Source organism: Podarcis bocagei, assembly GCF_964188305.1.
Source record: "Podarcis bocagei genome assembly, chromosome: 6".
NCBI lineage: Eukaryota > Metazoa > Chordata > Lepidosauria > Squamata > Lacertidae > Podarcis > Podarcis bocagei.
The window spans coordinates 65,738,077-65,808,598 of NC_138130.1; the positions used below are offsets into that span (position 1 = coordinate 65,738,077).

Below are 70,522 nucleotides of genomic sequence, written 5' to 3' on the forward strand. Positions count from 1 at the left end.
CAGATGTCAAGGAAGTAAACAACTATCTGACACTTTGAAGACATCTGAAGGCAGCTCTGTTTAGGGAAGTTTTTAATGATTGATGTTTTAATGTATTTTTAAGCTTATGTTGGAAGCCGCCCAGAGTGGCTGGAGAAACCCAGCCAGATGGGTGGGGTAGAAATATATTATTATTATTATTATTATTATTATTATTATTATTATTATTATTATTATTATTATTACATTTACTAACTCTAGAAATTAGTGGTACCCAGAAGTTTTAGGGGATCTTTGCCTCCTGCAAACCCATAACGATAATAATAATAAACAAAGCAATACCTTTAAGCAGAGGTTGGATGATCATCTGTCATGGATGCTTTAGTAAGATGTTCCTGTATTGCAGGGGGTTGGATTGGATGACCTTCAGGGTTACCACCCAACACAATTCTATGATTCTGTAACAGTTTAAAAAGCCATGTAGATGGCACGTGAAGAAAGACCTCTGATTTAGACTAGCCTACCAGATGTGGAATATTAATGTGTGTTTTAATCTGTGTTTATCACTGATTTTAAATTTTTTTGAATGTTTTAAGCAGTTGATTTTATTGATAACTTTATTCTTTTTGTAAACCACTTTGAGGCTTTTCACAATGAAGTGGCACATAAATTTTGTGAAATAAATAATTTACACCACATTTGAAGCACATGAGAACTGTAGTTCACACACACACACACACACACACACACACACACACACACACCCCCTGAATTTTCCAACACCCTTAACAAACTACAACTCCCAATATTCGAGTTTTTGTAGGGGGGGGCAACATAGGCTTTAAATGCATGGGGTATGCACACAGCCTAGGTTTCAGAGTGTGGGGAACAAAATAGGCAGGTAAATTTCCAGGATTAGCAAAACAGATTGTAATCTCAAAGCATTCTAAACTGACTTTTCCACAGCCCCTCCTTAGAAATCTCTGAAGAAGTTGGCAATGCTTAAATTTCCTTGATCTTATGAGCCTAACCTAGTAGGAAGATTTTAATAACTGCTCTGTGCTATTACTGCCTGTGCCTTGTTTATCACTCTGCAGCACTTAATGGTGATTTCTTTTCATTCCGTTTTTACAACACTGTCTGTCAGAGCACTCTGTACTTTCATGGCGTTAAGCAAGCCAGTACTTCCCCTGCCCTCTTCCAGCCTGCAGCAGAAACGAAGGGCATCTCTGCACTCCAAATCTATTGCATATAGGTTTTATATCATCTTAACCAGTTTCATTTCTCCCCAAGGATCCTGGAGATTGTAGGGCTAATAATTCTGTTAGTGGCATAGTGATTGGAATTACAGAGACAACTACCTGAAGGCAGAACTTAAGAACTCCTTTGGTTCTCTTTTCTGGGTTAGAGATCCCTTGCTTTTTTCTTGCAGAACGATTCCTCCCAGGTTCCCTGGCGAGAGGAAATCACCACTAAGCCAGTTTAAGTCTGCGTTGGATAAGCCCTAAAGGTTTACAGGTGCTTCATGGGAATTAGGTCAGTAGCTTTGCTGGAAAAGGGACCGAGAGTGGGTGTGGATTCATCCAAGCAGTGCTATGGTCCTGGAGCCAGATATCAGCTCCCCGGTTAAGAGACCACAGAGGCCTCACTCTGGCAAGGTATGGGGTATCTCATTTTATTATATTCAGCATTTCAAAATATGATTGAGCGTGCGAACGAAAAGCTGATCTTATGAATGCATATTGGTGCTCTTATTGTGGGAGAGCCAAATGCCATGCTATTGTGTGATTATTTCTAGATATCTGAGATCAAATGTGGCCTACCCTTTTGGGGGGTATACTTTGATCTGCAAAGAGGGAGTAAAGATACAGTGTCATGACTGAGTAGGCCGGGGCCTTGGATTCTTCAGCCCTGATGAAATTGCCAGGTTGCGTTTTGTCTGCATCCTTTTTTTATATGAGATGCTTTTGATGAATTACTTTGCTGCAAGACCAGTTCTGCATAAGTCTTAGGTCCATAATGGAGTATCCCTGGTCCCGCTCAGCTCTGGGAGGGAACAGGAAGGGTGGGTGTCAACCATAGATAGGGCAGGCCCGCATCAACCCCCCCCCCCAAAAAAAAAAAAACACAGGATGAAAGATGACAGCATATTTGCATGTGCTAGGTCAGGGGTCAGCAAAGTTTTTCAGCAGGGGGTGGTCCACTGTCCCTCAGACCTTGTGAGGGGGCCCCGACTATATTTTTTTGGGGGGGGGATGAACAAATACCTATGCCCCACAAATAACCCAGAGATGCATTTTTTTAAAAAGTACACATTATACTCATGTAAAAACACGCTGATTCCTGGACTGTCTGCAGGCTGGATTTAGAAGGCAATTGGGCTGGATCGGGGGCCTTAGTTTGCCTATCCATGTGCTAGTTGATATGTGTAGATGCAAATTCAAAGAGACCTACAATAATTTAAAGTACAATAAAAATCTTATAGTGGGGGACATTCTGAACTGCTGTGCCTGCTGCAGCTCCTATCCCAGTGCTGAACATTGATGTGCAACTTCAAGGCCCCTGTTCTCCATTAGGGCTCTTTTAATTCGGACTTGGGCTGTCCTTTTAATTCAGAGTGAGACACGTGGCTGCTCTTGGCTGCGGTCCATGTGAGAATCTTGGCACCTGTGATGCATTACTAAGGAGGAATCCAAAGTTTCTGAGGAAAGCCCAATGCTGCTCAGCTGAGAGGTGTGGGGGTGGAGAAAAGATTGGTTATCAAGAAGGCGAACAAATGCAAAGAAGCCTGTTAAATAAATCATCTTTTAAATCAACCTTTGTTCATTTGAAATGTAGCTGTGCATACTGGTACAGCAGCATGAGAGACTGCAGAAGGAAATTCTGAGGGCAAACTACACAAGCAGGTAAGTTTTTTCCCTGACTCCTCTCCTTCCAATTTTGTAGTGTGTTTTTAAAAAAATGATTGCTAGATTTTGGGTCAAGGTTCCTGCCTTATCACTTTCATGTAACTCTGAGAGCTAGAAACTTGTGTGTAATATATACACAAATGATAAGAATCACAGGAATCCATCTGATTCCACATGCTGAAATTTTATTTATTTGTTTAGAGTTTCTCAAATTTGATTACACTATGTTTATTAAAAGTGTGTGCCCCTTTTCTTTCATTGTAAATTAGCTATGAAAATAAGGAATAAGCACACATTATGCTGACACTGCATAGATCATAGGGGAGTGGGATCATGCTTGCTGGCTTCCTAGCCTATGCACACCTGTAAATGAGCTTGCTTGCATTACAGGGCCCTGTCTATTCTGTTCCTGATCACATTTGGGCTCTCGCACAGGTTATGATGAACATTTGTAGAGGGCAGAGGTGGGACCCATGGGGTGATCCTACTCCCACCTTCAACACAACATAGGAAGACCCTATAGATAGTACTTGTCCAGCAAGTGGGCTTGTATTAAGCTAGAACTGCTAGTTTGTGGTTGGAGCTTTTTTATATAAAAAAATACAGGTATTCGTTTTATTAAATAATATGACTAGGGAGCCAGGGAATCAGCTGTTCAGTGGTAATTAGAATGACAAGAATAATACGTGCAGGGAAGCAGAATGCCACTTAGTCCAATCTTCCACTCATTAACCATCATCTCTTTACATATTAACTACATCATCTAGATTATAGTATACTACCAGCAAAGCAGAGGTGAGCAAAGTACACAATTATTACAGAGCACTGGAACTGCAGCATCATTACTAAGCTGCCCTGCTCCTCTGGAGTGGGGAACAGGTTCAGCAGAATTTAACTTAGCTTATTAGCCAACAATTATTTGTGGTTACCACCTACCCCTTGCCCTTGCACAGTGGGAGGACTCAGGCAGAGAACTTAGTCTTTCACTTAGCACTGGGCTTTGTAAAGAGGTTTTGCCCTTACCTCAAATAGAATTAGAGCTCATCTCTCCTCTGAGATCTCCCACCTGAGCCCAATGAGAATATTGCTCCATTTCTGGTTGTCCCCTCAACTCCTTCTAACAGAAGTGTAGTCAGTAAGAAAAAGAGAGAGAGTCTTCTCCGCTGTGGCATCTGGATTATGAAGCATTTGCCCCAGGGAGCTTCATCCGGCTGCCCCGCTCATTGCCTGCTTTTAAGAGGCCACTGAAAAATGTGTTATTTGAGTAGGTGTATTTCCCATGGTTGTTTCCCCCCTTCTGTTTTTATTCTTGCTGGTTAATTTTTTATTCCATTTTATTTAAGTACAATGTGTTAAGATAAAACACGATAAGCTGCCTTGAAGTAGGCATTTTTGCCTAGAAAGGAATGTGCATTTTACTATAAATAAACCTGCAAGCAGCATGCATGAGAGACTCCTGTTATTTCTTACCTTTTCCAAACAACAGTTCAAAGGCCTCTTTTCTCAACCCCTCTTCAGTTTACTGTATAGGAACTCCGGGAAAAGAGAGAGGATTTTTTGTGCTATACGCTGGATGGAGGGATGGTTGCCATTCATTTGTTCTGGCGACCAGATTTGTGGAATCCTGCCTATGAATTCTATGCTTTCTTTTACCATACTTCATCATATGCCTAAGATTTGCTTTCTCACACTGGGCTCATACTGCTGGCTCTGCTGAATATGCTGCACACTATCCCCAATTTCTGTGTGTTATCTATAGTTATCTGCAGGGGGAAAGACAACATGCATAGGCTTCCCCACTAAAGACATCCATGACTAGCATGTGGACATCAGGAGTACAGCTGAGAGATGCCATGTGGCTTTGAAAGCAGGATCAGTGGCATGGCCCCACTGCCCCTTGGACACACACATAATGAGGGAACTAAGCTGTCACTGTAAGAGATGCTGTGGTCCTCACCAACCCTGTGATAGCCTTGGCTAGTTGGTGATTCAGTCAATATGTGTTTGTACTGTACAAGAGGCCTGAACCAAGTGTGAGTTGCTATGTGAAAATGAGAGGGAATGACAAACAATTTTAAAAAATCATTAATGAGTAGCTTGTGTCTTTTATTCTAGTAATGTGTGGTGTCTACATAGTATTTTCAAAGAAAAACTTTGCTAAAGTGCTATGAATAATCAGGGCATCAGTTTATCTCTCAGAGAAAAATAATCCAGATTAATCAGTATCTTCTTCTCTGTCCCCACAAAAAAATCAAAACCTGGAATTCTCTCTGTATTTCTATAATTGTCCTGGTTCTTTTTATGAGCATCTTCTTTGGCTCATTTCACTGGACTAGTTTTCCTTAAACAAGGCTCTTTTTCCTTCCATGAGAATCTTTGCCAACAGAGTAATATTTATTTATTTTTATCCCTTGTGACAGAAATGATGTCTCCTCTTCGGCCCAGGGAATGCAAACTGACCAGAAAAGAGGCAGAGAACTATGGATTCTGTCTGCGCCTTGAGAAATATAAAACAGGGCACCTGATCCGGAATGTGGCAAAGGGGAGTCCAGCTGAGAAGGCTGGCCTGAAAGATGGAGACAGAGTCCTGAGGGTCAATGGGATTTTTGTAGACAAAGAAGATCATGGAACGGTATAGAACAATTTCATTTGGGGGCCCTTTCTGCTGCCAGACAAACAGGAAATATTGGTACATCATGCGGCCTGATCCCAGACTCATCAATTTAAAATCTTTACCTTTTCAAAAAGCTCAGGGTGCCTTACATTGATTTAAACTGATAAAACAACCATCAGCACCACCACCTTGATCATGTGCAGCAGCAATATTATTCAGCAATTGCCCGTCTCCTCTGTTAAAAGTCTGGCAGTTCCCAAAGGCATTTCTAAATCATAGAATCGTAGTGTTGGAAGAGGGACCCAAGGATCATCTAGTCCAACCCCCTGCAATGCAGCTATCCCATATGGGTATCGAACCTGAAACCTTGGCATTATCAGCACCATGCTCTAACCGACTGAGCTAACTACGATGAGGGACATGACTCCTTAGCCCAGGGGTGGCTAACCTGCAGGTCGGTGGCCTGATCTGGCCCCTCCAGCAATTTTTCTGCCCACCTAAGATCCTACCAGTTTGGGTGACATCAAAAAAGGGGGGAGTATGAGAGTATGGGATAGCTCCACCAACTTTTAGTCACACCCATCGTGGACATGTGGCCTCTGAGGGGTTAGCCAAGGGTGAATGTGGCCCTCAGGACTTAGCCCCAGGGCCATGACTAAAAAGGCCATGCTTCTAGCCATAGGAAACCTCTCTTTTCATGAAACATGCAGCAGGGCCTTTTAATATTGAGAGCAGCCTTAACTGGCAAGCAGTTTATACAGACTGAACTGCTCCCTGTGGCATGTTTGTCCCATTACATTTAATAAGATTTACTCCTGGGTAACCCATGTGCATAGGGCTGAAACCTTTGGGCATATATAACTTGCAGGTCTCCACTCACAGCACTCCAGTTTCCTAGAGAGGAATTGACTATTAAACCCATTTCTATCCGTAGTGTAGATATATCATTAGAGATTTGCTACACCAAACGTTTTCTGTTTCCCCCCTCCAGCATGGGCATCCCCTTATGGGATTCCTGGATTGTGACTACTGTATTTTGTCCCCAATATGTATTGCATGTATCCTTCAGTCTCCTTTGTCAGTAGGTCTCCTCTTGTACAAGGCAACAGGAAATACCTAGATGAGCTATTTGACTCCTACCTGTGATTACTACTGAAACGCTCGTTCTGCCCCATACAGGTGGCTGATTTAGTTAGGGAAAGTGTGGACTCTGTATCATTCCTTGTTTTGGATGAAAAATCTTATGAAGATGCACATAAGGAAGGGGTCAATTTTGAAGAGTTGGGTCAGACATTACCAGTCCAGCAGCAAGCAGAAAACACTTCAGTTGTGACAAATGGAGAACCTGGCCCAGTTACACATCCCCGCCTCTGCTATCTGGTGAAAGAAAAAAACAGCTATGGCTTCTCTCTGAAGACAACGGAAGGTGAGAACAATAAGCATAGACAATGCACATGTAGCATTATATAATATGCATTGTATGCATTCTGGAGGTGGCGGTGGGCTTGGTATTTCAATACAATTTCTTTATGTTGCTTTCATATAAAGCACATGTTCCCAAGCCCTTTGTTGAAGACCATTATTTGGATTGTGAGTTATCATGGTAATGATATGAAAAGGTATTCGAATTATTCTGAAACTCTGCTGAAGTGCCAGAAGGAACAGCACAAACCTTCTGGAAATATAAAGGCTTTGGTTGGAAACATTTCAGCTACAGGGACAGGCTAGCACATACATTTTCCCCCTACAGCTGATTCACACATCACACAGCATCTGAGTGTTTTTCCATTGAAATGAGATGTGTGGCAGCAGAGTGTAGCATTCTAGGGGGTGAAAATTAATTTTGGCAAATTTCTTCAGTGAGGGGTCTTAAAATTATGTTTTTGGGTGTGAGAAATACAAATCTTTTTGTGACTGGACAACATTTAGCTTGGTAAGTCTACATTTGATGAAGCTGTTTTTGGAAAACAAAATTTTACCTTCTGAAAATCTCAGGTAATGTGGAATAATAACAACAACTAATAATAATAATATAATATGACTGCAAGTACTTGGCAATGAAAGTGTCTTCCACAATAACAGCAAGAGAACTGAGGTGGATGCAATATATCTGCTTTTTGTCACAACTCTTAAAAATTATATGCAAGGGTATAAAGAAAGATCTCTATCTAGGTATTTTTACCATGTTTCATGCTGGCAGTCACTGGGACATTTTGTAACTGCCCAAGACTTATTCCTTTCAAGACAGGAAGCACTTACATTTGGCAATACAATCATAAGCCAGGTGCTAATAAACAATGGGAAAACAAGTAGTATTTAATAAGCAACTATTCTTGCTGGTGGCAATCATCAACCAGCATAAACAAGTATAATAATCTTCCCCATGGCAGTATTGAACATGGCATAAAGAAAGGTTGGGCTTCAGAGAGTGAATGGCTTCCCTCTTGAATTCCTGGGGCATAGAAAGCAGACATGGTTATTTCCAGTTGGATCACAAGTTTACTGCCATTTCATATGTTCCTTGAACAAAACGTCTCAAGTCTACAGGGCTCCTATTGTTATGCCATTGCTGAGTAACACAGAACATGGCGAGTTATTTAGATCTGTCCTGGTTCTGTCTATTCCAGGTCACAAGGGATTGTTCATTATAGATTTGGCCCCGCAAGGACCAGCTGCATTGGCCGGAGTGCAGCCCAATGACCGCCTGATCGAAATCAATGGAGAGAATGTGGAAAACGACACTCATGAGGAAGTAGTTGAGAAGGTATCTCCAAGCCTAAACCTCAAGACCTCAGCCTCCACCCTGTTCCTCAATCGTTGGTTAGGTTTCCCCCCACAGATCTAAGATTGTGGTCCTGAATGAATGCAGGCAACCATTTCCCCAGTGTTAACTCATCACAGTACAGTGGTACCTCAGGTTAAGAACTTAATTCATTCTGGAGGTCCGTTCTTAACCTGAAACTGTTCTCAACCTGAAGCACCACTTTAGCTAATGGGCCTCCCGCTGCTGCCGCTGCGCAATTTCTGTTCTCATCCTGAAGCAAAGTTCTTAACCCGAGGTACTATTTCTGGGTTAGCAGAGTCTGTAACCTGAAGCGTCTGTAACCTGAAGTGTCTGTAACCCGAGGTACCACTGTATGTATCTGTCTGCTTAAGCATAGGAACGTAAGCTGCCAAAGTCAGACCGTTGCTCCATATTACTTGGAATTATCTATATTCACTGGCAGTTGCTCTTCAGGGTTTCAGGCCTGTCCTACCTGGAGATGCCAGACATTGAACCTGGGACCTCCTGCATGCAAAGCAGATGCTCTACCACCGAGTTTCATTAAGCATGACAGGTGATTGACAGGTGGGTTGCCTTGGCCATCTGTTAAAGTTGGCCCCAAAAGATTTCCCACCTCTGCGGGTGGCGCTGTGGTCTAAACCACTGAGCCTCTTGGGCTTGCCGATTAGAAGGTAAGTGGTTCGAATCCCCGCGACAGAGTGTGCTCCCATTGCTCTGACCCAGCTCCTGCCAACCTAGCAGTTCGAAAGCACACCAGTGCATGTAGATAAATAGGTACCGCTGTGGTGGGAAGGTAAACGGTGTTTCCATGCGCTCTGGCTTCTGTCACGGTGTCCTGTTGTGCCAGTAACGGTTTAGTCATGCTGGCCACATGACCCAGAAAGCTGTCTGTGGACAAATGCCAGCTCCCTCAGCCTGAAAGCAAGATGAGCGCTGCAACCCCATAGTCGCCTTTGACTGGACGTAACTGTCCAGGGGTCCTTTACCTCTGCCTATACCTATGTGCTTCCCATGTGAGTAATGTGTGAACAGAGCTTTTAGGCAAGGCTTATTGCATAGCCTCTAAAGTATTTAACAGCTAAAACTTATTTCTAATAGTTTCCCCAGCCCAGCCCATCCACAGGGCTGAGTGACTGGTGTCTAGCTGTCTACTGTCATGCCTTCCACTCAAGTTGCATAAGTAGTAGATCTAGTGCTGAAAAATTTGTGTTAGTGTTAAGTACTCAGATCCAAAGTGAATAAATAGTTGGGGCATGTCTGAATGTGGAAGAGCAATCAAACATACACTCCAGACACTGTAGGATTCATAAATGCAGTTCAGAACAATTTAAGCCTCACTTATGAAAATGCCATTAGAAAAGATGTTTTGTGCTGACTAGAGATTTCCAAGGTCACCTCATCCACATCAGCACTTTGCATATAAAATGCTCCTCAGCCCTGTCCCACTGTTTGACATGGCTGAAGTACTACCTCTAAGCATTGTATGTCTGCGTTCCCAGGTGAGGAGGTCTGGAAATCGACTTGTGTTTCTGGTGTCAAATAAAGAAACTGATCAGTATTACAAGAGCCAGAACATGCAGCTGAGGAGAGAAATGGCAAGTTTGAAATTATTACCCCACAAACCCCGAAGGCTGGAGCTTGCAAAAGGAAAAAATGGTTATGGATTCTACCTGAGAATGGAACAGAATGGTAAAGGTATGATCTATCTATCTATATATCTTATAACATTTATGAAACACCTTATCCCATACAAGTGTGATTAATACGTGCCAACAGTGCGACGCGGCAGCTAAAAAAGCCAATGCAGTTCTGGGCTGCATCAATAGGAGTATAGCATCTAGATCAGGGGAAGTAATAGTGCCACTGTATTCTGCTCTGGTCAGACCTCACCTGGAGTACTGTGTCCAGTTCTGGGCACCACAGTTCAAGAAGGACACTGACAAACTGGAACGTGTCCAGAGGAGGGCAACCAAAATGGTCAAAGGCCTGGAAACGATGCCTTATGAGGAACGGCTAAGGGAGCTGGGCATGTTTAGCCTGGAGAAGAGGAGGTTAAGGGGTGATATGATAGCCATGTTCAAATATATAAAAGGATGTCATATGGAGGAGGGAGAAAGGTTGTTTTCTGCTGCTCCAGAGAAGCGGACACGGAGCAATGGATCCAAACTACAAGAAAGAAGATTCCACCTAAACATTAGGAAGAACTTCCTGACAGTAAGAGCTGTTCGACAGTGGAATTTGCTGCCAAGGAGTGTGGTGGAGTCTCCTACTTTGGAGGTCTTTAAGCAGAGGCTTGACAACCATATGTCAGGAGTGCTCTGATGGTGTTTAATGCTTGGCAGGGGGTTGGACTCGATGGCCCTTGTGGTCTAATCCAACTCTATGATTCTATGAAAAATTATAAAATTCATTAAAAATCGCATTTGTGCCACGGCTCTCCATTTGTGGAATACACATTTATATATCAGGCAAAAATATTCTTCTTCAACCAGGCCTTTGACTAACGTCCTATATCCTTTTAAATGTGCTCGTAGGGAGGGAGGGGTTATTTGTTTGTTGTTGTTGTTTTCTTGTTTTTATTATGTATTTTGTGTTTTTTCTCTTGTAATTTTATGCTGTTAACTGCCCTGAGGTCTACAGATGAAGGGTGGTATACAAATTTAATAAATATATAAACAATCACCTTCATTCAACAAAAGGTAATTCAGCAGCAGCAGCAAAAATAACTGCTAGACACCCCCCCCCCATATGACTGTGTGAACAGATGTGCTTTATGCTGTCATCTTAAAAATGGCAGGTGGGGATAGAGCATTATTTATTTAGTCTAATCCAGCCTGGATCATCTAATGTTCTTAATAGAAAATGATTTTCCTGAGTTCATAATCAAACAGAATTCGGATCTGAGAAATCTGGAGCCCAATCAATTTCTCTCCTTCGCCTGGAAAATGCTGCAGTGCCATTTGGCTGCTAGTGTAAATCGCACTTCTTGAGAAGGCAGCATTCTGTGAGGTAGTCAAACAACATTAAAAGCCCTAAGCCACAGGTATGGTCTTAAACGAAAACCCACTAAGGCACTTTACCAAGTATCAGGCCTTTCTTATTTTTGTGTACAGGTCACTTAATTAAGGACATTGATTCTGGCAGCCCTGCGGCCGAAGTTGGTCTCAAGGACAATGACATCCTGGTGGCTGTCAATGGAGAGTCGGTTGAAGCACTGGACCACGAGGCTGTTGTGGAGAAGATCAGGAAGTCTCGTGAAAAAACTGTGCTGCTGGTGGTGGATGACGAAACCGACGCCATGTACAAAATGGTAACAGACACACTTGCGCACAAGCACAACTAACTTGGAAGTCACATGATAAGCAAAACGATGGGGGTAACCAGATGGCTGCAGCTATCTGTAGTTACATAGTGCAAGCATAGAAATTACTTGCATATGAAGAGAATGCCAACTTTAATTCTTTTTATAAGCAAGTTTCTACGTTGGAAGGATTAGCCTGAAAGTCTGGCGGAGATTCAGAAGCCACAGGTGGAAGCTGAGAAGGCTTGGCAGGGTGTGGAACTTCCTACATTGCTATATTTTCCCTCCCCTTTTGGCAAAATGACTCATACCAAATTAGCAAATATATACCAGCTCCTCTTTTCCTGGTGAGGAATTCTGATTATCTGTATGCAAACTTTCGATTTTTGAAAAATGCATGGAATATTGCCAGCTGAACATATAGGCACCAAGTAGGTATAAATGCATTTATATTACTTTGCTTATGTTATAAATTGTTGGAGGCTATTTGTGTGTTTTTTTGAGGGGGGATAGATATAAAGTATTTAATGACATGACTCAAAGCAGAGTAAAATGTTCGCTCTTTCTTCAACAGTTGGGAGGGTCAAAATGTCATAGAGGCAGTTTATTCCACCCACACAAGTTCCTGCATCATTCTCTTCGGTGTGCTTATAAATTGATAGGATATAGGGAACGGAGGAAAGGAGGGACTGAATGTGTCATCTGCTATTACAGAAGAGAGAAGCAAGAGATTTGCAAATATTTAGTGGCAAATATTGCTCTTTATATCCCAAAATGTGTGAGGGAGGTTTTATCGTCACGCGGTGTTTGGTAGCAATGTGTATTTTGCAATAAATGCTTTTTTTTCCTTTTGGTTACTAAGGCTAAGATATCCCCATGCCTCTACTATCACACAACACCGGTGCAATCTCCATGTGAGGCTGAAGTGCCAACATGTCATACGGCGAAAGAGCATCACAAGCCCAGACTCTGCTATCTAGTAAAGGGTCCCAGTGGCTTTGGCTTCCGTTTGAACGCCATCAAAGGTTTGCCTGGCCAGTTCATCAAAGAGGTATTCATTTAATCCATATGCTGGTGAAATAAACATGATGCCTAATATGAGCAGCAGTTGCCCAACCCTTCAGCTCCAGAGGTGCACAATGCAGGGACCACTTTCAGTCTAGCCTTGCCCCAGACTTGCACATTACCCACCCCAATTTTTGCTGCTGCATGGGCCACAAGGAGGAGCATGAAAGACTCATGCACAATATTAAGAGTTGAAAGAAGCTTTTAAAAATTATTTAAATTTATATAATTACAGTTATAGCAAAAAGTCACCCATTCTGTGCATATATTACATCATGCTTAGGTTAGACATCAACGCCAATTCTTTTATGATGCAAATTCTGATAAAGAATACAAGGAATCAAAGTTTTCTAAGCAATTTGTATTATTTCCTCCATTCCATAACTGTTTAAATCACATTGTTACTCAGTACTGTTAAGCCCCAGATTTTTTTTCTCACCACTGATCTATTGACAGCATTCTATCCATTTTTCATGCCACAGTAAGCAGCTGCAAGCATATGAAACCCCAAAGCTGTGCATTGCACAGTATCTTGATGTTTCACGAATTGCCACCAGAAATCGACAGCCAATTATTTCTTTGACATTCACTTGAATTCCATCCAAATCTTGCAATGTCTTATTCTCATAGTTTTTTAACTTCACGTCAAACCTTCTCTCGGGACCTTATCCATTTCTGTGCTACCACTTCTTTTGTGCCACCTGCTAGCTAAGAATGTGACCATTGATTTTGTTTTCAAACTCCCATGCTCTAAATCCGCATGTGAAAATAAATAAAAGTAAAAACCGCTCTCTGAAGCATCACTACAGCTGTTCTTAAAAGAGGGTGGGTAGCGCTTCAGAGTGAGTTTTGGCAAAGTGCTGTCTGAAGAGCTCCCCCAGCTAAAAATCACTGTAGTCATATTTAAAGGAAGGTTGGGGTGAGCTGGGAGGGGGCAGGCTAGGGGTGGGTGAGGTGTAAAGGGAGTAGGGGTTGGCCAGGTATGGGGGAATGTATTGGCAAAGAGGCTGGCAGGTAAGTGGAGTTGGTGAGCACAGCAAGCAATGGCAACACTCCCTGGGAAGGAAATACCATCTCACTATTTTTAACTATTGCATTTCATTAATTGTATCTTCACAATGTACAAAGCTTCCTAGCCTGTAGTAATTTAGTGGTCAGAACTACCCCTTACCATACTCTGCCCACCCACTCTCAAGCAATAAAATGCCTGGCTTTTTAATACGATATAATTTCAGGTAAAGGAGGGTGGCCCAGCAGAAAGAGCAGGGCTGCAAATCGATGACATCTTAATAGAAGTCAATGGTGCAAACGTGGAGAACGAAGATTATGACGATGTCGTGGCAAGAATCCATGATGGTGGAAACAAGCTGAAACTAGTAGTATGTGGGGAAGAAGCTTATCGGTACTTCAAGGCCCAGAATATGCCCGTCACTGCCCCCATGGCAGATCCACCAGACAGCAGTAGTGACCCTCCTGCTTACACAGAGATACAAGCCCCAGAGCCAGATGGACCATTGCCAGAACCACGAGAGAGGGTGAGTTACCTTATTTATAAAGGCTGAGGAAAGGGATCTGCTCAAGGTTGCAGTCCTAAGTTTGCTTATTTGGGCAAAAACCTACCGTATTTTGCACTCCATAAGACACACTTTTTTCTTCCTAAAAAGTAAGGGGAAATGTCTGTGTGTCTTATGGAGCGAAAGTGTGGTCCCTGGAGCCGAATTGCCCAGGGCAAAAAGCAGATCATGCTCTCTTTTTTTTCTTTTTTTTTTTGAAAGAGGGAAGTGGGTGTTGAAACAAAGTCGCTGATCTGCAAGCGATCGGGAGGGAGATAAGGCTGCTGGTAAAGGAGGCTGCCGGGGGAGGTAAAGACAGCAAACTTGCAAGGAGAGGAGACAGGAATACTAAAGCAATGAGGAGAGAAATTAGAAGAAAGGGAGGAGCAAAAAACTGCTCCCGCTAAGGAAAAGACACTAAGGCAAACTAGAGGGAAGGGGGTGTTGAAAGGAAGCAGCTGAGCAGCTGATCGGCAAGGGATTGGGAGGGAGATAAGGGACTCTAAAGGAGGCTGCCTGGGAGGGGGAGGTAAAAGCCCTTGGATCCTCAGGATTTTTGCATTGGGTCACCCCAAATTTACCATCAGATCACATGGCATGTCCATGGCTACAGCCTATATAAAAAAAATCACACATACACTGTTGTGTGGGCCCACAATGGCGCAAAAACGTGGTTACAAAGCATGGATCCACACGGATCCTCAGGAGTTTTGCATAGGGTCACCCCAAATTCACCATCAGATCACATAGCATGTCCATGGCTATAGACTGCACCAAAAAATCACGCACCCACTGTTTCGTGGGGCTGCAATGGCGCAAAAACGTGGTTACAAAGCACGGATCCACATGGATTCTCCAAAATCACCGTCAAATCACATGTCTGTGGCCACAGCATGAACCACAAAAATCATACATCCACTGTTTCGTTCAGATTTTTTTTTTCTTGTTTTCCTCCTCTAAAAACTAGGTGCTTCTTATAGTCTGGTGTGTCTTTTGGAGCGAAAAATACGGTGAACTAAATCACTGGTATTCTGTTCCAAATTTATATGGCTAGGTTGCAAATAAGTGGTCCTATGATTTGGCCAGAACAACTATGGACATGGCATGGCTGGGCTTATGCTCAGACTATACTTAAAGCACAGAATGACTCAGCCTTGTGGTTATACTGCTAATAATGCTCAGTTATTGCTGTTTCTTCTGACCTGGTTTGCACATAACTTTAAGCCAAACCATGGCTTAGCGTGAACAAGCAAATGTGCTAGTTGGGGGGGGGGGGATTGTGCCCTCAGCACTCTTCCCCCAGCTCTGCTGCTGCTACGCTCCTTAGAGCTAAGCTATGGTTTGGCTGAGTGTTACACCTGAAGCCATTTTTTCTGGGTTTCCTGCTCTTGGTTTGTCTCAAGGCCAGAAATTTGCACATTTCCTTGTTCGTGCAAACTGGGCCAATATTCTAGACTAGATCAGACTGCTGCTGGGAGCGTTTCTTTCTTGTTTACTGTTTTTTTTCTCTCTCTAGGCTAACTCGTCGTCCTCTTCACTCTCAGTTGCTTCTGAAGATGATGATACCAAATTGTAATGCCAGGGGCAAGTACCTTCCCATGGTAGTGCCTAAAAAGGAATAGTATTCTGAAGCAGAGTTACAAATATTACTGCTTAGAAAATGTTGGCTACTCTCTTGTGCATGCTTACTTGAAACAAAGGCCCATTGAACAAACAAACATGTATAGGATTGGGCTGCTAGATAACATGGCTTTCAGGTGAGGAAGGGATCCTACTGGATTCCTACCTCATTTTTGTTAAGCTGCAGGCTTTTTCCATGTGGACCAGGACTGCATGCATTAAGAATGTTACTGTGTTGATTGCAGCCAAAGCTTCCTAACGGAAAATGGTGAGTGAATACCTACCATGCATATGTACACTTACTATATCCCAATTAAATCAATAATCATTCTTATTAACATTTATTGCTCATATAATTTGAACCATTAACCAAAGCAAATATTAATGTGTAGTCATTTTAGTACAAACTGATTTTAGGCTTTGTTGCCCAACATTTGAACACTTTGAAAATACTGCAGTGTATCAGTTATGCACTGGCATATCTACATTGGTTGCTTTCACAGTATTAAGTTTAAAATAAATTGTTTCACAGTAGTCTGATCTGTGTCTGCAGCATTTCTGATATACAGAATGTGAAAGATTCTGTTCCTTCAACCTACCATTTGACCAGAACCCTCGCCCAACTTTTGCCTCTTTCTGATGAGGTCAAACAAGGTGCCTTAACAAAAAGGTGAAGCAACTTTAGACTGCAAAATGTATACACATGAAGGTTTTTATTTCAATTTTTATCATACTTGCTATCCTTTTTTTATTTCCCACATATAGTAGATCCCTTGACCTCCTCTAGCAACCCTCACCCAAATCTTCTACAATTCCAAACCTTCATTGATGCATTCTGCCCCCTTGCTGCATCAGGTGGTCTTTCACCTTTCTCTTCAGCCCACGGCCCTCTCTGTCATGTGCTGTACGGAGGAGGCAGAAGAAGAAGCTGCTGCTCAGTTTCCAATCACAGTCTGCTTGGTGGAGAGTTCCCTGTTCTCTTCCATAAACAGATGCTGCTGTCCCAATAGTCAAATCAATCAGTACTAAGTCTGGCAACTGTTTCCCCATCAGAAGCGGTGGCAGAGAAAAAGTTCATAGATCATTCTTGCTGGGAGGGAAACAGGGTGGAGCTGCAGGCCTTTATTAATTGCTTCTTTCAGGCGTTTCCCCTGCCCCTTCTTCAGTCTGTTCATGCCATATTAGAAGAGAGCTTTTGAATCTACCTAACTACAACATACAACCATTTTTAATCCATGTCTCACTGAGCTACCTTATCCTTACCCTGAGTATTCACTTCCTAGCCATATGGAGGGTTTCTCTGATACACCTAATTCTGGAATCAAGAGGTAGGTTTCATCAGCAATATGTTAGGTTACAGTGGGATCCACAAGGAGGAAAACAAACACCATATGTGTAATATACATAGGAATATTTGCTATCAACTTTCTGCATCATTTCTCCTTACAATATGGAATGGAAATGGATAAGGACTGAGCTAAGATCCAATGAAACAGCAAAGGGGCTGAGATATACCTTCTTTGACGAGGGCTACACAGCCCACTAATGATACAGTGACATGCCAGCGCTAGACAGGGTAGGAACAAAACCCTGGCAAGCAACATTCAGTTTGATTGGTCACAAGCTGCCCAGAGCTGCTTTTGAAATATCCAGACCCTTGTTAATTCACCACTCTTCATTCCATCTTCGGAGAAGTAATTTATTTCCAAAGTCTGTAGGGTTATCACAACAATATTGTGAATTGTTATAAAAGCTGGTTTATTTAGATGTTCAGTTCCAGAATCACTACTTCCAGATTAAGACATTTAAGCAGACATCTTGCCAATCACACTTACTAAACATCACAGAATTGTTTCCTCCCATTCTGCTTTTGAGAGAGCTGCCCTTTCACTCCTTGTGATTTATTTCCACTCAAGGACATGCTTATAGCACAAGGGTTGTTTCTTGGGGCTATTTCTTGCCTCTCCTTTTGCCTACGCTGACATATTTGGTTCTTGTCCAAGAACTGATAATCCATCGCAAAAAAAGATGGCAATATGCCAAATACTTTGCATTCGTCCATCACACAATGAAGAACCAAGATGGATTCAGAGTGCCATGTGCTTTTCAGGAGCCTGCTTATGCGCCAGGTAGAGGAAGAGGATGCTGGAGAGAGCACTGACCAGAAAAATAACATCAAACCAGCGGTGGTAGAAGTTAAACTGTAATTCTCCTAGAACCTCCGTAATGATGGTGCGATACTCTGGAGGCATACTCATTCGAATCAAAAGCACTGAGGACACAAAATACATCCCCTGCAGAAGAGAGAAAGGAAACATCAGGCATTCCCATTTCCAGCTGCTTACATAGCTAAGAGTGGGCAAGAAGTACCTGTTCACCATTTGGGGCTAAAACACTCACCATTATTTGTGCCAATAACAGAACAATGACATTAGAAGACTTGCTGCTTGAGATAGCATAGAAAAACTGGAAGACAAAACACAGAAAACCATCTATATATAGATATATAATCCAATATGTTGTTCTAAGTACAACATTCCAATTACCATATTTTTTGCACCATAACACTCACTTTTTTCCTCCTAGAAAGTAAGGGGAAATGTCTGTGCGTGTTATGGAGCGAATGCCTACAGATGACGGGGGGATCTGCTGCAGTCGTGAGCAGAGGATCCATGGTTCCCCTTCCTTCCCTCCTCCATGGCTCGCTTTGAAACAGCAAAGTGGGAGAAGAGCCGCTGAGTGGGGAGGAGAGAGGGACAGAGCCTGCTTGCTTTAAAGGAGCAAAGCGGGAGAGGAGAGGAGCCTTCTCCTCTTATACTCCTCTTCTGCATTATTAATAGTATCCTTCTCCACCCACCCCACGCGAGTTCCTTGTTTCTTGAGTGCTTTTCCTTCCCTCCCCACTTAAAACGTGGTTACAAAGCACGGATCCACATGGATCCTCAGGATTTTTGCACTGGGTCACCCCAAATTCACCATCAGATCACATAGCATGTCCATGGCTACATCTTGCACCAAAAAAATCACGCACCCACTGTTGCCTGGGGCCGCAGTGGTGGAAAAACGTGGTTACAAAGCATGGATCCACATGGATCCTCAGGATTTTTGCATTGGGCTACCCCAAACTCACCGTCAGATCACATGTCTGTGGCCACAGCATGAACCACAAAAATCATACATCCAGTTTCATTTAGAATATTTTTTTTCTTGTTTTCCTCCTCTAAAAACTATGTGCGTGTTATGGTTGGGTGCGTGTTATAGAGCGAAAAATACGGTAAATTTCAAGGGACAGTAGAAAGGCTATTCTGTTGCATAATGTCATGGCTTTCTAACCATCAAATTGGTCCGTACAACTCCTTAGCTATCCAAGAGAAGCAGTTCCAATTCCAACAGTCACTTATATACCCATGTTAAAGACACACTGGGAGCATTCTCTTGCCCTCACCAGCGAAGAGTGTGGCTCAGGGTGGGAGAGTTACTCAGCATGACAACACAAATCATGAGGTTGGTAGAACTATGTGCTATGCAGCCTTTCTCAACCTGTGGGTCCCCAGATGTTGTTGAACTACAACTCCCATCACCCCTAGCTAGCAAGGCCAGAGCTCAGGGATGATGGGAGTTGTAGTCCAACATCTAGGGACCCACAGGTTGAGAACAGCTGTAAGGGGAAGGAGGGGATCCAACCTTGTGGTGCTGCTTTTAGTGTTTGCATGTGTTGTGAGTGTTGTGTGGTTCTGCCCTAAAATTCTTAAGAGCTAAGTTCTGATGAACTCACACTTTTCTGCTTATACTCATTATATATAATAAGAATATGTACAGGCCTACCTTTGTGAGTGTAATCAATAAACCCCTGATAGAGGTGACAATAATAATTCCAACAAGGATAAAGGAAATATGCTGAGACCAGAATTTTACCTGCAATAACACAGAAAAGAAACAGTTAAGCTCACAGAGATGCTCATATCCACAGAGTATGGATTTAGTAGGCTGCTTATTTTCAGATATGGTTTATGCATTCAGTGTCCTCTGGAGAAGTTCAAGCAAGAATATTTTCATATAAACCTATAGCAGATAAACCAAGAGGTCTTACCAGGTTGGTGTACACAACACTGGATTTAAACTTCTTTTTAGAGTGACTAAAGGTGTATAGGTGTTTAATCTAGGCCAACGCATTCTCTAGTACGTAAGATAGGAGTACTGCCATCTTCTGGGCAAACAGAAGACTGGGACTTAAATTTTAAAGATGCATAGTTCTATTGAAAACCCAGTGATACATATGGATTTTCTAAAGTTTTAGAATCACTCATTTCAGTACCCACAGAGATTTTTAGAAGTAGTTAGCACATTGAATTAATATCCAGCTCAGAACAGAGTAGAATGAAATAAGAGTAAAGGAAAACTGAAGAAAGAAGGTGGATTTTAAAACAGTCCTCACATCAAACTGGATCCCCAAATAGTTCACCGTTATCTCAATTCCTCGTGTGACTGGGTCCGTCTTTCCAACTCTGTCAAATACAATATTGATTGTTGCCTGATGATGAGAGAGAAAGAGGCATCATATTACTTAAGCTACCTTCACTAAAAACATCACACATACACCACCACTTTCACGGGAAATTGCTCAGCATAGTAAACAGGCTACAAAGCATGGATGTGCATGCACATGCATACACACACACGCACAAACACAAAGAGACAGGCAATACTGCCCAGTGATACTATGTAGTTATAAGATGGACATCGCACTCTGGCCTTAAAATCTGTCTTACTGAAATTCAATGAGGTCAGTTTTAAAAACTGCCTGAACTCTAGTTGCTGAATAATATTTACCTATTTTTCGCTCTATAAGACGCACCAGACAACAAGACGCACCTAGTTTTTGAAGGAGGAAAACAAGGAAAAAATAATTCTGAATCTCAGAAGCCAGAACAGCAAGAGGGATCGCTGCGCAGTGAAAGCAGCATTCCCTCTTGCTGTTCTGGCTTCTGTGATAGCTGCGCAGCCTCCATTCGCTCCATAAGACGCACAAACATTTCCCCTTACTTTTTAGAAGGGAAAAAGTGAGTCTTATAGAGCAAAAAATACGGTACATATTAAGATTCCAAAATGCAGAAATCTCTCCTTCCAAGCACAGCCTTTGCAAAATATAAACTGCCATTCCAATGGCACAGATAGATACATACCATAAAAATTTTCCAGACACAGTAGATTGAGAAAAAGTAGCCCAGAAAGTTAAAGTATTTCCCTTGGAATGTTTTAGAGTATTCTATCCTCTCCTGCAAGAAGAAAATGTTCAGGTTCAGGAGGCATCCAGATGCATTCTAAAACCAGCACATCATATCTCATGGGTTTCTTGTCATGAAATAAACATACAGACCATGTAACAGAAAAAGCAAGCAGGCCCCTTTACAGATGAAGAATCTGTGCTGCCAGAGCCATGTTTGCATAAGCCCTGGAGTGTATAAATTCAAGTGACACAACAGAATAAGCCCAGGTCTCCAAGCTTCCAGGAATACCCTTAATGTTACAACAACATGCATGCTCTCCCTTTCAATAAATTTCAATAAAGCACACATATTGACCACTTGATGAAGCCTTGATTAATAAAGGGAAGCACACCTGCACTGATCACTATCTACTTTTAGGCACCCGGCAAAATTTTGTCTCTTCCACTAAGCCATAGACCTTGAATTATCTACTAAAGTAGGTGGGATGTGTTATGAATGTATTTTGGGCTTTTACTCTGCTTTAGTTTTATGTTGCTTTTTAAAAGTCACTTTGAGTTAGAATTTTTTAAAAGTGATCAAGAAGTGCAAATAGCAATAATATGAACAAAAATATATCTAGACTGGGATAACCAAATGCAACATAAAATTGTGATTTACTCTAGTGGACATGATCCCAGAGAAGGCTAATGGCTACTTATCAGAGTATCATAAAGCTACGTCTCCTGTATCATGTTCGCTTGCTGGTAGATTTCTAAAGTCTTTTTTCCCTTTCACCCACCCATCAGGCATGAGAACAGTCCCCCTTTGCCGGCACCTTGGTAGCATGCAGGTCAGCAGTTTCCAAGAAAAGCTGCTGACTCAGCTCCTCCAAAGCATCTACCTCCTGCTGGATAACTGCCAGATCTGGTAAATGACAGTTGTCAAGGACAAAATCATGTATAATACCATCCAAAAACAATACGTATTTCAATGTTCCTTTTCATTCCTGAGCCATCGCATGAAAAAAAAAGCCTTGACATTTTCTGAAATAACAGGTCCTTTACTTTCTAACTCCTGGGCTACAAATCAGAAACTGTACACTGCTGCCACCTGCAGGATTACAACTGGTGATGCATGTTGTATACTAAAATATACATATAGCAATACTAATGCCAGAACTACATGCTTCTACAGCAGCTTATCAGTCCCCTGAAAATCATGTTGCTGTATGGTACTGTAAATCATGTTGCTGTATGGTATTAACAATGCATGGTACTGATATATCGAGGCTACATAACTAAATCCATGCCCAGTTCCATATTTCCCATCAGGCAACATCTATAATAATTTCTCACTTATGTAGAAGTGGGCATGAGCATAAGTGCCCCCACTAGATCAGGCCCTGGTGCTTAGCACTTGCAGGCTTGAGTTAAGAGTTGTTCACTCTGAGGTATGCTAATCCAAGGAGTGGAAGGTAAGGGATTCTGCATAGTCTGTAATCTGCACAATAGTAAATGGGATCCTTACATTTCCCCCTTTTCCTTTTATCTTAACTCAGCTCCATTATGGTTTCCCCTTTTCCCATTCCCCAAAGTAGAACTAAGGAAATAAAGGATACTTTCGCTGCCTGGTGAAGATGAAGCCACACTTTTTATCATCCCCCAGAAACCAATGGGCTTGTTGTTAACTTCCCCTCTCTGGAACATGTTTCGGTGAACCATCGCTATCCTGATTGGGAGGAAAAGTCAAGTGCTAAAAAAGAGAGATACAAACTAGAACCAAAAACAATTCACATTTCAAAGTTTAGATTTTTCAAAATCTGGAATTCAAAACATTGCTGTCAACTAACAGACGAACCTTTGAAAAAGTGTACATTAACACAATTCAGGAAAGTGGTAATCATGCATTTTCTAAGCAATATCAGTAGCTGACTTCCATGTCATTAGGTAAGGGTCAGGAGGCCTCCACAATTAGGTACTGATAAAAGAATTTATTTTATTTTATTTTGCTCCTAGGTAATAAAGATAATGCAAAGCTTTTCTGCAGACTTCAGCCATTAAAGTAATGGCATTAGTTCACAAAGTTTACGTTTACTTTACTTATGTCATCATTTATATGCTATCTATCAGTGCTAACCCTTTCAAGGCAGCTCATGTCATCCTGAAACAATTCATCATAATAAAACATAGAAACTTCTTTACTGAAAACATGATCAGTATTATTTATGTAGTTGGCAGTTCTACCCATGAAAATCAAAATTTGGATGCCTCATGGAGCATATGAAACAGGCACAACATAGAGGCCACTCCAACTGACTCCCCTTCCTGTGGCATCTAATTCACATCTAATGGCACAACACAAGGGTGGTGGCAGCTCAGCTCAAGGCACTCTTGGAAGAAACTGATACGAGTCACTTCAGCATGGTTTGGGGACCAAATTAGCCACAATGGAAGCCCATTGTCAGGAGAGGAACCCACTTGTGGAATCATCACCTCTTGTAAAAGGCAAGCGACAACCAATGATGTTCATTCTGCGATTGCTTAAAACTGACTTTTTCTCCCAGACCTTTGCAGGCCTTCAATATCTACCTCCTGTGACCTTGTAATATCTGCTATGGGTTGTTTTATATTGGTTTTTATTTTTGTAGAGCTCTTATATTTTTGCTTTATCACAATTTTTATAAGTTCTATTTTTGTTAACCGCCACATGCGGGTTTTTTAAAAAAATAAAGAGCTAGTATAAGAATATTTTAAACAAACTCATTCCATCTAGTTCATCAGTTTTTTAACTATTTTAGCTCTTTTATTCTCTGATCCTCTAAACCATAGAAATCATCCATCCACTGGCAAATTTCTGTGATGAAGTTACTTCAAAAGAAGTAAAGGATTTCCTGCTGTAGTTGGTCTCACCTTTTCTTCTTGCTGATGATCATGTCCATGGTTTGGAGGAGACGACGCTCCAGAGCTAGAATGTCTGCATCTGTCACGTTCCTGTAACAGACACCCATACAAACCTATTGATATGGTTCTGACTTCCAATAACAGTAATGTCCAACCCAAGGCTTCCCCAATTTTGAGCCACTCCTCTTAACCCAGTTCCAGTGGAGCATAATACAGTAGAACCTTGGGCTGCGAATGTGATCCGTGCGGGAGGCACATTTGCAACCCACAGTGCAGCGTCTGCACACGTGTGGGTTGTGATTCGGCGCTTCTGCGCATGCGCAAAGCACGATTTAGCACTTCTGCGTATGCGTGAGTGCCTAAACCCGAAAGTAACCCGTTCTAGTACTTCCAGGTTTGGCTTGGTGCGGTGCACAACCTGAAAACGCATAACCTGAAGCGTCTGTAACCCAAGGTACCACTGTACTCATACAGTGGTACCCCGCAAGACGAATGCCTCGCAAGACGGAAAACCCGCAAGACGAAAGCCCATAGGGAAATGCTGGCGGTCGGGAGCAAAGACTTTCGCCCACGCTCATACAGTGGTACCCCGCAAGACGAATGCATCGCAAGACGAAAGCCCATAGGGAAATGCTGGCGGTCGGGAGCAAAGACTTTCGCCCACAGCCGGCCTTCAGAAGAGGACCTCTTCTGAAGGCCGGCGGGGGGCAAAAGTCTTTGCTCCCCCCTGCCTGCCTTCCCCCCCGCCTGCCCCGGGCGATCTTAAAATGCTGGCGGGCGGGAGCGAAGCGTTCGCTGCCGACCCCCAGCATTTTAAAATCTCCCCGGGACAGCAGAGAAGTCTCTGCTGTCCCGGGGAGATTTTAAAATGCTGGGGGTCGGGAGCGAAGCGTTCGCTGCCGACCCCCAGCATTTTAAAACGCTGTTCCGAAGGGGGGGGGGGCGGGAACACCTGCCCCAGCCGCCCCACTTCGGAACGCTGTTCCGAAGCGTGGAGGGGGGGCGGGAACACCTGCCCCAGCCGCCCCACTTCGGAACGCTGTTCCGAAGCGGGGAGGGGGGGCGGGAACATCTGCCCCAGCCGCCCCACTTCGGAACGCTGTTCCGAAGCGGGGAGGGAGGGCGGGAACACCTGCCCCAGCCGCCCCACTTCGGAACGCTGTTCCGAAGCGGGGAGGGGGGGCGGGAACAGCTGCCCCAGCCGCCCCACTTCGGAACGCTGTTCCGAAGCGGGGAGGGGGGGCGGGAACACCTGCCCCAGCCGCCCCACTTCGGAACGCTGTTCCGAAGCGGGGAGGGGGGGCGGGAACACCTGCCCCAGCCGCCCCACTTCGGAACGCTGTTCTGAAGCGGGGAGGGGGGGCGGGAACACCTTCTGAAGGCGGGCAGGGGGCGAAAGTCTTTGTCCCCCCTGCCTGCCTTCCCAGGGGCTTTTAAATCGCCCCGGACAGCGGAGAAGTCCTCCGCTGTCCGGGGCGATTTTAAAATGCCGCCCGCCAGCATTTTAAGATCGCCCGGACAGCGGAGAAGTCCTCCGCTGTCCCGGGGTTTTTTAAAATGCTGGGGGTGGGAAGAAAAGCCCTTGTCCCCCCCCCCCAGCCTTCAGAAGAGGTCCGGGGACAGACTGTCCCCGGACCTGGTCTGAAGGCGGTTTCCCTAGGAACGCATTAATTGATTTTCAATGCATTCCTATGGGAAACCGTGCATCGCAAGACGAAAAAACCGCAAGACGAAGAGACTTGCGGAACGAATTAATTTCGTCTTGCGAGGCACCACTGTATTCTAGATAGGGCCAATAAAAACACTGCACATATGCTAGAATCAGCATCCCACAGAGGGGATGGGGGTGGAACTATCAACTCTGAGGAGGCATTTCTGAAAACTTGGTGATGAAGGAAACAAAAATCAGGAAACACCATTTACCTGAGAAAATAAGACATATACGTGTATGGGCAATTGACTGCACCAAACCCTGAAAGTAGAGCCATGAGGGTCACCCCAATCACTCCCACTCGACTGATGAGTTGTTCTATGGATAGAATTCCTAACAGAAAAGAAAATATTAAGTTAATTCTGTCACTATGTTCTCAAGAATACAGAATATAGTAACATTTGCACAAATCATTTTGTTCTAAAATTTCTAGCATAACTTGAGTTATTTAGCATCTACTGGTGTAATTTCAAAGCGATGTGAATATTCTTCTGTAAGGATACTAGAAAAAATGTTGTGCCATCTCATACACCTCTTGCGATAAGCAAAGGAATACAGGAATACTCAATTTCTGAAGGACACACCATGTGATGAAAAGTACTTTCTAGAAATAATAAATTTTATAGGTCAGGATTTCCTCGGGACTTACTATTTTTACAAAATGAGCATGTGATTGCAGGTGTCTGTTGCAACTTTAGAGGGCTAATAAAGATCCAGGTGACATGAGAACGCATCCAAGGCTGCAGTCCTAACCCCACTTACCTGGAAGTAAGCCCCACTGAATTCAACAGGTCTTACTTTTGAGTAAACATAGTTAGAACTGCAGTCGAAGAAAGAAACTTATGAGTAAATATGCACTAGATTGTGTGGCATGAGTATCTGATCTATCAAGTGTCAACAAAAACCATACATTAATTCAGAGATCCAGACTTTCCCCCAGAATACCATTAAACATGAAGGTCCCTTTTGTCAGCACAGAGCAAGCATAAATAGTCAGGTATGCTATGTACAGATACTGTACGCTACACACAGTGATTCATTTCAGGGAGCTCATAAGCAGCAGACAATGAACTGAAATGTTGTATGAAACTCACCATGTTTTGGACTGAGGATAGGAAATGGATCCCCCAGTTTCCAGAAGAAATACATGAATGTTAGCCAGACAACACAGGCAAAAAGCAGTCTGTGTCTGTGCACTAAAATTAATAACAAAGAAAGTCAAAAATTATTAAGGTCGTTATCTATTTGGAATGACAAGTGTTACTTTGGATGGCAACCTAAAGCACTCGGGCCACTATAGTGTTTTGAGGTACATGCAAACTTACACAATCGGATGTTGCTCACAACAAAGTAGCCGATGTAAAAGGGAACCATGAATACAAGGACAAGCAAAATCACACAGAGGTTCAACTTCCAGTGAAAATACCTAGAGCTGAAAAATAAAAGAAGGGCTGTTCACTACCAGATCATCACCACAGAGGAATTTTTAAAATCATTCTTAATCATTTACAGATTGACAGGACCAGAACAAAACAAATAAATGAGCCCATCAAAGGCATTAAGGTGACAGTCCTTTCTGAAACATTCTAACATTAGCTGCTATGCTTACCTGCTGTTTAGGACCCCTAGTATCTCAAAAATGATAAGTTCAAACATGGTGCAGGAAAATGCAAAGGTGACAGAGAAGACAACCTGTACAACATACTGCCGCACCTGTAATAAAGCCAGTAGAGCAGAAACAGAAGTCACTTCCACAAGCAAAGTATTTGACATTCATTTCTGAGTGGAAAGAATATGTCGGTGCTTTAAGATGTAAACATATAATGGGACCTATACCCAAGTTCTCAAATAAGCCTTTATTGATAGGTTAACAAATAATTATTTCGCCTCCTATAACTCTTTTCTCTGACATCCGATTAAATGCAGAAAATCTTTCTAAAATTGTAAGCAAATTAACTCTAAACTGTGTTTTGATCCACCTGATCAAACAAACATAACAGTAAGGAGTCCTAAAGTCCATTCCGATGCATAACTACTCACAACCATGTCTCAATGATGTTTGTACTCAAGTGAATGTGCTTAGTAGAGCAGGTGTGCAGAGCCTTTGGCCCTCCAGTTCTTGCTGAACTACAACTCCCATCATCCCTAGTCACTGTCCATGCCTGCTGAGGCTGATGGGAGTTGTCATTTGTTAACATCTGGATGGCCAAAGGTTCCCCTAGGGAGCTAGCCAATATGCAAACCTACTCAGAAGTAAGCATGGACCATAGCTCAGTGTAGATCATCTGCTTTGAATATGGAACATCTACTTTCAATCCCCAGCCTCCCCAAGTAGGGCTGGGAACAACTCCCTGACTGAAATCTTGGAGAGCTGAGGCAAGTCAGTGAAGACAATACCGAGCTGGATGGGCGACTGCTCCAACTTGGTATAAGGTGGCTTCCTAAGTAAGCCCCTGAGTTCAAGAGGGCTTCTTCTCAGGTAAGCAGGTATAAGACGGTATAACAATATGAAGGAGTGAGATTCCCAGCAGAGAAACTGCCAGCCAGGGCAGAAGGTGGAGGGACAGGCTTTTTCTTATTCTTCCTGTCATGGTAAGTTTCTGTAAGGTTTCCCTCATTGACCACTATAGGAGAAAATAAATCCAGGGCTGGCAGAATTTTGCAACCAGTTTGGGGACATTTCAGGAGAACAAGGGTGCTTAGGATCCTGCAGATCCCCTGACATCTACTTCAGGATTGTTTCCTAAATTATTTGAACTCAACTTTATTTCTTCCTATATTGGCAGCTTCACTTTCAGGTCACAATAAAGTTACAGTTGATGGTCCCCACCTCATAATCTTTGAAGAGCCGACGCATGAAGAACAGCCATCCAAATCCAAAGAATAGCACCTGCAGAGGGACAGAAGGGCAGTTAACGGTTTCAAAATTCTGAAATCTTAAAAATTCTTAGTACATGCAAGTATATTTCTGCTTTCAAAGTAAGATACTTGATACACTAAAATAAAAGTTGTTTTTAAACTGTGGTGTAACTAGATCGGGATTTGTTTCTTCCTAGAACAAATAAACAGTATTGACAAAAAAAAGAGGTTTCTAAAATATGAAGCCATGCAGTGTTAGAAACTGAGATTATGAAAACTAGTAGCTAAATAGCACCTTAAACCTAGGTTATGGGTGCAACAACAGAATGTCTAGGTGCGCTTTTTTATAACAAGAATACAAAGCTGAAAATAAACTGCAGATAAAATATTATGTTCATTTTTCACATGGTCTAGTGTCCTTCCCCTGCCCACCCCCATAATATTCTTAAGAGGGTCTCTTCTCCAGTCTTCAGAGAGTAGCTGGACATGGGGAGCCAGAAAAGCATTCTCCTTTCCTTCCACTCTACAGTTTTAATCTGAAATCTCAGCCACAGTACTGCACACAGAGATAAGAAACTGCTCGCGCTAATGAAATTCCCTGTTGCAAAATGCACCTTGAACAATGGGAGTTTCAAACACTGAAGCCATGCCACATGAGAAGATAGCAGCAATACTTCATCTATTTGTTCTGGCACATTAAAAACAGAAGAGAGTGGGAGTCAATATACTTTTTATCCAAGGTTTTGAACTTCTGGAAGTATGTGTCATTAGAACACTGACAATGCAATCCTATTGTATTTGTTTATGCCACCTTTCAAGACAAACCTCTTCCAAAGTGGCTTGCATAACAACACCATAAAACAGTTTTTAAAATACATATATTATCCAACTACAGCATAGCAGCAGTTTAAAAGTCCAGCATACAACTTAAGAAATTGCTGATTATAAACGTCTATGTTTCAACATCCTTCAAAAAACTAACAAAAGTCTGGCCATAAGTACTTGAGTTTTGAACTATTTGTAAATGTTTATTTTAAAGTACTGTAATCCACCCTAACACACTAGGACACCCAAGATATGAAATATAAACATGGTCATCCTTACAAAGGAATTTCCTGTGCTCATGACCCAAATGTGTTTTTGTGTAAATGGGTAGGTTACAATGTGCTTTTTCTTTTTCTTATGTTTTTAAATTGCAACTCCCTTAGACGCCTTTGGTGTAACAAGCAAGTAGGCAGTTTAATTAATAATAATCCCACAAACCAAGTATGCCAAGAACCCCACATGCAATCTGAAGAACCGTGGATTAAAATGGACCCCATAAGCCACTTCTGAAGTGAGGCATCCCCTTTAAGAAACATGGGAAACAAGTTGAAAGATTGCAAGTTGGCAGGGAGGGAGAGACAGAGAGAGAGCTTGCCACATGATAAGGTGGGAGGGCCCTAGCCCACCTCCCACTCTGTTTTGGCAGAGCTGGCAGAGGCCTAGTCTACAGATGCTGCACAATGAGCTGGCAGAACAGGTGCACCACTTCAGAGTACAGGTAAATGTCATTGCTCCTGGAGGTTCCTGCAGGTGAAAAACCTGGAAAGAGAAAACTCTGCAAGCAGAGAAGTTCCAACCCAACCCAATCCCTTCTATGCCACCGGGTTTGTCTCTCTCTTTTAGCATACTGAAGCAATGGAAAATGTGAGTCTCTCCCCCCGCCCACTTTCAAAAATGGTACAGTCCATCCTCCTCCACCTGCAGCCGGAAGTGGTCCCGTCCACCTTCCTATCGCCTCGTTCTGCCGAGCTCAAGTGGGATGAGGAGACTAGGAAGTTCCAACTCCTTTTTCGGGGGGGGGGTTCACATAGCTGTGGCTGCGTGGGGGGGGGGAGAAAGGGAAGGAGCGAGGGCCTCGTTACCTGAGATACGACCATGATGCTGGAGTCGATCAGGAAGCTCATAGTGGAGAGAAAACCCTCCCGAAGTGGAGGGATGCGTCTCTCTCACACACTCAACCTCTCCCCCTCCCCAAGTCCCAACGGCCACTTCTACCCTTATTCAGTCGGGCTCGCGAGCGTCAGCTCAGAGCACCTCGACTTGGCTCCGCCCCCTTTCCGCTGCCTCATTACAGGGCGCCACGATCGGGTAGGCGGGGCCATGGAGTCATAGGACGTAGAGATAGGAAATGAGAAGAATAGCTCATCGCCTTTCCTGGAGATGGAACCTCCCGGTTTCTTTAGGTGGCTTCCCCAACCACCTAAAATAAAATAAAACGAAATTACTGTAGATCTAACCTGCTGGGGGAAATCATGAACTGCCTATGATGATGAACTGCCTATGATGCTGCCTTCGGCAAAGAGGGACACGCTTCTGCCCAATAGCAAATATTACAGAAAAGGTTTTTTTAAAAAAAAAAAACAAAAAACATTTTGTTGTATTCTATGGGTAATTCTCATTTGCAACCCAGGAGAAGAAAGGGTCTAAATATAGAGAGACACCTATACATCTATACATGTGTTTTTTATCTCTATCTATCTATCTATCTATCTATCTATCTATCTATACATGTATAGCTGGGAGGGTCAAGAGGGGGCCATAGAGATAGGATCTAGAGCCGCTCACATAACCTGCATTTCCGGTATTAAACTTGCGCGAGTCTCAGAGAGCGAGGCTTTGGGGGATCAAGAGGACGGAGCGGAAGAAGAGAGAGGGGAAGAGGCGAGGCGTGCAAAGGCTGAGAGGAGGGCGACGCAGGGGCGTAGGCAGGATTTTTGTTGGGGGGGGAGTATAAGCTCAGTTACCTACGTCCTATTATGGATTTAGGGGTGGGGCAGCTGCCCCTCCCTGTCCCACCCCCTTTGGCTACGCCCGTAGGGCGACAGGGGCTCCCTTTCAGCTGGGAGTGTTCGGTATTGTCTGGGTCGCCGGGGGCGCTTTAAGGGACGGCACCCGGCGGGCTTCTCCAGCAACTGGGGTTCCGGTTAACAAAAGGGACTCTGCAAATCTATCTGCCGGTTGTTTTTGACTCCTGTGCAATCTCATTTTATGCCCCTTGCTTGCTGTTTTTTTAATGCACCTACTTCTATCTGAAAAGAAAATGTGCTGTCGTGCAATTTATTTGGAGATTTTATTCAAGGTGTCCCTGGGTGATCATTAATTAAAGGCTGGTTTGAACAAAGGCCCTATTTATACAGGGTGAAGGCAGCGGGGGGGGGGGGGAGCCCTTGAATGCATAGCTTTCCTGGTTTCTACATTTGGCTGCAGGCCTTCGCAAACCAGAAATCGAATACCCGGGTGAAGTGCAAACCTCTTGTACTGGGCTTTATGTGCACATTGGCTAGCATACATGAGAAGCGGGTGTATTTATATGTGACAGGTCAAGGTGGGTGAGGGAGTCTGTGTACTGCACAGATTAGACTTGAAAAGGGGTAAATCTGTCAGCTCTTTGTGGTTTGTTTAAAAGTCTCGCAGCCTGATTATCTGCTTAAATCAACCATTTAAGTTGCACTATGCTCCCTTTTCAGCCTCAATTTCGCATGTGTATTTGCAATTGGATAAATGCATTATCTTAAATCAGGTGGGGAACCTCCAGCCTGCAGACCTAATTTCAGGTGTGGGGCAGGTAGAGATGCAGCTGCTAATGCGCAGTTGGGAGCCTTAAAGTGCACTCCTGGTTGTGTATTGGGAAAGGAGGTTTGCTGTCACTGCTGATCTGTGGTGAGAGTAAACCTCCTGGGACTGGCTGTGCTTCTGAGTTCCTTAGGAAGGATGCCTGTTGAAAGCAAGGCTAAAGTCACTGCCTGTCATTTTATAGGCTGTAGCTTCAAGGCTCACTTAGCTTGGATTTTCTTTTCTAGTGTGACTTGCCACACCACAGAGGAATAATTTATCACCTGACTGTCAAAGTGGTAGCCTGGATTTGGAAGAACCTAGGATCTGGCCTGCTGGCTGGATCTAGTTCACCACCCCTGTCTTAATAGGTTGTTGTAAAGATGAATGGGGTTTTCAGAGTGGGCTGTCGGAACCTCACAGGATTGGCTCAAGTTAATTGCTCTTTGCCTTTACACAAAAGAAGAAAGCAGTGTCTGAAAAAGGGGAAAGTACTTGAGAAACAGGACTAAATATGGGGCTTTGAAATTAAAGATTGACTGCACTGTCAAACTTTTCCAAGTGCATTTCCTTGTTTTTCTTTGAAAATAGAGGCTCACAACCATTGTGAAGTTGTTTATAGCATAGATGTCATCAATCACAACAGAAATTTACTGGCCCTTTTAATATCTAGTCTAGATTGCATTCTGGTTTTGGAGGTGTCTTGATAATAATTCTTGAAATCTTCGTTTCTGTCATAAACATTCTTTGCTCTCTGTAATAGAATGCATGCACATGGAACACTGCTGAAAGCCCAAGAGTTAGAGCATTTCCCAAGGGAAAATCCAGTCGGAGGAGAAGGTTGCTGTAATCTGTTCATCTGAATGGCACCATGGGATTTTAAAATGCAAATAGGCAAATGCTCTGCCCCAAATAAACCCAAATATAAACTATAAACTAAGATATTGGCAACTCTTTTGTCCCATGAACACAGCGCTTCAACTCTTCCCTTCGCAATCCAACCAGTTAAACCAGCAAGCTTAATCATAGCTTTCCATTACATCCCAGCTGGGAAACTGGTTACAACTTCACAACAAGCCAGGATATTAAACAAACTTCCAGCTGTCATTAGGCCTCAATACAATTGTAACAATATGAACTAATCAATAACAATGAAACATCGAAAAAATAGATAAAATCTGTGTCTTTAAATTTTTAAACATTTAAATAATGATTCTAAAAACACTTCAAAATTGCACTTCTGTAGTTGTAAAAACAAAACAAAAAAAACTCTTAATACAAAGGCTGAGTGACGTAAACAGATTGCACAGAAGTAATCACAAGTTTTCTGACTTACCATGTTCATGAATATACAACACTGCTGTGAAAATGCAAAATGTTTTGTGGAGAAATATGAATGTTCTTTTTTCAGTATCGCTTTACCAGTGAAAATAAAAGCATTTTATTATTGGAAAGCAGTTGATCGTGCTACATAAGTGGCCCTTACCACCTAAAATCTAGAACACTTAAGATGATAGAAAGTGATTTCTCTTGTCCAACAGGTCCCATGGATCTGAACAGGTTTAACTGATAGAATCTGTGTGCACTGAAAACTTTCATCATCAAGCCCCCTTCCCTACCCTCTGTGGAGTAGAGTTGCTGAAGAGACCAGCATTTTCATTTATGTGCCTGTTTTATCAAACAAAGAAGAGCTCACGTTGGGATTATTCTCCGTCATGACTCTGAAAGGCAGCTTTGTCTGTGAACAGCAACATTGCTGCTTTTCCGGCATCAAATATGGTCTATTTTTAAATGTAAAACTGCATGTTCAGTAAGAAAGTGGATGATGGGAGTCTGGGATCGTTGCACAGACCTTGTATAAACTCACTCTATAGCCCATGAAATTCACCTGCTGTGTACAGCAATGTAATAGAGAACTAATGTGGTCTTCTGGGTGGTACATTGGGATTTGACCTAAGGAGCCTAACTTCAGTAGCCCTGCTTGAACATCAAATCACTTGATTGCAATTTTCAGTTTGCTTTCTGTGAACTTGGGATAACGATCAATATCATGTTCTGGAGAGGAATGAGATAAAGGCTATAAAGAAATTTGAACATTACAGTGCTATAGAAATGACTCATTTGCCTAATTTTGGAGCTTATATTCACTTCATTTACTGGGAACACCTAATATAGCAATCATTTTATTGCACTCACGATTAGAGCTGGTTCTATAATGAGGCAAAATAAGGCACTTGCCTCAGGCAGTGATTACCTCCAACCCTGTTCTGCCTTAGGGTGTCTTCAGAAAAAAATAGGTCAAGGAGGAGGAATGAGGCAGTAACAATGGTGATGGGAATTTGCCTCAGTGGGCATAGTGTGTTGCACCCATCCTGGATCCACTATTCACCAAAACACAGATAGGTTTGATATAATCCTCAGTAGATGCGTTAATCATCTTCCACTGTTTGAAAGAAAGAAACTTTCTAGTGCCCAGAATCATAATAATTTAACAATTGTCCAAACTTCCATTCTCCTCAGACTTTTGCCTGTTTAGCTCAACTGTAACCCAGCCCCACTACTGCAAGTTGTAGAAAGCTGAATTTTTTAGTGCATTTCAAAGTTGTTCAGGGTCATTTCCTAGAGTTTCCCTCCCTCCCCCAATATAAATGAGCAATAATCATATTCCATTTTTGTTTCTTCACAAATGAAATCAACAGCGTGGCAACATGAGAGTCAATAGGGAAGCCACACAACAAGAAAGTAACAGAATTTGGAAAAGAACTTAAAAGTACACTTAATATATTGTTAGCGTACACAAAAAATCTGGAAAACTACCAGAGTTGCCTTCGTTTTGTGTGTATTGCGGGGAGGGGGGGTTAATTTGATGACTTCTCCCTCTAGCAAATACTAGTAAGAGCGTGTTGCTTGTTGTTACTTCCATGGGGTACACCTCAGTTCACACCCCATATTCTCTTCCCGCCTGCTTGAGAGACTAATGGGGAGGATGAACTGAGAGAGCTGTTGCAGGTTAGCTGTGCTTTTGAGATTTTCAGCCACACATGCCAAGATGATGTGGACAGCCTTAGGTACATGGCACATTTCCTTGCAGGTTGGGAGTTGCCATGTACTGTTCTGCATCAGGCTGTGAAACACATACAGTGGTACCTCAGGTTACATACGCTTCAGGTTACAGACGCTTCAGGTTACAGACGCTTCAGGTTACAGACTTCGCTAACCCAGAAATATTACCTCAGGTTAAGAACTTTGCTTCAGGATGAGAACAGAAATCGTGCGGCAGCAGCGTGGCGGCAGCAGGAGGCCCCATTAGCTAAAGTGGTACCTCAGGTTAAGAACAGTTTCAGGTTAAGAACGGACCTCTGGAACAAATTAAGTTCTTAGCCCGAGGTACCACTGTATGCAGTTTGGATAGCTGAATGCGATAGCAGTGTATCCAGATAGCGTACCCCTTCACACCAAAAAATAAATAAATTCACTTCTTCTGCAGTGTGATTGTTAATCCACCCTGCCTGTTGCTTTCTCGAGATCAGTTCTGGAAAGGTGGCACAAACATCTGAATCATCAGTGTGTTCTCAAACTGCCTAGCCTTTCCAAGCGTTGGTGCCAGTGATAAAAGCTACAACACAGCCATTTAAGGATCTTCAGCTCCTATATGCCGAAGAGACACACAACCTATGCTCAAGTAGATTTAGGCCCCATCCAGACAGCTGTTTTGTTGCAGGTGTTTGTGGAGGTGCATTAATACTACATTTGAAGTGGATTTGTACTGGCTCATCCACACATCATCCTGCTTTAACAGTTGTTCTGCGATGCTCCCCCCAAAGGACACAGATACATTCTGACGAGCTTTGCCCACTGCTATGGATCACATGTGACAGAATAGCAATGTATATTATAAATGTGGGGGAATGGGAATGTGTGGAAGCTAATGGGGCAAAAATTTATCTGAATTAGCCATTTGCAATATAAAGTCTGGAAGCACCCTAAGACTTAAGGTAGCTTTTCACAGCCACAAGAAAATACTCCACCAGATTGTTCAACCCCATTTTTAAGGGCATATTAAAATAAAAAATAGATATTTCTGAACCATATGCATTTTCAAACAGACATGCAGATTTAAGGACAAATGTGTCTTCTTCACAGATGTGCATATATCTTTAGCAGCACTTTGCCTAAATTCAGGGGCGTAGGAAATGGGGTGCAGGGGGTGTGGTCTGCCCCAGGTGTCTTCCCTGAGGGGGACAAAATGGCACACTGCGGGGGGAAGCACTTATCACGGGGCCTGGCCTGCAGCATGCCCAAGCCATGCATCTCTCTTGGGAGTGACGCAGTGGCTCGGGGCCCCGCGGCGCCTGAAACGGCAGCATGGGGGTTGCATCCGCCAGGCGGACTTCGTGGGCAGCTCGCCATGCCGCCCCCCTGGGCGGATCGCCACGGCACCCCTGTGGGTGGCCCGCCCTACCCCTGCCGCTCCGGGGGCCAAAGCAGCTAGTTACGCCCCTGCCTAAATTAATATGGATTCTTCAGGTTAATAAATAAATAGCTTTGCTCAGTACAGCAAACTATGTTGGGGCAATGCTGCAAGTCTTCCAGTGCGCATTGCCAATTGCACATTGGCCACGATGAATCAAGACAACAGACATTTTAGGAATAACTTTCACAAAGTACACCAGTATTCTTTTTCTAACAGTAGGTCCTTGTGCTCATCACAAACCTCTTTTGACATTCTGTTTTCAAAAGTGCATTGTCAACCGGCAAACAGAACTGCTAAGAGAGAGAGAGAGAGACAGAGAGAAAGACTATTGTTACCACATAGTACTAATTATATGGCCCCCTGGATGATTATCATAGAAAATTATTAAAATGACAATATTTTGAAGGCTTTGACTAGTATAAACATATTACTGTAATGAATCAGATTAGAGGTCCAATTTGTACAGTATCTTCTTGAGAGACGTAAACAGTTGATGGTTCTGGTGGTCATGGCTGACTCTAAATCCTGTTTCCTTGCTATTTGGACCCATTGCTTTGAATCTAACTCCCTGTGGTAATAGAAAACCAACTGGCACCATTGTATTTGAAGATGTCTAACACCTCTTAATGGTTGGACTCTTCTCTGGGCTAAACATCCCCAAATCCTTCAACCTCTCTTTGGTCTCCAGGCCCCATAACATCTTTGTCACAGACATATTTCCCACAAGGGTAGAGAGCAGCATGTGGTTTAGCTCAGGACACTTCATAATGTTTTCTGCCACTATGGGTTCAGTTCAATCTTTATTCACAATTTTCACCAAAAACAATTTGCAAAAGACAAATTACAAAAAAAATGAACTCAATCAAAACCATATAAAAACATTGTAAGTTATTATAAAGGAAGAACACATAAAACACACATAGAATGATATCATTTTCTATCATTAATTCTTAAAAACATATTGTCTCTTTAACTTAGGCACCAACATAGTGGGTTGCTTATTAAATGAGTTACAATTTGCCAATAAGCCACCCGCTTTCTCATGTTCTGGCCAAAATTATTTCCCTTTTAGGGATGAAACTAGTCACTTGGAGCTCTTTTTATTTTGTATAGCATATCATTATTCTTCCTGCTTTTGATCTCTGTGTGAACCAGCCCTAACATTTGTCTTCTTCATTATCATGGCAAATCATTTTTATATCATTTGCAAGAAATTAGAATGTCATCTGCCTTACTTACTTTCTGAGTCACTCTTAGAAGCAAGATTCTGGACTAGATAGACCCTTGGTCTGATCCAAATGACTTCTTGTTAGAATATCATATTTCTAAAATGTGTTCGACATTCAGTCTTTCATTTAAACAAAAATCCAAAACCCAACAGTTTTATTCTGATTTCCGCCCCCCTCCCCTCTTACTAAAGACTTCTACACCATTTTAATAACATAATGCTATAACAGGATTGGGGCAGTCATTTAAACAAAGTACAGGACCAGTGCTGAGAAGTGTAAGACAGCAAATGATGCCACCACCCCAAAAGCAGACAATTGAAACTGTAAAGGGAGATCTCTATAGGGGAACAAAATACATTGGAATTTGGTTAGGATTAAAAGCCTGATCCCAAACCATGGGAATGAATGCAGAAAAAAATCCCTGACTTCAGTTGACCTCTGAATTAGATGCTAACAGCCCTCAAATCTTATGAAAAATTCTATGGGGCCCATTCTGGGTGTTGGCAGTTTATGCTAAAGGGATTTTCTGAACTGGATTACACCTCCCATTGCAGCAAGCCCTTTGCATTGTTTCAAACTGGAGAGAATTTGCTGAGCTACTGAGGACTGAAAAAGCAGCGCCAATGAAAATGCATACCTGCACATTTCTGTTATTAGTCTCCATCCTCTTAAAAATATTTGACTTGCAACACACGATATATGCAAGTTGTATTTTGCCCAAGCCTACAAGAGATTTGTTGTAGTTCTCAGGCTAGCTGGAATGCGGTGGACATTTTCAACACTAGAGATGGGCACCCTGTTTAACGAAACAGACTTTTTAACGAGTGAAATCCAGTTGCTGGTTTTGACCCAGTGGATGCCTCTATTAATTGTAGAGAAGCTGTGTTTTGTGTGTGGATAGCCCCTGGAGCTCCAAGACCTCCTGAAAATTAGCTCTAGAGAGTTGAGAGGACCCTCCAAAAGAGACTGCAGGGGGAATTGGCCAAAATTACCTCCTCTCCTCTTCCTTTAGCGGATGTATCTGCTGGCTCTAAAGCAGGCATAGGCAAACTCCAACCCTCCAGATGTTTGGGACTACAATTCCCATCATCCCTCGCTAACAGGACCAGTCGTCAGGGATGATGGGAATTGTAGTCCCAAACATCTGGAGGGCCAGAGTTTGCCTATGCCTGCTCTAAAGTCTGTCCATGATCACAAAGGCACTAGATGAACTCCACCCAAAGCCTTTGAATTTCCTTGATGATACAGGTGGGTTTTAATGCCAAATACACTTATTGCCTTGCTACAGTACTCCACCTGAGCTATTCAGGAGCATCTGGTAGGTCACTGTTGAGGACCCAGCAATAAACTTTGGTTTGCTCCAACAAGGCCCTTGTCTTATATTCTTATCACTTCATTGTGGTTTAGAATAGAGACACGTGTCTATCTAAGATACATCCAACCAGCTTCATTCTGCAGTGGTCCTACATAGGTTCAGACTGCAAGAACCAGAATAACCAGGACAATAAGAGTAGACCATGCAGTCTGCACAGTAGGAAGTATGCTACCAGCACTTCAACGATAGCACATATATACTGAGGGGAAAGCACAGTAAAGTATTTTTTGGGGGATGTAACTTTCATGCCACAATAAATGCCTTTCATTCACCACTGGCTAGAAATCTTGTTAGACAGGGATAGGGAACCTGTGTTGCTCTGGGTTTCATTAGACTTCAATTCCCATCAGCCCCAGGTAGCATAGCCAATGGTAAGGGATGATGGGGGTTGTAGTCCAACTAACATCTTGAGGGCCACAGGTTTCCCAACTCTGTTGTTAGGGTTACATACAATTAGCCACCAGCTAAATTATAACAAAAAAGGCATTACCATCAAACAACACAATCCCGATCCATTAAAAGACTGTGGTATTTTGCCATTGAGCCCAATAGGATGTGCAGCTAGGTATTGCTAGAGGCTGTACTATAATATACAATACATAACAATGTTATACAACTGAGAAGCCTATATACTATACAACTGGAGCAACACAGTTGTGAGGAGGACTCTGCATTAGCACGGGCTCTTCCCATGTTATCCCAGCCACAGTGCAGCATAACCCACACTGTAAAAGTTAGGACTGAGCTGTTGAGTTGGTTTGGCAGGCGGGAGTTGGGGGGCGGTTGTAATTAGTGGGAAGTGGGAACAACTTTCCAAAGGCTGGGGGTGGGCAAAGATTTATTTTGGGGTGTGGGACTGCCTCATCTTTACAAGGTCCCCCCCCCCTTTCTGCACTTAAAAACAAACATTGCAAGTGTTTGTTGAAACGACAAGACCCACCCCTCTCTTCTGTTTCTGCTTTAACTGAGAAATTCAAGGCTCTCCAGGATCAGGAATCTACAAGGGCCTGCATGGCTCCTTTTTCAAAGCAGAATGGTAGGGTTTGGGTGCCACACTAAGGCTATGAAGAACTTCACAGCTACAGCAAGGAGCTGTAGCAGTTATTTGGAGGGAGGGAGGGACCCTTGCCACTTTGTAAAGTTGACTAAAGTAAGGCAGACAACTTCCCCCTCAAAAATGCAAGGAAATGTCTTCCTATAAAGCAATCAAAAATTTCCCCCGTGTGGCAGGGGCAAGAGATGATTAGCCCCCTGAAAGTAGAAGGAGATTCCCACCACCACTAAAAAGTAGTACAGTATAAGAAAGGTAACTAAAACAAATGAGTAGCAGAGTCCAGGTCATGTTTTTAACACCTGTTCTCCACTGCTTGGGATTTTGCAAGTGCTGACAATCAGCTGGACACACAAGGCTTTCAGCACAGCTGCACCTTTACCTGCCCTTTACTTGATGGTGATATACGGTGTCAGGTATACATGGGTGAGCCATGGCTTGACCTAAGTGGTTTCACGGGTCATAGGAGGAGGTCAAATCAGGCCCGTGAGCTAGAGGTTCCACACCACTGCTCTAGATGATGTGCTCCTCTGTCCTGGAGGCCACATTTATGAAGAGAAACCAGTATTTGCTTGTAAGTTGCTTTGGGTTGCCTGAGACAAGATAAAACAACTTAACATAATTAATTAATTAATTAATTAATTAATTAATAGTTATTATAATAATAAGTGGCCCAGGTCCTTGACATGTCCCTCAGAACCAGTTTAAAAAAAATACAGCAGTATGACACAAGCACATAAATTGCTCCTAGGAGGCACTGTTGTATCTGAGGAGTCATAAGTTCTTTGCAACGACGGGTTGGGATGTATTGCGGGGACAAAACGTTATGTGTCTGAACTGGACCAGAGGATACAAGTATAAGTAAACCACATTTATCTCCACAGGTAAACACTGCAGCTTTTGTTCTTTCACAGGGGGATAAATGGATCTCATTTAACAATACTAATTGCGGGTATCCCTTTTTGTGAGGAAAATAACTTGCGCTCAAGCCTCAACAAGGAAGGAAGAACCAAAACTCTTGTGGCCAAAGCAAACACCGAACAAAGAAATACCCAAGTTAACAGTTTATCAATATCTTATGATAACCAAATGAAGAAACAGGCTTCCCGCATCCCCGGAGAAAAGAGGAGCATAAAAACAGATTGTGATCGCAGTTGTTATGTCTGTCTTCGTTGCTTTACGAAGACTTTCCCACTTGGATGTCAGTGCTGTATATAGTGAGTTTGTATGTGAGGCATTTGTATGTGAAGGAAGAGGGATTCTTTGGTTAAATGGGTCACCGTAGGACAGCTAGCTCCATGTGTAGGACAAACAGGACTGACAAGGCAGTTAGCGTTGATAGCACCTTTCTAGCCAAAAACACTGATAAGAAATAATATTAAAATGACTGGTTTAGCACTTTGTTTTGAGACATCTGAGATATATATGTATTTCTGTGGCTTCTTCAGAGCCACTCGAGCCAGTACCCTCATACAGTCAGATCATCTGACCTGGCACGACTACTGGCTTTGCTTAACCTGCTGAGGGGTCTTGTGTCAGCTGTAAGATCAGCGGATGGTAAAGGCAAGTCATCTCCCGGCGGCTCTGGCTCTTGTTCCTCCTCCATATGCTTGTCATCTTCTCCTTTCTCTGGGGCTTCCTCAGTCACCAATTCCACCCTCTGTTCCTGGGCCGCCGCCTCATCCACTTCCTGTTCCAGCTCCTCTCCTGCTTCAACTTTCTCCTCCTCCTGTTCATCTGCATGAGCGTAGGAAGGCAGGTGCTCCCCCAAGGCCCTGGAAAGGTCTTTCAGGCGTTCCATGCTGATCTTCTCCTCAAAGTCGTTGAATGAGGGGGGAACTGGGGTGGTTTCTACTCCCACTTCGGTCAAAGGGAAATAGTGGAACGTCGGCTTCTCCTCTTCCTCCAGCAACTTGTAGCCTTTGACCTTCTGGATAGATGAAACCGCGATAGAATGAAGGGGTTTCTCTGGGGTCTCCTGAGGCTCTTGCTCCACTGGCCTCCTGAAAGCACCCAGGATCTTCTTAAAGCCTAAGTGGCTGATCTCCACAAGATTGAGGAAGAGAGAGACTGATGCCACAGCCAGCATAAACACAATGAAAACAGTCTTTTCGGTAGGCCTGGACACAAAACAGTCCACAAGGTTGGGGCAAGGCCATCTGCCACAGCGGTAAAGTGGAAGAATTCGGAAGCCATATAAGAAGTACTGGCCCACTATGAACCCCACCTCAAAAAGGGTTTTGAAAAAGATGTGGCAAATATAGGTTCTCAGAAGCGTTCCCTCGAGGTGGAACTTCTTGGTCCCCTTGGAGCTTGCTTCTCTCGTGGTTATAGGGCTCTTCTGGTCTGGATCAAGGGGTGAGTTTTCTTCGTGTACCGCAGCTTGCTGAGCCCTCTCTGTTTCTTCCCGCTCTTTCCTTTTCTCTTCCATCCTTACATGATGTGCAGCATGGCCCAAATAAACCAGCGAGGGAGTGGAGACAAAGATGATCTGCAGGACCCACAGTCGGATGTGGGAGATGGGGAAGGCCTCATCATAGCACACATTTTCACAACCTGGCTGCTGGGTGTTGCACACAAAATCTGACTGTTCGTCTCCCCATACAAATTCTGCAGCAGTCCCAAGGATTAGGATCCGAAAAATGAAGAGGACAGTCAGCCAGACTCTCCCAATGACTGTGGATTGTTCATTCACCTCTTCTAAAATGTTCCCCAAGAAACTCCAGTCACCCATTTCTGGCTGTTTAAGAGGAAGACAATGATTAAGTTGCATTATATAAAGAAGGGTTTTAATATATTCATCACATGTCGCATTTCAAAAGAAGTCAGGATATCTCAGTCAATAAAAACCCAAAACTCTTAACCTCAGGGTCGTGGTTTCAAGCCCCATGTTGGGCAAAAAGATTCTGAATTGCAAGGGGCTGCCTTAGATGACCCTTGTTGTGCCTTCCAACTCAACAATTCTATGATACAATAATCCTGCTGACTTTTAAAACATACCATGATCTCCCCAATGATCTGCATGAAGAGGAGGTAACAACAATTCCAGATTTAGTTGTTTGAGGTTTGCTGATTTAGGGCACAGGCCATATCCTACTGAAGTTAACAGCATTTGTTTTATTGACTTTGGTGGTTCTGGGTTATACACACTGGGTGATGGCCCACTTAGTCTTGTTCAGAGTAAAGCTACTGAGATCAGCAGACTCAAGTGCATTGCTTTGAATGGGTCTACTCTAAGTACGACTAACATTTGATACTGCCTTTAAAATCCCTATTAGGCTTATACCAGTGAACAGAACAGGTCACCAGAGCAGCTGGTACAAAATCATGCATTGCCATTGAAAAATGCTCTGAAATTCCCTAACTTTCCTAAAAGTTGGTTACAAAATTGTTCCTGCTTGTGGGTTACTTTACAATGGGATGCCACAAGTTACAGACAGTCCACCTTTTTCACACTGCATCTGTAGGGTGTTGGGATCTTGCTGAAAGCATTGGCATGGCAGTGATAATGGGGCACATGATCAAGGGGAAACTTTGCTCCAGGATTGGAAGCCACTGTCACCTGGCCCTAAGAGCTTCTTATTGATCACCACTGGGATTTATGAACCTATGTGAATCATAGCTGTATTGCTGTGTATCAGTTTGCAATGACAACACAGTGTGCAGCCACAGTGCTTCACAGGATAATAATATTAATACGCACTTAAACCTTTTATCAGATTCATTGCGTTGTATCCAATAGTCAGAGCAGACCCACTGAAATTGATGGACATGACTATTTTAGGTTCATTAAATTATACGGATCTGCTCAGAGCAAAATTAAGTTGGATTACATCCCACTAACTGAAAGAACAGCTCCATTTCTCACAATATATATAGATTATTATTTAGAGAGATAATCATATGACTTTTTGTAGACCTCTGAAGGCAGCCTGGTTTCAGGAAGCTTGTAATGTTTGCTGTTTTATTGTCTTCCTTTATATTTTGTTGGAAGCCACCCAGAGTAGTTGGGACAACCCAGTCAGATGGCCAGGGTACAATAAAGTTGTTGTTGTTGTTGTTGTTGTTGTTGTTATTATTATTATTATTATTATTATTATTATTATTATTATTATTATTATTATCATCATCATCATCACTACTACTACCACTACTAAAATTGTGATGAACTTTCCCATGTCAAATGGGTAGCATATAAACCATCATTTAATAGCAGATAAGATCTGAATACCCAGGGAGATTTTATTTTCTATTTGGCAATCAGTATTCTGTCTTTTTGATATGCATTATGACTATGGCTTTAGACATATTGTTTAGCATTTCTCTATAATAGCTGGTTCCACCTCATAAGACTCATTCACAATGCAAGTTAATTTTTCATTTCAGAATCATTTAAACTTAGCATAAATCAACTGATATTGTGCATAATTTTTGGGATAATCTGTTATCATTCCACCTGGCATCAAAGTGTCTCATCTTGGCTAACCAACATATCCACACACCATAACTCATACATCTGTAGCACAGGGAAATAAAGGCACACTAAACTTTCTATAAGATAATTTAGATAAAACCTCAAAAAGTACTCTGTAACAGGATCACAGCATTCAGAAATATTCCTCCTTCTTCCTCCTCTTTTAAGAGCTTCCGCAACAATGAATAGGATGCAATTTCTGAACACATTTTCTGCCTCCTGTGTTCTGTTAAAAAACTTTATATACCTTGAGCAAAACGCTGTGAAGTATTTTTGTTGCGAAAAATCTTATGCTGACAAGATTAGCTCTAACTTCTAGGACTTATCCAGTCTCCAGGAATGCAAATTGGTCACTCAAGAGCCAAGGCTGTTTACATCGTTCTTCAGTAACATCCTTTTAGTAACAAGGATGTTTGAAAAGGCCTACTAAGAGTTAATGGGATTTGTAAATACAACTTGTGTCTGTCCAAATTGCCTGTTCCAAGTCAGGACATCTTTGCATCTTCAGTTTTCTATACCCTCCCCAGCCAATGTGGTACCCATACAGAGGGATGCACATGTGAAACAGGATGCTATGGCTATTTTTACCAATAAAAAAACCACTCCATATAGATAGATGCATGTTGGTAAAATGGCCATGACATCAGGGTTCATATAGGCATCTCTCTTGAGCACCATATAGTGGGAGAAAGGCACCCCTTAAAAGACATGGAAGCTGGCCCTTGGGTGCTGACTGCCTCACATTCCAACTGCTGCGATATCAGCTACCTAGAAGTCAAAAGAAAATCCATATAAATCAATGCCATCAAGAAGGCAACTTGCCACAGTGAAAGGTTCCGCTGAAGAACTGGGCTCCTCTTGTTGCTTGGCGTTCAGCAGCAAAAAAGGTGAACTTTAGCTTCTCCCTGCTCTAAAAGCCCCAACCTTGTCGCACGACTGAGCAGATGTGACTGGATCAGCACTGATGGGTGGGCTTTAGCTGCCCTGCAGTCTGTAAGCTCCAAGCCAGACATCTTTAGAAAGTGAATGACATTCGGTGACATGGAGAACAAAAGAGGGGAAAGACCAAAAAGGGAGAGGGAGGGCACATCATTAAAAAAAAAAAGTTTGTGAGTGCTGAATAGGAGCAAAGCGAACTAGGGATGAGCCACACGCACTGATAGCATAGCGCAAGCCAAGGTACAGTTTGCAGAGCTCAACGTTAGCCTACAGTGAAATATCCATTTGAGTGCTGGGGAAGTTGTCCCCATCTTAAACCTCATCTGCTCAATGTGGTTACTATGGGTCAAAGCCGATGGACTAGACTGCAGCTATGATCGCAGAAATAGCCACGGGATTCCCATGTTCATACTCATTCTTCCCCTTCCTTTTTTTCACATACATGATTAGGTGGAGGGATTTGATAGTATGACCCAGCTAGGAGGCAGCTGCATTGTTTTGTAGTATTAGGGGCTGTTGCCCTTGCTTGCTCCCCTTGCCAACCCCACCTGCACCTTTCCCCACCACCTTTCACTCACACCTAACCAACCACCCTTTGAACCTTATTCACCCATAGCTCCCCACTCCCCTCACAGCTTGCTCCAAGCCCCACCCCTCCCCCCTTTCACACAGCAGCTTGCTAAGCCGCTATGTGAAGCATCTCACCCCTTTGATGAAACCTCGCTGCAGGTGCATTTAATGGAGGCCCCCCCATGTTAAGCAGCTCCCCTAGGCCACCAGCCACCAGCACTGCTTCCTTCTTTGCCTAGCTGCCATCCTTCACACTACAGTTGGCATGGCCATCTAACGGAAGCCACACAAACGGCAGAGTGTGATGACAATCTTACATTTTTATGTCTATGGGAAGATAGTGTTCATGCATGTGTGCTGAAAACACTGTGTGTTAGTGACTGTGCATTATCCACTTAACAGGAAGGGCACAGAAGTAGCTGCTACCCTTTTGCAGGGTGCATTCAGCAAGACTGCATGCCCACGCCTGTGAGTGTTGATCTTCTAGCTGCCATGCAATGAAGACAGCCCAATGCATAGGCTGCCCCTCACGTTCAAGTGATTTTTTGCTTTCCTAAGCTATGGCTACCTCTGTGGCTATGTAACTGCCCCATCACTGCCCCAGGCAGGCAAGCTAAGAGGCAAGCTAAGAGTAAGTCAAAGGCTACTTTGACAGCAGACAGGAAAGCCAAAGCCGCATTTCTTTCACAAGTGAAATACCCTTTTCCCATGTTCAGAAAAAAAAGAAACTTCTTGTCCTAGGGGGATTTCTGCAGGTACTCAGAGGCACACAGCCTGAAGTGCCGAGAGAGAGAGAGAGAGAGAGAGAGCGAACTTTGGGGTGGGGGAAAAGCAGGGGTATGCATACCCCCTAAACATTTTGTGAGTCTTTGTACTTTTGTCCATTTACTGTATTTATTTTTCCCGATTTGAACTATAAAATGGTGATGTTCTTAAGTCAAAATGAGAGTACCCCTAAACATTTTTTGGGGGGGGAACCAGTGTGTGTGTGTGTGTGTGTGTGTGTGCGCGTGTGCGCGCATACACACACACACACACACACACACACACGTATGTATGTATGTATGTATGTATGTATGTACAGTGGTACCTCGGGTTAAGTACTTAATTCGTTCTGGAGGTCCGTTCTTAACCTGAAACTGTTCTTAACCTGAAACACCACTTTAGCTAATGGGGCCTCCCACTGCTGCCGCGCCGCCAGAGCATGATTTCTGTTCTCATCCTGAAGCAAAGTTCTTAACCCGAGGTACTATTTCTGAGTTAGCAGAGTCTGTAACCTGAAGCGTATGTACAGAGGTACCACTGTATGTATAAGAAGACAAATCCAGTAACCTATGGAAGCTATTCCAAGTCAACTTGAACCTTGGCCACCACTCATTTTGGAAATAAAGCATCACACTTTTCCTTGCAGCAACCCAGAGAAATCAAGCTGCCTTTGCGACCCAGACCTTTCCTTGGAGTCCAGTGCATGGAACGGCAGAGAGGAGAACGAGTGGCAGTTTTTTGTTTCAAGAGGATTTCCTACACAATGGTGTCAGGGTAAGGCAGGGCCCTTTTGTTGAGCAGAGCAGTTCATGCATGAGGGCGCTTTCCTGTCAGATAGATAGGACGCAGCTGCAGATTGTGGGACTGAACGACCCCTGCAACAAAGTTATCATCTCTTGATCTGCTTAGCTCAAAATCAGCTTTCATGTGTCCTGCTAATGTGCTGAACATAGCAAACCTACAGGCCATCCGCTAAACACTAAGGCTAGACACTGAGGAGTCCCCTGTAAGAAAAACTGTGCTACATTACTAGAAAACCCCAGTTGGCTCATATGGTTGGAAATCTTGAGTTTCTATTTTTTTTTATAAGATTTTTATTGGTTTTACGAAATTTTAAAGAACAAACAAACACTTAGGAAAACAAACATACACGTATAATTTCATAACATATTTTCATAAACCTCTTTTCTGAGACTTCCCCATACCCCCCCTTTCTGCATCCCAATGTCCATAATTTTATAGCAACTCCCAATTGTTACTTTCCAACCTTAATCATCTTAGTCATCTCTATATTCTAACCTTATGTCACTGTATCCCTTTGTTCCTAAGAACCAAAGCACTCTAGCATTCATTGAGTTTATAATAGTCCTTAAGGTAACTTTTGAATTTTCTCCATTCTTCTTCCGCTGTCTCTTTTCCTTGGTCACGGATTCTGCCTGTCATCTCAGCCAATGTCATATAGTCCATCACTTTCATCTGCCATTCTTCCAGAGTGGGTAGATCTTGTGTCTTCCAATGCTTTGCGATGAGTATTCTTGCTGCTGTTGTAGCGTACATGAAAAAAGCTCTATCCTTCTTTGACACCAATTGGCCGACAATGCCCAAGAGAAAGGCCTCTGGTTTTTTAGGAAAAGTACATTTAAGTACCTTTTTCATTTCATTATAGATCATTTCCCAGAAAGCCTTAATCTTTGGGCATGTCCACCAAAGGTGGTAGAAGGTACCTTCAGTCTCTTTGCATTTCCAACATTTGTTATCGGGCAAATGATAAATTTTTGCCAGCTTGACTGGGGTCATGTACCACCTGTATACCATTTTCATAATGTTTTCCTTTAAGGCATTACATGCCGTAAATTTGATACCGGTGTTCCATAACCATTCCCAGTCATCTGACATGATGTTATGACCAACATCCTGTGCCCACTTAATCATAGCTGATTTGACTGTTTCCTCCTGTGTATTCCACTTCAGCAACAAGTTATACATTCTAGATAAATTCTTAGTAGTAGGTTCTAACAATTCAGTTTCTAGTTTTGATTTTTCCATCTGGAAGCCAATTTTCCTGTCCTGTTTGAAAAATTCCACTATTTGATGGTATTGAAACCAATTTTGTACCTTATGCTTCAGTTTCTCATAACTTTGCAATTTCAACTTATCTCCATCATGTTCCAAAATTTCCCAATACTTCGGCCATCCGACCTCCATATTGAGTTTCTTCACTGCCTTGGCCTCCACTGGTGAGACCCATCTAGGGGTTTTGTTTTCCAACAGATCTTTATATCTTATCCAAACATTAAACAATGCTTTTCTAACAATGTGGTTCTTAAAGGCACTATTAACTTTGTCATACCATAGATATGCATGCCAACCAAAAGCATTGTTGAAACCTTCCAGATCTAAGATGTCTGTGTTTTCGAGGAGCATCCATTCTTTCAGCCAGCAAAATGCTGCTGCCTCATAATACAATTTCAAGTCCGGCAGGGCAAAACCCCCTCTTTCTTTAGCATCTGTCAATATTTTAAATTTAATTCTGGGCTTTTTGCCCTGCCAGACAAATTTCGAAATATCTTTCTGCCACCTCTTAAAACATTCCATCTTATCCAGGATCTGCAAGGTCTGGAACAAAAATAACATTCTAGGCAATACATTCATTTTGATCACAGCAATTCGGCCTAACATTGACAATTTCAAATTTGACCATATTTCTAGATCTTTTTTGATTTCCGACCAACATTTTTCGTAGTTATCTTTATATAAATTCACATTTTTAGATGTCAAATAAACCCCTAGGTATTTCACCTTCTTGACCAGTGTCAACCCTGTCTCCTCTTGAAACTTCTCCTTTTCTGTCTCTGTTAAATTTTTTCCTAAGACTTTGGTTTTTTGTTTATTCAGCTTAAATCCAGCTACCTGGCCAAACTGTTGTATTATTTCTAAAACCTTTTTCGTACTAGTGTTTGGCTCTTGCAAAGTCAATACTAGGTCATCTGCAAACGCTCTTAGCTTGTAATGTTTAGCTCCGACCTGCACTCCCTTAACCTGCTGGTCTTCCCTTATCATATTCAGCAACACCTCCAGAACTGAGATAAAAAGTAATGGGGAAATTGGACACCCCTGTCGTGTTCCTTTTTCTATCTTAAGTTCCTCCGTCACTACATTATTTACAATTAATTTAGCTTTTTGTTCAGAGTATATTGCAGCCATACCATTCTCAAAACCTTGACCTACCCCCATCCCATGGAGATTCTTTATCATAAAGCTCCAAGAAATATTGTCAAAGGCTTTCTCCGCGTCCACAAAGATCAATACTGCTTTAGTGTTTATGTTCACCTCTAGCTTTTCCAAAATATCTATCACATTCCTTACATTGTCTGCTAGGTGTCTTTTAGGGAGAAAGCCTGCTTGGTCCCCATGAATCTTCTCCATCAACACTCTTTTAAATCTTTTTGCCAAAATGTCTGCAAAGATTTTGTAATCCACATTAAGTAGTGATATTGGGCGGTAGTTCTTCAGTTGAGTCTTTTCAGTCTCTGTCTTTGGTATGAGTGAAATATATGCTTCTTTCCACGATTCAGGTGTCTTTTTTCCCTCAAGGATCTCATTACAGACTTCTTTTAGTGGTTGAATCAACCATTCCTTCAGCGATTTGTAGTATCTTGAAGTCAATCCATCTGGTCCTGGAGATTTGCCCAGTTGCATATTCTGAATGGCAGCCTCTATCTCTTGTTCTGTTATTCTCTGGTTCAAATCCATCTTATTTTGATGAGAGATTTTTTGTAATCCATATTTATCAAGGAATTTATCTATATCTTCTTCATTTTGCGGGCCTTGGGTATAAAGCTTTTTAAAATAACTCAGGAAGCAATTTCTAATTTCATTAGGTTTAGATATATTCTTCCCATCCACTTCTAAACTTGTAACTGTATTTAATTTCTGCCTTTTCTTCAGTTGCCAGGCCAGAAGTTTACCACATTTATTTGCTGATTCAAATGTCTTTTGCTTCATCTGTTTTATTTTCCATTCAATCTCCAGGTTCATCAATTCCATGTATTGTGATTGATATAACTTAATCTCTCTTAAAATCTCCTGGGACTTTGGTTTTGCTCTTAATTTTTTCTCTCCTTCTTTTATCTTTTCCAAAATCTTTTCTTTTTTCTCATTTTGTTTTTTCCTCTTTATTGAATTTTGTTGAATCAAAAAGCCTCGCATCACCGCTTTGCTTGCGTCCCAGATCACTCTTTTCTCAACGTCAGCCCTCAAATTTATTTCAAAGTAGTCTTTTAAGGTTTTTTGGGCCTTCATAAGAATCTCCTTGTCTCGAAAGAGGGCGTCATTCATTCTCCATCTAAATTGACCAGTTGTTGTAAGTTTCATTTCCATCTTCACGGCGTTATGGTCGGAGCAAGTTTTTGGGCAGATTTCTACCTTCTTAATCTTTGGGGCCATGCCACTAGTAATCCAAATTTGATCAATTCTGGTCCAGGTCAACATTGCTTGGGAGAAAAAGGTTCCCTCTCTCTCCAGAGGGTTCCTTGTTCTCCATATATCTATCAAGTCCATGTTTTCAGTCATTTCAAAGAAGGTCTTAGGAAGTCTCCCTTCCTTACTGATTGTTAGTCTTTGTGCCTTATCCATATTAGTGGAGACCACGCCATTCATGTCTCCCATAATTATCATATTGTAGTCCAGGTAGTCCGTCAAGGTTTCATGTAGTCTCTTAAAGAAGTCAGATTTGCCTTCATTTGGTGCGTAAATTCCAACAACTAAAAGTTTTTCTCCTTGTACTTGTATCTCCACTGCCAAATATCTCCCTTGTTCATCTTTAAATATCATTTTTGGAGCCCATTTTTCTTTCACATATATTACAACTCCTCTTTTCTTAACTTTGTCTGATGAAACAAATTCTTGTCCTAGCCTTTTATTTGTAAGTAGTCTCCTGTGGGCTCTAGTTATATGAGTTTCTTGTAGACATATCAAATCCAGCTGTTCTCTATTCAATATATGAAATACTTGTCTTCTCTTCAAAGGCCCATTGAGCCCATTACAATTCCAGCTAAGGAATTGCAGAGCCATCTTGTTATTTTCTTAAGGCTCCTCCAACAGCTCCGAGTTGTTGCTCTTCTTCTGATGGTGGTGGTTTTTGTCCAATCGAGAGATTCAGGATATCTAGTGCTCTCCTCTGTTCTGCCAGTACATCCACAGTCAGGAAATCTTGAGTTTCTAAGTCACTTTAACAAAGTTAGTGTAAGGACTACAGCACACGAATATTGAATGTTACCCGTACCTCTTGACTTCTCCATATGGCTGTGCAGGTTTTCAGAGGACCCTCCAACACTGAGTGCCGTAGGTGTGTGTGGCTGCGAACTGAACTGGTTAGTTCAAATGAATCAATGAAATTCAGCTGTACCCACACACCCCACCATCTATGCTGCTTGGTCCTTGCTGCAGCTGTTGTTGTTTAGTCGTTTAGTTGTGTCCGACTCTTCGTGACCCCATGGACAAGAGCACGCCAGGCATTTCTGTCTTCCACTGCCTCCCGCAGTTTGGTCAAACTCAAGCTGGTAGCTTCAAGAACACTGTCCAACCATCTCGTCCTCTGTCGTCCCCTTCTTCTTGTGCCCGCCATCTTTCCCAACATCAGAGTCTTTTCCAGGGAGTCTTCTCTTCTCATGAGGTGGCCAAAGTATTGGAGCCTCAGCTTCACGATCTGTTCCTCCAGTGAGCACTCAGGGCTGATTTCCTTCAGAATGGATCGGTTTGCTGCAGCTACCAGATCACAATGGCTCTAGAAGCCACAACTAAGATTACCCCCCACTGGGGTCCAGATCAAGGACCCTACAGGTGTTGGATGATAACTACCATCATCTCTGTCCAGCGGCTGTGTTGTTTGGTGCTGATGGGAGTTGGAGTCCACATCTGGAGGGCCAGATGTTCCTTACAGATCGAGACCAAGCAAAACATTTTGTAAAACGCTGAGTGATTTTTAATATAATGGAGGTAAAATGCAAGTTACAACGACATGGAAACCTACTTGGAGGGAGGGCGGAGCCTCCTCTTGTACTCAAATGAAGTAGCACAAATTGTGCTTAACTTTTTAAGGGTTCAGTGTGGTTTTGTAGTTTGTTCACAAAAACACTCAACAGCTTAAGCCTTGTGCCATCGCCTGAACAATTTGGCTAAGGTTTCCTCTTATCGAGATATCGGCTTTTTCTCGACGCTTGTTATAACTGAGTTTATATTGGTTTATATTAGCTATCCATCTTATGTTATTTTAACCATGGACACGCGTTCCCGAAGGAGAACTTTGTAAGATTTACGCACTTTTAAAGTTCCTTTAAAACTAGTCACACCAATAAAATATTTTTCTTTGTATATACTGTGTATCTGTGTTTCTCCCTTTGGATCCTGGCTAAGGCTAGAGAGTATCATTTTTATTTTATTTTATTTTATTTTGCAAATTATCTGTATTGTAAATCGCTAAAGGGTTTTGCGGTGAAGGTAATGGTGATTCATTCTGTGGCAGCCATTGGCTCAGCGGCTCTTATCCTCACAAATGATGTCTGGTTCCCATTGCCTGAACTGCCCTGATCTCTAGAGCTGCTTGGATACCTACCATGCAGTATATTCCACTAACTTTTCCTCAGAGTAGATCCATTGAAAGGAATAGCCATAACTTAGGTCCATTAATTTCAATGGGTATACTCATGAGTAAAAGTGAGTTAATGTCAGCATTTTAGGCACGTACACATACACACGCCCAAGAATCCTGGGAACTGGAGGTTTTTAAGGGTGCTGGGAATGTGAGAGGTAAACTATAATTCTCAGGATTTGCCGGGAGGGTGGGTGAACATTTGTTTTAAATGTATGGTATGTATGCAGTCTAGGATTAGGGCAGGCCATATGAGAGGGCCTAGGGAAGGAGTTTGGGATAGGAAGAAAGGGGAATGGGTCCATAGGCGCCGACTCCATGGGGCTTGAGGGGGCCCGAGCCCCCTCAAAAATTCGTTTGGGGGGGCTCCGCCCCCCCAATAATCTCCGGCGCCCCTCCAGCAGAGCGCCATCGCCGCCCCTCCCCCAGCCCAAAATGCACAGGGTCGGGCTGCATGCCTCCTGCCCTCCCTCCCGAGCAAAAGCTCCACCCAATTTCCTTCGGAGCTGATTAATAGGTGCAGCACACTCTCCCCTATTCGCTAACGAGGAGGCGGCGCCACTGTATTTGCATATTCATGAGCTTATTTATTATTCATGAGCTTTCCCGGGCCCCCCCCCCCAATATTTTTTATAAGTCCGCGTCCCTGAATGGGTCTGAAAGGGCTGCTGGCCAGGGAGAGCAACCAGGGACGCTTAGGAAAGGAGGGTTGGCACTTGAGCATTGTCCACCAAAATGAGGAGGAGAGAAGAACACTAAAGGGATGAGTTTGACCATGAAAAGGAACCTGAGGAAGAGAAAGTAGAGATAACGGACTGCATATTGCTTTGAAGTCGCTAGCTGTTTGACTGCAGGCCTTTGGTTAATTCCACAAGGGGGTGCTGTATTCGCACATGAATATGGTTTATTTAGGATTGATATACCATAGTAACTTTAGGATGTAACCTGAGCCTATTCCCTTTGTCCTAGTTTAGGTGGTTACTTTTTAAAAAAAAAATTAACAATTTCAACATACAAACTATCAAAACATATCATATTCATTATTTCCCCCCATTTTTTCTCATCCCCCCTTCAAACCCTCTCTCCCCTCCCCAGAGACTTTCCTCAGCTCCTCTCTCTGATTTCTCAGCACATATTGTTCTCTGCATGTTATGAAATTATACATATCCTTACATTATCTATCTACCTTGTTATTGACCAATAAATTTGTGTTTGTTTACTCAAAACCTGCCAAGGAGTCCAGTTCATTTTATTGTCTTTTCAGATAATTTGTAAAAAGCTCCCATTCTTCCTTAAAGTCACAGTTGTCCTTGTCCCGCAATTTATATGTCAATTTAGCCAGTTCTGCATAGCTCATCAATTTTTCTTGCCACTGTTCTTTCATTGGGATTTCCTCGTTCTTCCATCCTTATGCTATTTCCTAGTTTAGGTGGTTATTAAACTACCTTCTTCTTTCCTATGAGGAGTATCCTAAGGATTCATGCAGTGGCGGTGATGAAGATTTAGATTTCTATACTGCCCTTCACCCAAGATTACAGGGTAGTTTACAATATAAAAGCACAAAATGCATACCATAATAACAAGCAATAATCCCCACATACACAGTATTATTGGTGCTTTCCCCCACCATTTACTGTGGACTGAATTCCGTTGTGTGATTGTAGCTTTTTAGTGAGGTGAATGATGAACTTTCTTGAACGGTGTGGTTTTTTTCTGTTCCAAAGCAAACATAAACACTTACATGCCTTTCAATGCACTGTTTTATGATCTCTCACCTCTAGAGCTGTGATCTCACAAGTACATTCTTGTGAACACAGAACAGTGTGGTGTAGTGGTTAGAGGGCAGGACTAAGACCTGGGAAACCAGGGTTCAAGTGCTTCCTGGGTGACCTTGGGCCACTCACCGTTACTCAGCCTAATGTCCCTCACAGGGTTGTAGTGAGGATAAAATGGGGAGAGAGAGAACCATATATGCCACCTTGGAGCAATGCAAAAAATACTTAATGAAATAAATTGGACACAGTAAATTAACAGTTGAACTGACCCTAGACTTTCTACTCAGTAGATTTTATTTTTTTTCAAAAAAAATTATTGCTTTTCAAAAATTCAAAACAACACAAACAAACAAACAGACAAACATACATACATACATACATACATACATCCTATTTAAATCTTGGTAACATCATTAAGTGACTTCCTTGAATCCCCTTGGTTGAATTTCATTATATATCATTTTAACAGTTTTCCAAAATTGATTTTCTCAAAAAATTAACTTAATCACTTAACATCTTTCATTCTTTCTAATTTGACTTTAAACATCATTACATCCTTACATCCTTACATATTTGAATCCTAAGCCGATCTATTATTTGCAAGCTTTTCCAATTAAATTATTTTAACATATTTAGCTAAATAATTTTCATTCTACTCAGTAGATTTTAATGAATGCTTTATTTTTGTTTTTTACTGGTATCCTCAGAATTTATTAAAGAAGCTTACCCAGGGAATTAGGGCATAACTGCAGAAGGATGTGGCTGTCACTGCAAAAGGTCTGGATGGACCAATGGTCTGAGCTGGTAACAGACAGACCCTTCTTGTGGCTCCTCCACTGAATGGAGCCCATTTTGCAGGGACATGAGATTGTCCCTTTCTGCAATTCCCAGCTGTAGCCCTAGAGATGTGGTTGCCACCCCTGTTGCTGAACTTCCGAGCATCAACTCAAAATGCAACTTTCCACCCAGGTAATATTGATGTGTTCCAGGTCATGTCTTCTCATTATGCCTGCTGCTGTAAGGATGCAATGATTGGATGATGAGAATATTGCTGGTTGGAATGACTGTTTAGAGTTTTGATGACGTCCATTTGTGGTTTGCTTCGAGTACACTACAAACCACCCTGGGATCTTCACTCACGACGGGTGGTTTGAAAATGGAATGAATGAATTGATCAGGAATTTAAATCATAGCATTAAAAATGTAAAGTGTTCTTCCAGTGGTAGATCCCAAGTGAACCAAATGGCCTTCAACATAGGGAAGGCTACGTCCCAACCACAACAACAACAACAACGCTATAGTGCCCAAGATCCATGCTTTTTCTTCCATAGTGCAAAGCCTGGCAAATATTCTGGATACATTTTTGAAGATAGCATTTTGACTGAGTTCACATTTGTTTCTGCCACCTCCATTAGCATTACACCCTTCAATTCACTCAGATAGCATTGGGATGAAAGAAGCCAAAGAAGGCCCACTTGGCTAGCAGTTGTGAGCTAAACACATATTGTTTCCACCTAGTCAAAGGTGATATGCATTTAAAGCACATTTAACACCCATGACTTGCCCCAAAGAATCCTAGACACTGTAGTTTGTGAAGGATGCTGGGAACTGTAGCTCTGTGAGGGCTAAACTACACTTCTGAGGATTCTTTGAAGAAAACAATTTGCTTTAAATTTATGGGATGTACACCTCAGTCTTCTTCTTCCTCAGATTCTGGGGTTTGCAATACAGTCATACCTCATGTTATGTTTGCTTCATGTTACGTTCTTTCAGGTTACGTCCCACGGTGACCAGGAAGTACCGGAAAGGGTTACTTCCAGGTTTCGCCGCTCGCACATGCGCAGAAGCGCTAAATCATGCTTCAAGCATGTGCACAAGCACCAAATCACGGCACGCACCTGAGCAGATACGGTGCTTCAGGTTGCGCTCTTTTCATGTTGCAAACAGGCCTCCAGAACGGATCCCTTTCGCAACCAGAGGTACCACTGTATAGCCTTATGACGGTTGCCTGAACTCCACAGCCAGGACTCCACATGTGAGATCCTAGCCTGGCTCCCAAGAGAAAGCTTTGGAGCTGTCTCCGTTTTCCTGGTCCTGACAGAATGAAGTAGGTACCTTGCTGTGAACCTTGAGCTGAAACTGGCGTCCACTTTTTTTTCACCACGATGTTTTGTTCCCAGAAAAGTGGCTGACTCCCTCCAGGGAGGACATCCGTGGGGGCAGTTCCTGTTTCCCTGCCCTTCCAGGCACTAGCCTTCCTGAGCCTGATATGATTGTTTCTCTGGGCACGGTGCAAAATATGCCAGCAAAGAACGGAAGCCTCTCATGCTCCAGCAATTTATTTAAAAAATAATAATAATAAAGGTTGTCGGGCTTGGAAGCAGTTGAGCCTGTAAGTTCTGTTTTCCTAACATGGGATCCAGGCCATTTGCAAGCAATTAATTTCCCAGAACAACTGGCCAGACATTCTCTGAATCATGGAAGGAGGCCTTTCCATGGGAATGTTGCTAGCTGTGTGGTGGGTCAAAAAAGGTGCAAGCAGCACAGCCCTTTACTGCTACAGTGGTAGTCTTGTGTTGCCCATACTTGGAGACGCAGGCTACAATGACTGCAACCCCATTAACTGGAAAAGTAAAGGAATCTAACATATTGGATTTCACAATTGCATTTTGTGACTCAGCTCCCATGTCTTCAACTCTGACAAATTCATACTACAACTCCCATCATTGGACCAGGTTGGCTGTGGCTGATGGGAGTTGGAATCCAGCAAGACTTGGGTGTTTGCAAGATACATCTCTGCTAAATGTGCTGACCCGGGGGGAGGTTACCGTGGGGCGAGGTCCAGGACCTGAGTCGAGGATCGGCAGACAGTCCTCCACGGGCGAAGCGGGGTCCACAGCGAGGAGCTGGGCAAGGACAGGAACTCTGGAGGAACAGGACTGGGTGCTGGCCGAAACAGCTCTTCAACGACGATGCTCCCACAACCTGGGACTGGCCTGACTGGCCTTTATCTTCTCTGAGGCCAGGGGCGGTCCCGGCCCCCAGGAGACCCGCCTCTCCTGGCCTTAAGGTGAGCACTCCTCCTGGGAGAAACCAGTTCCCTCCGCCTCTCTGCCCTGAGCCTCTGCAGCTCAGGAGAGGCTGGAGGGTTACTGGACCCAGGGGAAGACTCACCTTCCCCTGACAGGGCTGGGAGAGGCGCACCTGTAGGCACTGTGTCCTCAACCACCTCCAGAGCCAGAGTGGATTCACCTGGTACCTGCTCCTGAGGATCCGGCACAGGTGCAGGCGCTTCAGAATCAAGGCCCTGCCCCAGTTCAGCCGGCCCTGGAGGCGGGGACTCCTGTGCAGGCTGGGATTCCTCCGGTTCAGCCTCTGAATCGGATTCCCAGGCCATCACACTAAAGCAGATGTACTAACTGAAAAAAAATAAGCAGCAAAGGGACTAGGTGATGCACTGAAAAGTATGGAATGAACAAATGATCAATGGAATTAACAGAAAACCCCACAAGCAAATCAGGAGGTGTGTTGATTGTCGTATAACCTCCCTGCCAAGAGATCAGAATGAATGTGCAATAAAGACCGGATATAATCTAACCTCCCTATAAGCGTTGTACAAGCAAATCAGGGTGGAATCTACACACATATTTTAAAAATGCTGTGAAAATGCTTTTTTTAAAAAAATATATTTGAAAAATACATTGAATTTTGCATAGCTCACTCTCGCCATCTAGTGTCACATTTGCATATTGCACTTTGCAATACATTTAAAACATTTTATTTGCAGCTGTATAGCTGAGCTGCAATGACAAACCTAGACAGCATCTTAAAAAGCAGAGACATCACCAACAAAGGCCCGTATAGTTAAAGCTATGGTTTTCCCAGTAGTGATGTATGGAAGTGAGAGCTGGACCATAAAGAAGGCTGATCGCCAAAGAATTGGTGCTTTTGAATTATGGTGCTGGAGGAAACTCTTGAGAGTCCCATGGACTGCAAGAAGATCCAGCCTATCCATTCTGAAGGAAAACAGCCCTGAGTGCTCACTGGAAGGACAGATCCTGAAGCTGAGGCTCCAATACTTTGGCCACCTCATGAGAAGAGAAGACTCCCTGGAAAAGACCCTGATGTTGGGAAAGATTGAGGGCACAAGGAGAAGGGGACAACAGAGGACGAGATGGTTAGGCAGCGTTCTCGAAGCTACGAACATGAGTTTGACCAAACTGCGGGAGGCAGTGGAAGACAGGAATGCCTGGCGTGCTCTGGTCCATGGGGTCACGAAGAGTTGGACACGACTAAACGACTAAACAACAACAGCTGAGTCCCAGGATGAATGTTCAATAAAATAAGTCATCTGGAGGCACTCAGAGTCTCTTTGTCATTGTGCTGTATGAGGGTCACTTCTGTGCTGAAAACTAGTAACACCAGGGATGCTCAAAAAAGACTTCATTGGTACCGGATACTTAACCGACAGGATGACACAACATAGCATCTCTGTGCTATTTTTAAAAAGGAAAGCTAGGTGGACTCTGGAGGTGTTGGTGTGATACAAAAAACCTTTGGTGCCATTTTTGCATGCCTTTCTCTTGCATTGGTATCAAATCCTGGATAATGCTTGTCTTCACATCCTCAGAAGGGTGCTGAATACTTTGTCCATGCCCTCAGGATATAGACAGAAGCGTGACAGCACTTGGGTCCTTATGTGGAAAGTCTCCATCAGCAACTAATCCCCAAAGATTAACACCTTGCAGTTCAGTTGTTATCATTTCTTTTTTAGAAAGAAAAATCTACATTCCAGTTCTCAAAGGTGGTGGACTAAAGAGGAGATGAACACGCTATATATAACTCCTACCTACCTCTTATCGAAAAGAAAGGGCTGAACTAGAAGGTGTATTAGCTCTGTAGCTGTGCTCTTGGTGGCTTTAAAAAAACCTCCTGCTGCTGCTGCAAATTGGGGAAGGGCTGTAGCTCAGTGATCGATACTCTGCTTGGATGTAGAAAGCCACCCTCCAGGGAGGGATGGGAATGATTCCTTGCTTGAAATCCCAGAGAGCTGCTGCCTGCCAGTGTAGACAATACAAAGCTAGATGGGCCAATGGTTTAACTCAGCTTCCTTTGTTACCATGTCAGGGTGAAACACCTGATCTGTATCAGGGCCCAAGCTCAAGGAGGCAGTGGGTCTTTAACATAATAGACCAGCGAAACAGAAAAAGAAGGGCAAACTTTAAAAAAACAGTACAGTGGTACCTCGGGTTACATACGCTTCAGGTTACAGACTCCGCTAACCCAGAAATAGTGCTTCAGGTTAAGAACTTTGCTTCAGGATGAGAACAGAAATCGTGCTCCGGCGGCGCGGCAACAGCAGGAGGCCGCATTAGCTAAAGTGGTGCTTCAGGTTAAGAACAGTTTCAAGTTAAGTACAGACCTCTGGAACGAATTAAGTACTTAACCCGAGGTACCACTGTATTTAAAATGCTGTATTGCTGTAATGCTTATTTATTAATTTGTGTCCTTCATATGCCACCTCATAACATAAAGGTTTTTGGGCAGCTTACAATAAATAAATTTTAAGAAACTGAATCACAGGAATAAAACCATAAAAAGGTCAGGGAAATCTCAAGAAAAGACCCTTTAAGACTCTTGAGGCCAGTGGGCTGAGAATGCCACCGGAACAGATAAGGTAAAGGGACTCCTGACTATTAGGTCCAGTCATGGCCAACTCTGAGGTTGTGGCACTCATCACGCTCTATAGGCCAAGGGAGCCAGCGTTTTTCCGCAGACAGCTTCCGGGTCATGTGGCCAGCATGACTAAGCCGCTTCTGGCAAACCAGAGCAGTGCACAGAAACACCGTTTACCTTCCTGCTAGAGCCGTACCTATTTATCTACTTGCACTTTGACGTGCTTTCAAACTGCTAGGTTGGCAGGAGCAAGGACCGAGCAACGGGAGCTCACCCCATTGCGGGGATTCGAACTGCCAACCTTCTGATCGGCAAGCCCTAGGCTCTGTGGTTTAACCCACAGCGCCACCTGTGTCCCTTACCTGAACAGATACAAACAACTAAATGACTAACTGAACCGATATGACCAATAGAAGTCATGATCATGAAAAGAGCATAGGCATTCATAGGGTGGGAGATGGGCACTCAGTTTCACATTCTAGTGATAATTGCAGCTTTTGTGCCAGGAATGATAAGCCCCTCAGGGTTACCAGAGAAGAAAGGGTTTTCCTTTGTCCTTTGCCATCAAGAACCAGGAAGCCGGAGTATGAACAGCTGAGATCCGTAAGGACCTGCTGAATCCCGGGTGGCCAAACTGTGTGAACACAGCAGGCCTGGCCGTGTGCTGGCTCGTAGTGATAACATTGTGTGCTGAAATTGGCACGAAGTCTTTGGGAACCGTTTCACAGAGACCTGCTGCTTACAAGCCACTGCTCCAGTTCTCTATCAGCCAAAGGACTCAAGTGTCTTATGTCCCTGACAATTTTGCGCCACACCCAAAGTGTTTATTGCATCATTGTGTTTTGCTTCCCCCACCCCCATCCTGCTCCAAGGCAGCCCACCCTTAATAAATAATAATATTTTTTAAAAAAAAAGCTGCCTGCAGACAAACAAGCTTGTATCTAAGATCCTGGGGCAAGACCCTTTTGCTGAGCCTGAGGGGTCATCCATGCTTAACTTTCCCTCGTATTTTGATTGTATTGTTTACTATTTAATTCCCCCGGGGGTCCAATAACTTTTCTTGTTGCTCTGCAACTGTGCCTTGTGAAAATCCAATCTTACCCACTGAATTGATTGGTTAAGCAAAGCATCTGATAAGATCCAATTCTGTGAGTAAGGTCAAAATTTAGCAAGGCACAGCTACAGAACAAAAAAAGCTCTCGGAGCCAGGGGAATTAATAGGTACACAGTACAATCAAAGCTGGTCAAGCGAAAGTGTGGATGAACCCTAATCCACTTCACAAGATTGTTGTGATGATAAAACTCCTTGCTGGGATATTATCAAAAATTAAACATCATGCAGAATCAAATCCGCACTCTCCACCAAAGAAATGTTTATCACTCCTCTAAAGTCTTCTTGAATACAAATGTATGGTTATACACTGTGCTTTTTTTTCTTTAAAAATGTTTAAGGGTACTCTCATTTTGACTCAAGAAAATCACCATTTTATAGTTCAAATTGGGAAAAATAAATACAGTAAATGGACAAAAGTACAAAGATTCACAAGATGTTTAGGGGTATGCGTACCCCTACATCTCCCCAGACAAAAGCACTCGTTATACAAGAACTTATATATTTACCTCCTCCTTAGAATCCCATCAGATAGTTAGCAATGGGAGTAAACAACAGGTGTTCCTCTGATTGCTGGGAATCTCTCTCCAGCCTTGAGTTTGGAGGAGAGGACATCCCCCAGCTAGTGGGAGGTGGCACAGAAACAGTTAAGACACCTGTTTGTAGACTGAACTTAGGGAAAAACAGATACAGAAATGCAGATAATGTATAGAACTGTCACTGGGCTAAAGATGAAACATATTGGGTGCTCTTTGGACTCTAATACAAGATTAGCAAATTTGCAGCCTGCTGTTAGAGTGCTGATTTGTTTCCACCATATTCTGCTTGTATGCTTGTAAATTAATATTAGAAAAACACCACCAGTGCTTTTTCAACAAAGGAAGCAAAACCTGTAGGACTGCCATGAAAACTTTTCATCGCTGAGAGAAGTGGGGAACATGGAACATTACTTAGATATTTTAGGTGAATTCAAATGTGATCTGCTTTTTCTCTTAAATTGCTTTGAATTTCGGAAGGACACCAGGCATGATTCTTTTTAATCTGTAAAATTAGGCTTATATTCAAATTCATCTTTTTGACTCTTGGTTCCTCATTTGTAATTAGTGTTTCTGATTTGCCCTTATCTTTTCTTGCCTCTTGACTGCTTTTTACCACTCTTACATCCGGTGCTATTTTTTTTTAGAAAAAGAGGTTCCAGAACTCACCATGAACACCACCTCCTTCTCTTAGAATGGCAATGGCTCCTACCTGAGAGGCTCCAGAACTCACCTGAGAGGTGCTGGAACCAAGTTCCTGTGAGTTCCCCCTGAAAAAGCCCTTTTTACATCTGTCTTATGTTTGCTGTGATTTGTATTACTTTTGCTTCCTTTATTTCTTCGTTCTGCTGACAGTTGTCTCTCTCCTTCCTGCTTCCTTCATTCTCTTGTCCATTTCCATCTTCTTCTTGACCCTTCCACCCAGTGGCACCATTCCCCTAAATCTATGCAGACAAGAGAACATTCCTGTAATTTCTCCCAGATGCTTGGTGCTCAGTAAAGCCTCCTGCAAAGCATTAGCGACAAAAGACTCCAGGAATTTGAAATGCTTTGGGCTTTCCATTTTCAGGCCAAGCAGCTGAAGAGACCAGGAATTCTCTCTCTCTCTCTCTCTCTCTCTCTCTCTCTCTCTCTCTCACACACACACACACACAGTGTTCTGTTCTCCTTTTACAAATATCTTAAAATCAGCTTTGCCTTCATAGTTCCAGCAAATGTGCTATCATATATTCTACTGGGTCAATGCAACCTGATATGCCACCTATATCTGGGAGGATGATTAATAACTAAGCATATTGGGAGCCATCACTTTTTACAGCCCTCGTACATTTTTGGAATGACAGGCAATGTACAAAGGCTTACAAAGTCCTTTGATCAGTTTACTGAATGTCCATTGGAATCCATGTGCTCCCTTACATAAATCCAGCCATGTATTTAGATCTACATGTCTATCCTAAATTAACTTTGGCTGCAATCCTATACACAGCTACCTGAAAGTAAGTTCCAGTGAATTTACTTCAGAGTAGGCCTTATGTAAGAGCACAGGATTGTACTGTTAGGACTTTCCCCCCCTGCAAGCCCATTCTTCCAAGATAAGTTGTATTTTGATTTTTTTTAGAGAGAAAAAACTTGGTTGGGGAAAAACCGAAGGCCATTGCCCACAGAGCAAATATTCAATGGGGCTTGCTCCCAGAAAAGTGTGCAAGGCACTGCAGTTTAAGTGCATTATGAGGAACAGTTGAGGGAACTGGGTATGTTTAGTCTGGGAAAGAGGAGACTGAGAGGAGATATGATAGCCATCTTCAAATATCTCAAGGGCTGTCACATGGAAGATGGAGCAAGCTTATTTTCTCTTGCTCTGGAGGGTAGGAACCAAACCAATGGATTCAAGTTACAAGAAAGGAGATTCCAATGAAACATCAGAAAGAACTTCCTGACAGGAAGAGCTGTTTGACAGTGGAACAGTCTCCCTTGGGAGGTTGTGGACTCTCCTTCCTTGGGAGGTTTTAAGCAGAGGTTGGAAGGCCATCTGTCATGGTTGCTTTAGTTGAGATACCTGCCTTGCAGGGGGTTAGACTAGATGACCCTCAGGGTCCCTTCTAGCTCTACAAGTCTATGATTCTATGAGGGGGCGATTATTTTATGCCTAAGAGTACGAAGAGATTTACAAGAGTAGAGCATGAAGGGTGAAATAGGAGGATGTGAAAGTAACAAAGCCAACCCCTCCCGGTTGATGTGAATACAGTTAGTGGGAGACAAGAAATATAGCTGTACGATGAAACAAAATGCCTAGGGAAGTTGTCTGTGTCCATCACTGGAAGTTAAAAAGTGGATATAAAGACAATGATACTTTAAGTACCCTGTGGTACAGGAAGATGGATCAGATTGCTCCCAACCACCCACACGGATCATTCCCTTTCCAGGCTAGGAAGCTTCAGTTCCACCTCTAAAGCTGTTGCATTCTCAAGAGACTGGGTCAGGAGATTCCACTGGGGATGGCATTTAATCAGAACCTCTGGGAGGTGAACCAGCAAGTGATAAGGAAGTGTTAAAAGTCAACGAGGAGGTGTTGTTGATGAGGACTAAGCTGGGCACATGCTCCCTGCCAGCTGGGGATATTCTGCAGCTCAGTGATACAGTGGTACCTCGAGTTACAGACGCTTCAGGTTACAGACTCCACTAACCCAGAAATAGTACCTCAGGTTAAGAACTTTGCTTCAAGATGAGAACAGAAATCGCAGTAGGAGGCCCCATTATCTAAAGTGGTGCTTCAGGTTAAGAACAGTTTCAGGTTAAGAACGGACCTCCAGCACGAATTAAGTTATTAACCCAAGGTACCACTGTATTTTGCAAGGGACTTCTCCAGGGAGCAGTTCCAACCTCTCCTTTCTATGGTCTCAGTCCTATTATTATTATAGGAGAGATGATGGCAGGATGAAGATTTCATGGTAGTTGTTTTCTAGAAGTCAAACAAACAGGATGTTTTGAGGATTTCTCTGCAGAAGCTTCCTGCCCTGGTGGGGAGAACATAGCTCTTTGGTAGTACAGAGGTACCTCAAGTTACAGACGCTTCAGGTTACAGACTCCGCTAACCCAGAAATAGTACCTTGGGTTAAAAACTTTGCTTCAGGATAAGAACAGAAATTGCACAGCAGCGGCAGGAGGCCCCATTAGCTAAAGTGGTGCTTCAGGTTAAGAACAGTTTCAGATTAAGCACGGACCTCCAGAACGAATTAAGTTCTTAATCTGAGGTACCACTGTAGTGGATACATGCCATGTATGCAGAAGATTCCATAGTCAATCCTTGGCACTAGTTAGGGACATATTGGTTTGTTTTTATTCATGCCAGCTCCAGCCGAAAAAGAAAATCCACTTTTCCAGTTTCTATGTAACAGTTTCCACATGCGAGAAGCCCCATCAGGCCTTCCCGCAGATACGAGGAGACTCATGGAAATCTCTTTTGAGGTACTTGCACATTTTGCCCCAGAACTTTTTCCTTCCAGGAGGGCAAGAGATGTAGGGTTGGTTTGTTTTTTAATGAAAGCTCAGAGTCCAGGGCACTTGCCATGGCACTCACAGAACGATCCATGCTAGGAAGCAATGGTTGACTGAAACCCAAGGTTTTGCTCCAACTTCCTGGCATAAGAGGGAGTCAACTAGCTCCAGCTGAAGACTGGAAGCAGAAGACTACTCTTTTCAGCCAAAAGAATAGAGCTGTTTAGAGCAGCTGTGGGGGAACCTTTGGCCCACCAGATATTGCTGAACTTTAATTCTCATCATCCCTGGCCATTGGCCATGCTTGTTGGGGCTGGTCGGAGTTACAGTTCAGCAGCATCTGCAGGGCCAGAGGTTCCCCACACCTGTTCCATTCAAGCATTTGTATTCAACTATTCTTAAATTGCATCCATGGAGGGGCAACAGACCGACCTTTTTGCATTGAGCGGGAAGGACTTGCACAGGATTGCAAGCAGTGGAGGCTGTTCCTTTAAGGTGAATGGATCACAGTCTCCCCAACTTCGGTCTGCCCTTAGCCAGCCACTCCCCGCTTGCCTTCTTGCTTGCATCTAGACTAAGAGTGGCACTGCCTCAGTGTTGCCCTCCTTCTTCAGCAGGAAGGATGGGGACAATGCTAGAATTACTTGGCTCAGCCAGTCGCTGGCTGTGGCTCCACCTACCGCTGGTCTCCCTGCCTTCTGCTCTACCTGCTTGAGTTGGCACAGGCCCCCTGCGATGGTTAAGTGTTTTAAGCTGTTTCAATCCTCCCTGTGGTCAAAGACCTTGCACAATCAGGATTCCTGGCTGTGAGGAGGACTCTTAAATTCCTCCAACCAACCACACTTTCAAGCACCCTTCAGACCTTCCTTCTCAACCTGGAGACAGCTGCCCCTCAACGCATACATTGACACAAGGGCAAGGATAACTCAGGATGTTTGGTGGGATGAATAAAAGCTCAACACGTCTTGCTGTCTCCTCAAGAAGGAAAGCAGAAAGAAACATCAAGGTCTGGATGTAACAGGAAGTCAAACTTACAAAAACCGGTGCATTTTCCATGATTCAACCCCTGACATCCTAATTCTGTGGGGCATCCTTTTATTGTGTATTTGGAAGTGATTGACATGCTGCAGCTTTGGGTTATAGATCAATGAGAGCAGAAGATCACCGTGCCAATGTTACAATCCATTGAGCATGAAACAACACTGTGCAGAGAGACAGAAAGTGCTTTGCGCAAGCTGCCCAATTTATGCAGATTTCCTGCAGCTTGAAAAGAAGCTGGTCTAGACCGAGTTGCCAAAAACCACTTGGCACAGCTGCTCCCTCCCACCCCCATCAAAAAATGACATATGGTCATTTTTGTCCTCAATCCTTCAGGCAGGGTGATGAGAGCAGGATCTGACCAAACAGAAACGCAGCATTTTGTCAAGTCATTTAAATGAATGTTGTTTTTCTTAGCTTTGTACTGGAAACCAAGTAGTTCACAATGCCCTCTGTAACGGGCTTCTGCAGTCTCATGGAAACATTTTGCTCAGAATAAAATTCATTAGATTTTTCATGTCTGCGTTCTTGCCTTTTTTAGCAGCAGATAATTGCAGCGTGGCAGTGGCATGCATCAAAGCAGTGGCCTGTGGGGCTCGCACATCAACCTTCACAGGGCGAGGAGAGCAGGGGCCTGTTCTCATGACCCCCACAGCCCTTGAAATCCACATTTCTCAGACAGTGCATGATGCTATCAAAGTGCATCAGCTCAGAGTGAGTGGGGTAGCGGAAGGAAGACCACAGTCCCACCTAGGATTAAGCCTGGCTCAAGCTTTGACATATAATCACAAACTAAAAAGGAATGTTTACACCAACAGCTAGCCTAGGCAGAATTTCACTTGCACCCTCAAGCTGCGGTTGATCTCAAAATTGGTGCAGCCAGAAGCCATATTCACATAACTGAGAAGCACAACTGTTGTGAGCTGCTTTGGGAGCCAGGTGGTGGAAAGTGGGTTATAACTTTTTATGTTATTGTTGTTGTTGTTGTTTTAAAGTTCAGCAGGCTATCTATCATGGTGATAGATAGGTACTTCTGGGCAATCTTACTCAGACCGGTTCTAATTGTGTAACCAAATCCCAAGTCAGGTGTTACTTCTAGAAGTGATGAAAACACTTGGGGATGGGGCAGTGGGGGTGACAAAGCTAGCTCTGTCCCCCAGTGTGGTGTAGTGGTTAAGAGCGGTAGTCACGTAATCTGGGAAACCGGGTTCGTGTCTCCGCTCCTCCACATGCAGCTGCTGGGTGACCTTGGGCCAGTCACACTTCTGTGAAGTCTCTCAGCCCCACTCACCTCACAGAGTGTTTGTTGTGGGGGAGGAAGGGAAAGGAGATTGTTAGCCGCTTTGAGACTCCTGAAGGGGAGTGAAAGGCGGGATATCAAATCCAAACTCTTCTTCTTCTTCTTCTTCATTGTCATTCCCATCACCCTCAGCCTGTGGAGGGCAGCTATGCAAAGCGGGGAACCTTTTTTGCTCATAGAACTTCCTTGCATGTTTTAGAACCTTGGTTTCCCAGAAATCCAAATGCATGCATGAGTGAACGCACAAGGCTCTTTGCTTTTCCTCCAGGAATTGAGAGCAATGGGAGTGATGATGGAGCAGGGAGTAGGGGATGGCAGAGTGGAACGGCATTCCTCGCCTGATATTCAGTCCGTCGCATTGCTGCTGCTTATTGGGAGGTAGACGAGTGAGACAGTGGGAGGATTGGCCCAGCACAAACAGATAATAATAATAAAAGTTTATTTATATCCCTCCCTCACTGGCCAGAGCCAGGCTCAGGGCAGCTAACACCAATAAAATTACAATAAAACATAATTGGGGGGGGGGGGACAAAACAAAACAAAACAAAAACCAGTTTATTAAAATACAGGTTAAAACACAATTTAAAATGCAGCATCATTTTAATGGTAGCCCATAAATCAAAACCATAAGGGGAGGGAAACATAAAGGTCAGACTGAGTCCAAACCAAAGGCCAGGCAGAACAGTTCTGTCTTGCAGGCCCTGCGGAAAGATGTCAAGTCCAGCAGGGCCCTAGTGTCTTGTGACAGAGCGTTCCACCAAGTCGGGGCCAGTACTGAAAAGGCCCTGGCCCTAGTTGAGACCAGTCTAACCACCTTACGGCTTGGGACCTCCAAGTGTTGTTATTTGTGGACCTTAAGGTCCTCTGTGGGGCATACCAGGAGAGGAGGTCCCATAGGTACGAGGGTCCGAAGCCGCAGGAGCACCAGGCCATTTTTGCACCAGGCCAACCTCACTACTTCCCCTCTGCCTCCCCATAAGGACAGTGATGTAGCCAGCCAGCTGGAGGTCAGGTAAGTGACAGCATGCCACCACACCATCAGCTACTGGGTGGCAGGGCTAGTACATTCCTCTCTACCACTTCACCTGACCCGTTTTGGTAAATGTCTGAAGATAGCCAATATTGTAAATCGCATCGCATTCAGCTCAAAGTGTCGGAGAACAAATTACTGTGATCTCTCAGTAGAGGCTGGGACAGAATCAGCTGAAACAAGCTGTAGAGAGAAAAACATGCAGAGGTGATAGTCCCTGAGTTTTATTGCCTCGGGAAAATGAACGTTATCACTAAACAAATGAAAAACTAACAAACGCTACAGATGTTTTAGATAGGCCAGGACTGCCACTTGACTCAGTGTCTGGGCAGGATATTGATTAGAAGGACCATTCTTTATTGCACTCCTATTGTTCAGCAATCACCACCTCCTGCCGTGGGAACCCTGCAACTTGTTATACATTATGCTGTCAACAATGCAAGCATAACATGTCCGTCTTCCATATGGGAACCGAAGATATGCAGAGCTTACAGAAGAGAACTTTTCTGAGATGCCCTTGAAGGTGCCCTTTTCTGAGATGGCTTGAAGGTCAATATATGCACTAACTGACCCCCAGCCCATTTTGCAAGCCCAATATCTCAGCTGAAATATGGTTTAGAATTTAATTATTTGCCTGCATCATTGATTGTCTTTTTAGAAAATAAAATAATAAAATAATTATGTTAAATGTAAAGTTTGAAGTCACCACTGTGCTTTGCTTCTTTTCAAACCAGCAGAAAATAACATTGGTAAGAATGCGTGTTTGATATCACTCCCAGAATATGTCTAGAACACATGACTAATGAATTTCCTTTTCTGAAAGCAGCAAAAACAGGCAAGGTTCATTTCTCTTTTCTATTTATTTCTACTTCTTTTTTTTTTTTAGCCAAGGGTATGATGACTTTCAAGAAGATATACAGAATTCTCGCTTGTGA

At 43.1% G+C, this 70,522-nt stretch overlaps 3 protein-coding genes and 1 long non-coding RNA gene across 5 annotated transcripts; 2 read left to right on the top strand and 2 right to left on the bottom strand.

Moving 5' to 3' along the window:
• The first annotated feature begins 1,450 nt into the window (after positions 1-1,450).
• On the top strand, positions 1,451-16,366 carry PDZK1 (PDZ domain containing 1). 2 transcript variants are annotated; one of them, XM_081199651.1, is made up of 10 exons: positions 1,451-1,637; positions 2,827-2,885; positions 5,309-5,520; positions 6,682-6,928; positions 8,130-8,266; positions 9,787-9,982; positions 11,401-11,597; positions 12,451-12,639; positions 13,889-14,188; positions 15,723-16,366. In XM_081199651.1, exons 3-10 carry the CDS (start codon positions 5,311-5,313, stop codon positions 15,780-15,782), a joined length of 1,536 nt encoding a protein of 511 aa, XP_081055777.1. In that variant the 5' UTR covers positions 1,451-1,637; positions 2,827-2,885; positions 5,309-5,310; the 3' UTR covers positions 15,783-16,366. The 2 variants fall into 2 exon arrangements, with proteins under 2 accessions (XP_081055777.1, XP_081055778.1); XM_081199652.1 differs by lacking the exon at positions 1,451-1,637 and having other exon boundaries at positions 2,818-2,885.
• Positions 16,367-17,560: 1,194 nt separating this feature from the next.
• On the bottom strand, positions 17,561-30,605 carry GPR89B (G protein-coupled receptor 89B). Its single transcript, XM_081199661.1, has 14 exons — positions 30,411-30,605; positions 28,475-28,534; positions 27,254-27,357; positions 26,970-27,076; positions 26,739-26,840; positions 25,857-25,977; positions 23,943-24,023; positions 22,652-22,761; positions 21,869-21,957; positions 21,010-21,102; positions 20,262-20,357; positions 19,652-19,741; positions 18,227-18,292; positions 17,561-18,120 (listed from the first exon to the last, which is right to left on the bottom strand). Exons 1-14 carry the CDS (start codon positions 30,450-30,452, stop codon positions 17,914-17,916), a joined length of 1,368 nt encoding a protein of 455 aa, XP_081055787.1. The 5' UTR covers positions 30,453-30,605; the 3' UTR covers positions 17,561-17,913.
• A 557-nt stretch (positions 30,606-31,162) lies between these two features.
• Positions 31,163-32,652, top strand: LOC308590066. The gene is made up of 2 exons (XR_014009670.1): positions 31,163-31,505; positions 32,349-32,652. It is a non-coding gene; the product is annotated as an uncharacterized lncRNA (long non-coding RNA).
• An 8,264-nt stretch (positions 32,653-40,916) lies between these two features.
• Positions 40,917-45,535, bottom strand: GJA8 (gap junction protein alpha 8). Its single transcript, XM_081198176.1, has 2 exons — positions 45,522-45,535; positions 40,917-42,965 (listed from the first exon to the last, which is right to left on the bottom strand). Exon 2 carries the CDS (start codon positions 42,961-42,963, stop codon positions 41,698-41,700), a length of 1,266 nt encoding a protein of 421 aa, XP_081054302.1. The 5' UTR covers positions 42,964-42,965; positions 45,522-45,535; the 3' UTR covers positions 40,917-41,697.
• Between the last annotated feature and the right edge of the window lie 24,987 nt (positions 45,536-70,522).

Excerpts from the sequence above, each read along its gene's own strand:
- PDZK1 (XM_081199651.1), top strand. The coding sequence starts at position 5,311 with ATGATGTCTCCTCTTCGGCCCAGGGAATGCAAACTGACCAGAAAAGAG. Across the intron at positions 9,983-11,400 it reads AATGGAACAGAATGGTAAAG|GTCACTTAATTAAGGACATT; the intron begins GTATGATCTATC and ends TTTTGTGTACAG. Across the intron at positions 14,189-15,722 it reads TGCCAGAACCACGAGAGAGG|GCTAACTCGTCGTCCTCTTC; the intron begins GTGAGTTACCTT and ends TTCTCTCTCTAG.
- GPR89B (XM_081199661.1), bottom strand. The coding sequence starts at position 30,452 with ATGAGCTTCCTGATCGACTCCAGCATCATGGTCGTATCTCAG. Across the intron at positions 27,077-27,253 it reads CTAGGGGTCCTAAACAGCAG|CTCTAGGTATTTTCACTGGA; the intron begins GTAAGCATAGCA and ends TTTATTTTTCAG. Across the intron at positions 25,978-26,738 it reads TATCCTCAGTCCAAAACATG|GAATTCTATCCATAGAACAA; the intron begins GTGAGTTTCATA and ends CTTTTCTGTTAG.
- GJA8 (XM_081198176.1), bottom strand. The coding sequence starts at position 42,963 with ATGGGTGACTGGAGTTTCTTGGGGAACATTTTAGAAGAGGTGAATGAA.